The sequence below is a fragment of the Diadema antillarum genome, unplaced genomic scaffold (genome assembly GCF_040938485.1).
Source record: "Diadema antillarum isolate AM-2024a unplaced genomic scaffold, OU_Dant_1.0 seq00001660_RagTag, whole genome shotgun sequence".
Classification (NCBI taxonomy): domain Eukaryota; kingdom Metazoa; phylum Echinodermata; class Echinoidea; order Diadematoida; family Diadematidae; genus Diadema; species Diadema antillarum.
In genome coordinates, this window is record NW_027272360.1 from 28,372 (window position 1) to 100,460 (window position 72,089).

Consider the following 72,089-nt stretch of genomic DNA (forward strand, 5'->3'; position numbering starts at 1 on the left):
TGGGGTGCTGACATAAGGAATGGGCAGTTCCATGAAAAGAGCCAACTGCTGTCGTTGCGCTGGGATTATGATCAATGTTGTCAACCTGTCCTGTCGTGAAAAGATCTTTCTTCAACTGAGGCGGGCAGACTACTCCATCCTCCTCAAAGCGATTGATGATGCCATTTGCGATAGATGATGATATTTTGAGAACCCGATCATATGATATTGACAATCCATGCTTGTGGAGGCTGTCAATCAACTCACGATTTCGTGTCTGCGCATGAACTTTCAGGCCTATGTAAGTCGGTACAGGGACTTCTCTGTCAGCGTTATGTCGAACTGCATCTTTCGTCACACGATTGCCCTGTATGCTATTGAATATTATGAGTTCACTAATGGTTCGAGCTGCTCGTGTCGACGAACCATCTTTTCGCGTCTGCGACTTGATACTCGGACCATCAAGGATCATATTGACCAGTGCCAGCAGTCTGGTAGGAACTGTGTTTTCAGCTGAATCATTTATCAAGGATCCATTGAATTTTCTGCCATGGGAGAAAAGTTGTTTCCTGATAATTAAAGCTGCCTTTGCCAATTGTAGCGCTTCAGAATCATCATCATCAAAGCATGTCATTTGGATGGCATCTCCGATCGCAGTGTCGTATGTCAGGAGAACATCTCTTCCTTGCCTCACAGCTTTCAGATATGGACAATGCAATAGGAGACGCTCTTTCAGGCGGGTTGAATTGACCGTTATCTCTGTATTGTCCGGACTCAGTTCCACCAGGCGCTCTGTGTACACAGAGACAAGGTCGGCAAGACGGAAGACAGGAACACTAGGCCCAACCATCCTCCTTTCATCAATGTAAGAGATCAGCTCCGCAAGTGCGATACTTTTATGGGACGAGTCGTGACTGTCAGAAGAGCTTTGAAGTCTTGTATTTTTCACCCGTTTATACCTATAGAGAGAATGTGAAACATGAATTAATGTAAAGTTTGAAGTCTAAAACATTTTTAGAATATCTGTTCAGAATTCAAATATTATTTTTAATTAATTCATAAATATATAAAACAACATACAAAAGCGAACACACAATTTTACATGTTTTTATTTATCGATGCCTAAGCAACGAAAGGAATTTTGCAATTTTGTGCTGGGAGGGTACAAACTTTTATATATTCCTTTGAAAAAAAAAATTGATATCATATTTTACATCACCACCACACAGATCTTTGATACGATAACGCATGTATCAGCATCAAACGATATAAAGCTTGGTACAACTGTATGAAACAAAAGATTTGAGGAAAACTTTTTACTAATTTTCCAGAAGGTTGCTATTTGACCATTAGTTATTTGCAAATATGGTGAGTGCAATCTCATTTTGTTATGTAGATTTGAACATTTTGGCCTGTGCTAAAAAAAAATAAAAAAACAAAAAAACAAAAAAAAAAACCTGATATGCACTTTTCCTATGATCGTAAACTTTGTATTATTATATTTAACTGTTTGAAAGTTAATTTGAAATCATGATTCATCCCACCAAAATACTACAACCATAGAGATATAAAAACATGGCGCATGATTTATGGGCAGTGTCTACCTTTTGTCAATCTAGGCAGTGATCAACATTTAAAACTCTCCATAATCCTTTACCTATATTTCATTGGGCAATGAAACATCAGCACAGGTCGCCCCTCACACCAATTTCTCATAAATCAACGCACCTGTTGTATAGATCCGACAGGCAAGTCTTGTGATACTTTGCATCCAGTGCTATCATATCACCTGGGGCCAATTTAGCCAGGAGTCTTGTATCTTGAAGCTCTGTGGCATACTTTCGAACTGTCTGGTCCATCCCAGTTGTCGTAACATCATGCAATCCTGCAGTTCCAGCTTCTTTATCACAGAAAAAACAAAGAGCTTGATCCTGTCCACCGGAATGGTCGTCTTGAACACTAATCCGTCTCACTTTAACTCTGCTGCTGCAGCTGTTGCCGTTGTCTGGTTCTAGTTCACGCTTTTCTATTTGCCGATCCAATCTCAAGTCACTGAACATATTCCGGCAAGTCTTATGCCACATTGCTTTGTTCGTTTGTAATGTATCTTCAATGCCAGACCCATCATCTAATTGTTCAGGAACAACATTCAAAGGAACTTTGCCTAGTTCTTTAAATTTTAACAGATTTGTCGCGAATGACTGATAACTTGTCCCTTTAGACCAGGCGTCCACTAGGGCGCGGACAAGACGCGGACAAGCCCCGGAATGCAAATTTGGTATTCCGCACTCCTTCGGGAACCTGTCCGCACGTTCCTGAACGTGTCCGCTCACTGTCCTAAACATGTCCGGGCGTTTCCGCACCTTCGGGAGAGAGAAAAATTTCCGCGTCCAAATTTTGATCGAGACCAAAATTTGGACGCGGAAATGAACTTCCTGACACCTTCGGCGACTTGTCCTGAGGATGTCCTGAGGATGTCCCGCTTGTCCGGAACCCTTCCGCTCCTTCCGCACACGCTCCGGAAAGAATCCCGCGGTGTGGGGAAGCTTCCCGAATGAAAGCGGAAGACACCAGGAATGTTTTAGGACAGCGCGGAGCCGATGCGGATCTATATATGCAAGTGTCCGGATCCTATGCGGAAATTTTGTGATCGAGACACGAAAATGTCGACACTTTCCGCGAGCGTCATGCCAATGAAACGCAAAATGAGTAAGAAGGGAGGCGAGGCCCCCATGCAAATATCTCCATCACAGGCACACCTTTCGTCTAGTGATGAAGAACAGGTAAATCTAAGGAATTTCCGGTCCCAGAAGGCAAAGAAGAAGGTAGTAGAGACTGTGCCAAAAGCAACCAGAAAGAAGTGAAATCAGCCCCTAACTTCCTAGTAAGTTTGTTTTGATTTGATCTTTTCAGAAATTATTTTTCATCTGAGTGACTTTCCTTGTTCCTATTACTTACTATAGTACATTTTCCTTTATTTTGTTTTCGTATTTTATTTGCAAACAAACCATGTTGTCCCATGTGACAGCCCAGCTGAAAAATCACAAAAGTAGGTGGAAGTACACTCAGAAAAAGAAAGCATAGAATTTTTGGCTAAATGTTAATGTATTATATAAACATGAACAAGTTGTTATTCATACGTAAATGCTTTCTAATGATACAACATATTAGAAGAAAAGACAAATTCATCACACTAAAAAGCATGAATTCAATTGCAAAGATATACCTGTGGTCTCATTACAATGTAATATCTTTGAAGCCCAAAATAACAATGAAAGCTAAAGATGATGGAGGAAAACGAAGAATTTTCTGTCACTTCAAAATTCAAGTGAAATGAGAGAAAAAGCAATAAATCATGAACTCGAAAAAGTGTTGAATTTTTGTCTTTCTTTTGTTTTGTTTTTGCTGAGTGTATATATTTAAGTGCACATTAAGCATCACAAATCATTTCAGAAATATTCTTTACCTGAATGATTTTCGTGGTTGTTATTACCTAATAATTTTTCTTCTCTTTTTGTTTTAGTTGCAAATAAACTCGATTGTCCAATTTGACAGCCCAGCTGAACCCCCCCCCCCCAAAAAAAGAGTAAATTAAAGTAGGTTAGAAATATTTCCCCATTTTTACACTTCACTGACAATAGGCTAGTAAGCTCTAATCATGAAAAAAAAATTCTCGGACTTGAAAATGTTCAAAAGTGATCAAAATAAGAGAGGGTTAGAGATGCACAAGGGTAAAAATCAGAGAAAGAAACACAAATTTAATGATTAGGATCATTTTGGCATGCTCTACAGAAGTATCAGACAAAACACGTACACGATGGATAAAGGACAGGTCTAAAAAAAAAGGAATAAAGAATATATATATATAAGTAACAAAACTGCAACAAAGTTCATGCTGTATTCACCAACGGTTTATTTCTTGTGAAGAAATAAACCGTTGGTGAATATGTATATGTTTTTATGTATATTATATGTATATATATATATATGTATATATATATATGGTTCAAAAAGTTTGCGAATATCCATGTGACTGCAGGCAGAGAAAATAATTGTTCTCCCAGATGAGACAAATTAAAAAAAAAAATGAGTCGTCAGTCGACATGCAGACAATCCTATTCTTCGACTATTGGTGGTCACATTCTATTATCAAATAATATTGACCAATCATATTAATATAATATCAGCCGCTACTGCGGAAGCACAACATTGAACAAGAAGCATCAATGACGGCTAGCAGTCAAATGAGGAAAAGTCAAAGTCAGCGCCAAATTTATACCTTTCCATTTTCCTGGTATTGTCCGCAGTTTGTCCGCATGCCTAACTTGTGTTGTCCGGAAGGCATCCTGATTGTCCGCGTTCATTCCTGGTGTAATCCTAGATGTTTCCGCGCTGCCCGGCTACGATTAGCATATTCCGAGGTATTTCGCGCTCTTCCGGAGTGATTCCTAGGTTTGTCCGCAGTCAGTCCGCGGACAGTCCGCGGACAGTCCGCGGACAGTCCTAGGAATGTCCCAGGACAAGCCGATTCACAAAGTTATTCCGCGTCTGTCGCGGACAGGATGCCGAAATAACAAAATTTGCTTCCGCAACCCTTCCGGGGCTTGTCCGCGCCCAAGTGGACGTCCACCCTTAGCTTCATGATTCCCTCGCCCTCTACCCTTCCAAGGCTGGGTAAGATATTCTGACGATTTCTCTTGACAGAGAATGCAGAGGGTCCAGTCCAATGGAGGCCGCTTTACTTCAGCCAGTTCGCCAGGCTTTACTAGTCTGAACAGCTTCGACATCATGTATCACACAAGTGCTGCTGGACTGTGTGTAGCATCTGCACATCAGCACACTTGCTAATTGTTGCTATTCTCAACCCTTATTATCTTCCTCTTGATCCTGGAAAAAAGAAGAAATGGCATATGATAAATCGATAAGCAATAATCATGGTGAAAGACTTGTAAGAATATAGCGAAAAGTGTTAAAAGCTTCTCGATGAACGTTTTAGCCAAATGCAGTGCTGCCAACACTGCGTGAGACATTTTAAATTTTACTTGGCAGGGTGAAACAGGCAGCTAAAACAAAATTTTACTCAATGATTTGAATGAAAAAGATGAAGCATACTTCCAACAGCTGAATCAAATATCTTGTTCGTTGGACAATGATATCTATTGCTTTAAAAGTGTTCGTTTGAGTGTCAAAATAATTCTCCGTAATACTGGGTGTATTGGCAGGGATCTTTATGTTTTATTTTGAAATAACTTATTTTTGAATAACAAAGGCATTTATTTCAGCTGCTGCAGCTTTTTGGATGGCTTATTTCTAAAGAATAAAGGCATTTGTATCAGCTAATGCAGCTGGTTGGAAAGTTCTGGGCTTTATTCTATTTATTTTATTCTGTATTTATTTGCTTTAGTACTACCTTAGCAGCTAAAATATTGCCTGAATCTTCAAATATCTCCCGCAATGTTGACAGCCCTGCAAATGCGATATAATCATAGTGTAAAACAGGTGGCCATCTTGGGGTGTATCATGACAGGCTGTATTTCAAAATACAGAAAAAAGAATACGAAAATATCTTTATGGAATGCAATATCAGATTCATCAGCCCCCTCCCCCTAAAAAAAAATCTTTTAAATGTCCAGCAAACATATCATACCCCACTGTTTTCAGTTTCTCTTACGCATTTTCGTGAAGATACAATTATAATGAATGAATGCTAAACTTACCTAATTTTGTCAAACCTGAAGTCCATGTCTTCGGAAGAGAGGGTGCATGTCTTCGGAAGAGAGGATGCATGTCTTTGGAAGAGAGGGTGCATGTCTTCAGAAGAGAGGGTGCTTGTCTTCTTCACTATCTGATGAACAGAAAGAGAAAAAAATTGTTTTCAACCTTTTTCATGCTTTTCTACATACAATGGAGACCAAAATTAGATAATATTGTATTAAATTTTAAATTAAAATAGGATGGGGTTGGGTGTTCAAAGGCTTAACAAAAGTAAACTGTCTATTTTTTATTTTCAATTTTGCTAAAATTATGCATCAGATGATAGAAAATATCATGAATATAATTTTGGAATAACATAAGCAATAATTCTCAAGAGATTCATAAAATAATCAATGCCATCTTATTGAAATTGAAATTCTAAAATCGTCTGCTCGGATACCCAACCTATCCGGACGCTCAAGAAATGTGATAAAGTGATCAGCAATAATCATGGGGAAAGACTTGTAAGAATATAGAAAAAAAAGTGTTAAAACTTCTCAATAAAGGTTTTAGCCAAATGCAATAAAATCATAGTGTGAAACACGGTGGCCATCTTGGGGTGTATCATGACAGGCTGTATTTCACACAAGCCCTGTCACAATTACTACGAAGAATACAAAAATATCTTTATGGAATGCAATATTAGATTCATCAACCCCCTCCCCTCCCCCCCCCCCAATTTCAAGAAAATATATCATACCCAACTGTTCTCAGTTTCTCTTATGCATCTTCTTTAAGATACCATTATGATGAATGAATGCTAAACTTACCTAATTTTGTCCAACCAGAAGTCCATGTCTTCGGAAGAGAGAGTGCATGTCTTCGGAAGAGAGGGTGTATGTCTTCTTCACTATCTGATGGAACAGAAAGAGAGAAAAAAAAATGTTCACAAACTTTTTAAGCTTTTCTGGAATGGAGACCAAATTGGGTATCATTGCATTAATAGTATAGGGGCTGGGTGTCCAGAGGCTTAACAAAAATAAATTGCCTAGTTTTTATTTTTAATTTTGCCAAAATGATGCATCCGATAATAGAAAATATCATGAATATATCTCATTTTGAATAATACTAGCAATAATTCTCAACAAATTATTAAAATAATCAATGCCATCTTGTTGAAATTAAGATACTAAAATTGTCTATTCGGATATCCAACCTGTCCGGACACCCAACCTGTCCGGACACTCAGAACTAGGTATAGTCTACACAGTATTCTAGAAAGAGAATTGAAATTTCTAGTGTTGCCAACTTGTGGAAGGAATAGCAATTGCCTTTGCGGCAGCACCATTCCTGTCCTGAGTGGATTAGAGTAGGTTCATTTTCTACTTTTTTTATATTTATAAACCAAAAGAATGACATTCAAATACACTGTGCATTGATCTTAAATTATCTTTTATGAATTAACTCCATTGCTTTTTCAGTCCAGGTCTACATTATGGTCCTGATGTAGGTCTAGACTAAGTTTAGATCTACATGCTTTTGATTACACCACATTTGTTCTATAAAGGAGACAATAATAGTTGTATTCTAGTGAATCCTTTATTGAATTCACAATTTCAGTGAAATCTATGATATCATTTTATTCCCGGACCCTATCCTGGCTTCGGCCTTATGTTAGATCACGAACCCGAGGCTAGGCTAGACTACCTAGGCTAGGGCCTAGATCTCATTGAAAGATCACAAAAATCTATGATGACTCAACATTTTAATTCTCTTCGAAATTACCAGTGGAGACTGCATGCATACAACTTCATTTGACTGTTAAAAACTCTTCTGAATGATCATAGATCTGTATTTGTATATAAATCTACGTGCAAACACCACTACTGTCACCCGACACAATTTTGACTGGATGGGACTGGTGAACAGTACACCTTTTCAACATGGAAACTATTGCAAATATAAGCATTTATCCTGATAAAAAAACATTGTTTCATATCAACTACAGCATCAAAATATCATTTTCTGCATGAATTAATGCTAAACTTAGCAGAGACTTACCTGAGTAGACTGCCAAAAATGTCAATAGATGAACAAAACTTTTCACCAACCAGAATGAAGCAGCTGCCCATGTCTCCACAACAGAGGGCGCATGTCTTATTCACTTTTGTGATTCTGAAGAAATTGTTATTACTCTCTTTCAAGGGTTATAACTTTTTGGTAAAAAATGTAATAATCACCAACTTTTCACAATCTATTCAGCATACTTCAAGATATTTTTTTGATTTATTTGATGACATTTAGTTGAATAATGATCATTTTACAGAATTTTGCATCTCATGGTAAATCTGCAATTTTCAGAAAAAATGTAAAACGAATAGGTTTTCCTCCCATTATCAATAGAAATGTAAATTTCAAAAAAATCTAAATTGGTTCCATTATGAAAAGAATTTAATTTTCTTTAAATTCATACCTCATACATGTTAAAATCATGTTTTACAAGAAAGTTATAAGCTATTTTGTACACGGGTGTTAAAATTTGGGCGGCCATATTGGAATTCAAAATGGCGGCCGCCAGAGGGCGCTATTTTCTTGGATCCATTTTTAAAAATGATCCCCAAGTATCATAGATACGATGTGCAAAGTTTCACGCTTTCTTCAAAAAGTGAACGATTTGGGTGTATTTTGGGTCTTAGCCGCTCTACTATATTGCCCGAACGCAGTCTAAAGGGCCGTTCACATTAGAGCGGTTTTGCGGCAGCGGCAGCGGCGGCGGTTTACCGCTAAACTCTGCCGCAGCGGCACGCTGTGCACACTGGAGCGGTTTGCCACGCGTAATATGCAAATTAGATTGTTGCCCTTGGGCACCTGCAGTTTACTTAGTAACCAATTTAATACATAATTATCATGCACATGTATACCGTGAATACATTCCCCATGGATCTGAGAATTTACAGAATCACTTTTCCAAAACGAAACAAGGAAAGCAAGGATGCGTAACATGCAAGAAGACTATTGGACAATCAGTACTGGAATCTCAGCTTTTCAACTTTTTGCAACAAAAAAAAAAAACAAAAACACTTTCAACACAGACTGTTCGATGAAACTGCAAAATATTCCTTGTGTTACTGATATTAGTATGCATGCAGAAATTATTGCATCGGACCATTGCCATATATACTGAGAAGGTGGTACATTAAAATGTGTACATCCAACACCTCAATATCTCAAATATGATCTGCGAATGTCACATTTTCCTTTTTTTAAAAAAAAAAAAAACAAAATTAGTCAGCATCCAAAGTAATGATATCTTATCTTGTTTCGTGTTAATGAGAAAATTACTAGTATTTTTTTTTCTGGTGTCGGCAAAGTAGTCAACTGTATGAAAGATGAGCTCTTAAAAAAAAAAAAAAAAAAAAAAAGACAGCAACATACTTCTTTACTTGTCATTCCAATCTTTTACCATAGAATAGTATACCGGTATTATGATATATATATATATATATATATATATATATATATATATATATATTTAATCATCATGATTGTGTCATTCATTTTCATGTGCATGTTTGTGTAATGATTTTTATACTTCATAACTCACTTTTCCTACTGCGCCTTGAGCACGTTAGTCATGTGGAATTGGCACATTAAATGTATACTGTATTATCATTATCATTATTACCGATGAACTCTATACGGATGAAATGGTAATGTTTGATTTGATATCTGTCACAGTTCATGCTCTCTCTGGAAGTGTAGTTACAAAGGTGAGGGGATGTTTTAGGTAACATGCCTAGCATTCACTCTCCTACTCAAACCTATTAGTATACGTATGTAGAGTATAATGTAATCCACAAACGGCCCATAATAAACTCGCCCACATACTGTACTCCCAGCTATGGAAAAACAAGAGTAGCATTTTCACTCTCCACAACATGTATTTGAAGACCTGAATATAAGAACGACCCAAGTCCAATTTTTGGCCAAATTCAGTTTGACATGGAAAATTGTAGCTTATGCATGGACTCATCTTGTGTTAAAATGATAAATCCTAATTACCCCCGGAAGTGCCTGAAATGAATGAGTTAAATCTTATATTAATGTAAGAATGAAGGACTTGGGTCATTCTTACATTCATATAATAGCGCCCTCTCTCATCCTTCTCTCATCTCTATAGCAGAATATCATGTATATGAATCAAAGAACGACCCAAGTCTACCACACAAAATGGCCTCTCCACAATTAATGTAAATGTTAATTGTCATGATAATATATGTTTTAATTTGTATATACAATGTTGCCTTCCCATCACAGTTGAATAGAATATTATTGGACAAATAAAACAGATATGAAGTTTTTTTAAGTTTACTCGAAATGGTCTTCCATGGACTTGGGTCGTTTTTATATTCATATACTCATTTCATATTATGCATGGGGAAGAAATTAATGGCAGTTTTGCATCCTCTTAGAAAAACAAACAAACAAACAAACAAAAACAAAAACTACACACAGACACACACGCACACACGATCTCAGTTTGGATTTCAAATTCATACATCTGTATTACACCATCAAATCTATGCTTTCAGAAATCTGGATAGCGTGTTAACACTTAAACAGACAGTCGATTTCCAAGTGAACCACACAACTGTTGGGTAAAGTGATTACCAAAAGCCAACTGAGGTCAGGTTTATCTTGAGCAAGTTTTGTGGAATTGCACTAAATCTTTTCTTCGATTAATTTATCCACCGAATGAAAACAATAGTTCACGGGAATTTTAACCAACTTATGTCGGTAAATGACAAACATCACTCGAAATACACATCAAACAATGTACATACACTAATACAAACCACACATGTCAAATTTAGCACTTGAGACACTAATTCAGGACAATTGTAACATTGCAACATACAATCTCATTTGATGTGATCTAATATGGCAGTCTGTTGCAGAAATAACGTACAGTGTATACATATACTGTTAACATTTGCGAAAGGAAGTAATATAGCACATTCACATATAAAATGAAAATTCACAAGATCTGACATTGTATGAGCAACTTTGTAAATCTGAATGGATACACATGAGTTGTCAAAACAATACAGTAATGGTAGTATGGTACTGGGTTTTATGAATGATTGAAGTACATATATGATAATCAACACCAATGTAATTTGTATCTTGGACCAATTTTCTACAAGCATATTATTCTCATCTCCTACATCTGAAAAAAAAAGAAGAATTAATTCAGTGCAAATTCCTAGCAGAAATGCATACTTTACAACATAAAACAAATCAGTCGTTTACATTTCACCTTTCAAACCTCATAAGGACCAATCTTTCTAATCAATAAGATACAAAAAGTACTTGTATTACATGTACATGGGTCTAGGGCAATTACCCCCTGGGCAATTACCCCGGACCCTTCCCCTGGCCCTAATTCTAATCCTAATCCTAATCCTGAACCTAATCCTAACCCTAATCTTTACTCTTACCTTACCACTAACCAGTATTTAGCCAGGGGGTAATTGCCCTCTGGGGCAATTGCTCTGATACGCGTATACATGTAGGACAGGGAAAATATAGGAGAGAATAGGATTGAGAGAAAAGAGCAGTACAGAGTTCATCAAATGAAGTGAGCAAGAAAGAGCGGATACATATGGGTGGATGAGGCTTGAGATTTACAATGATACGGACATGTATTGAAGTTACAAACACAAACATAAGACTAGAAATGTCGCTTTGGCGACTGGTATGCCTCCGCCATAATGCATGATTTTCCCAATAGGTCTAGATAGTACATGTGGACAATGTGTGATTACATTTTCACAAAATTGGCAAAATATTGAAATGACAAGTTTGTCACAAATGTGTTCGTGTTCACCTTCCTTGACCTAGGTTTAATTGGATGAATAGGAGAGCATGTATTTGGGGATTTAAGGACTTTAACTTGACTTTGACCCATTCATACATTTATGCATTGAGTAATTTTCAAGGTACCGGTATGGAGAAAAAGTGCAATTTCTGAATTGAATAGCAAATTGTTACCATTTTCATCTGGCCTTTGACCCTAAAATTCATAAGATAATCACTTTCAGGTAGAACATGCATAATATGTACTTAGTTTCAAGATAACATGAGTCACTTCCGAGATATGGAGGAAAAAGTAAGTTCAGCACTTTCACTTGATCTTTGACCTTTTGACCTTTGAGGAAAAAAAAAGAAGAAAAAAAAACTTTCCAGAGAATTTCTATTAGGTTACACATGCATACACCAAGTGTAAAAAAAAAATACCCCTGCTGGCATTGCATAAATATGAGGGAAATAGTAAAATTTTGAAGTGTTGCACTTGACCCCATGAACCCTACATTCTCTAGATAATCACTTCCAGTCAGTACATGTATATACTATGTTCCATGAAGATACCTTGAACAATTTTCCAAGGTACGGAGAAAACAAAGAATTTTTAATATTTTTACTTGACCTTTGACCTTTGACCTCATGACCCAAACTTGCACCAGAGAATCTTAATTGGGTAATACATGTATACACTAATTTTCAAGAAAATATCTTCAGGCATTCAATAGATATGGTGGAAATAGTGAAATTTTATGTATTTGACCCTGACCTTTTGACCTTTGACCTTTGACCTCATGACCTAAACTTTCACCAGAGAATGTTATTAAAGTGGGTAATACATGTATACACTAAGTTTCAAGAAAATCTCATCTGGCATTCAATAGATATGGTGGAAATAGTGACATTTTATGTATTTGACCTTGACCTTTTGACCTTTGACCTTGAGCATGTGCACCCAAAAGTTGATAGGCACAACTTCACCCCCTAATACATATACATGCCAAGTTTCACTAGGATACCTCAAGAGGTTTTGATAGTTACCTTGTCCACAAAATTCATTACGGACGGACGGAAGGACGGACGGACGGACGGACGGACAACCCGAAAACATAATGCTTCCGGCACCACTTTGTGGCGGAGGCATAAAAATCAGGATAAGCAAAGGAATACAACAAAAATGGGCACCTAGGTGCTTACATGGTTCAATTTAGCTAGTCAGATAACAAAATCAAGTAGCAAACAGAATAGCAACATATTACGCATATAGTGCAAATGACCCGTTATGAGTTATCTGACATCAAATACTAATTTAATGCAAGGAAAGTACAAACTGAGTGTTAAAGATTATTCATCTAATGAAAATAATATTCGATGCCATGTCAACATTTATAGATTTGGGTTTCAAGATAAACTTGAAGCTTTCAAAAATCTGTAGTAACATGCTTCAGGTACACTATAAAGTGCTTGCTCTACTGCTAATTATTTTACTCATTGCCATGCAGCATAATACAATATTGCATCCATGCATACTCAAATACACACATTGTGACAGGTACTATGTAGGTGCATAGTGGAAAGGTGGAATTTCATATGTTTGAATAGTATGATGGCTACTGGCCTACCTGGGAGCAATGCAAAGAATTCTTGTGTTGTGGGCCTGTACATGTATATGCTATCACATTTCCTGAGTCGAGTTCTAACTGCGAAGTGATACACAATAGCCTGCCTTGTATGATAATCATGAAGAACTTGATCACTTCTTACGAACATAGATGAAATTGCTTGGGGTACATCTTCACTACTCAAGTGATTCATGAAGAATGCCAGTTGAAGACAATGATATCTTGTGTTTTCAAATTACCATTCACATTATAAAGACTGAAAGTAGTTTGATCCACAATATTTTGGTTAAATTTTCTGTAGATTTTTTTTTTCACTACCATGGCAACACATTAATTACATACTACATTTACCTGTATAGTGGCCACATATGCCAAGTTCTAGGTCAGCTCCTAAAAAAGCAAGAGTTGTTGTAACTTGGGTTGGAACCAGGTGCAAGCATGGTTAGCAACAATAGCGTTGACAGATATTTGGGTCAGGTTAGGTCATTTAGAACTAGTTTCCATGGCGATGTCACAGTTTGGCGCTCTGTACATCCCTTGTCAACTTGTACACACTATGTGTGGTCATGGTGTGTAATAATGGAATTAGCAGCTTTTCACATATTCAATACTTGTCTACATTATCATAAGTAAAACTAAACTCCTTGAAAAGTGAATACATGTTTCAAAGAAGCATTGACCACTAATAGTATCAATATAAACGTACCTTATCATTCATACATGGTACAGGTGTATAGTCAAAATACAACAATGTTCATATGGCAAATGGCTTGTGAAATAAAATGGTCACTGTTATGAGGAAACCACAATTAAAGGTCAGTGCCTATTTCCCTATAACATTGTATGTACGTCTCAAGCAAATGCTGTTTTATTATGCAGACTTGATACGGGAAGGGTGGAGATGATAAATAAATGGTTGCATTATGGTTGACTCGGCAAAGTTAGGAAATAAGGGATGGATGCCAAAGTTACAAATCCTCCTTGTTTGTACAGGAGTCCCTTTTAAAATGGTCTCACTGCAATGCAATGTGGCCAGCAGTTGCGATTTAGAACGAAGATCAACTTGAAGACAAGATCAGCTGCACCCACAATGCCTTGAGGATTGTGCCTTGTGCTCCACAACTGCAGATACATATACCTGAAGAGGGTATAATTTGCTTTCTCCAATAAGAAGGATGAAGGGCTGTGACTGCGGATGTTCTGTGTCGACCAGAGCAGTTAAAACAGTCCTTCCTGGAAGAATGAATGAAAAAGGCAAGCATATGGAAACAGTGTAAACATTTTGAAGACATATTGATGTACACTATTTTCTTATGCCTTTATACACATGATATTTCCAGTAATTTTGTATCATATATTTACTAGCAACTCCAGCAAACTAGGAGCAAGAGTGACCAAGATCAGAAGGTCATTCTTTAAAGCTGAAGATGTACTATGCACATACAGGAGTGAGTCAAACATGATATCTGGAAACAGGAGGCAAAATTGTTTCAGAAGGGAATGGGGAGGTAGTACAGGCCTGTAAGAAAGATACAGATCACAACAGAACAATTCACACAATTCTGGCGCCTTCATGGTGTTATTTGTTTGTTTGTTTTTTTCCCCATGTCTAGCTTAATTACAAACCAGTACTATCTTTGCAAAGAAGTGTAACTTTGTCTAAAGTCAATTTTTTTTGGACCACCCCCCAAAAAAAAAAAAATAAATAAAAGTGACAGACAATTTTATATTCAAATTTACATTTGACTTGCATTTTCATGTCCTCCGAAACTGATCAAATTGGTATGGGCCAATTACTAGACCTAGGCACCTATGGTACACTGTAATATACACTATTAAAATGATTGATTGGTCCATGCTGCATATTGTGATACCTGTCAAATGTATGGGATGTTGCCATATACATTATAAAGAAAGAGAAGAATCTACATACATGTACATTTCCTTGGAATGAAGGGGCAGGGGAAAGATTAAAAGACGTGCCTTCACAGAAATTTCACTCTTAAGTTAAGTTCACTCTTTAGTTATAGGTGACATACAAAATATGTACCTGTGTTGTCATTAGAATTATCAGGTACAGTACAATACATGTACCATCACTTCCAAAATAAAGTTGTTGTTTTTTCCTCCCACAGGAGTAAGGTCAAGTTCTGAACAATAGTTATGGTATAAATGTACCTAGAATGTCAATCTTTTGAATAATGCACTTTCAGTAAATCCTGAAAGCTTAAACTCACAGCTTTCCAGTCAATGAGTGAGCTTGCATCAAAGCCTGATCAGGGATGCAGCCTCCTTTGCATGGTCTTTCCACATTTGCTGAATAGGAGGGAAGCAGATTCAATCACTGTTTACCTGAGGGTAAATGATATTCATACAAGTGAGGTGTTATACAAATGATGTGTTATACAATGCATTATAACGTTATTTCCTTACATGAATAGGGGGAACTTTTTACTCAGCACAAAGAAAATGTAATATAAACAGGTCTCTTTTAAAAAGCACCTTAGCCCTTCACCCCCATAACCAACACCACATGCAGGAATTGATTGCCTGAACTTTTGATATCTGATTTTTGCTCTTAAATTGCTCATTTTGCAGTACAGTGTAAGTGCTACTAAAATGCCAAGTGCTTTTATCAATGAAACTATTCATGAAAATATACATTTGGTATTGCTACCAACATGAATTAACGCACTGAATTACCTGCAGAACACAATACAGAAGGTCATCTTTCCTACCGAGGAACACAAAGGACTGGCACAGCCTCCAAGAAGAAGTAGTGGCTGCTTCAACCCTTGATACAATATATCAAGGGTCAGCAATTAACTAACCACTGCATCACTGGCATTTAAATTGTATGAATGAGGGTACCACCTATCGGCAACCTATGAATTTGCAGCTCGTTTATTCCAAAAGTAAAACAAATTCGCCCAGGTTTTTCCTCAAATATCGGTATAAAGCTGTAAATACTGCAGTTTCAAATCTCGTGACCATTCTGTTGATTCTGAATCTCCGTTGTAAAATTATGCAATTTTAGTGCGTGCGATGCATTTTCTTTGCGTGGCTGAAAAAGGGTACCTCACGATCTGCACCCCTTCCCTCCATAGGTAATACACGTGAATTTCATAGTCATGCGTTGTTACTGAGTGGATGTGTAATTGAAACGTGTTCAGTTTGTTTTGTTGGCTTGATTTTCGTTTCTTTGTTACTGTTTTCATAGCTATAAAATGGCACTTTTTAATCCCACGCGCACCTTTTTGTTCTATACACAAACAGCCATGATACGCAGGGTGTCAATGTACCCTGCCGATAACTGGTACCCTTACCATACATTGAAGAAACCATCCAAGTCTATTGATTGTGGGAAATGTGGGCATCTTTGGAAAGGCAAGACAAGATAATGTACATGCTTACCAGCTACAGTACAGTTACAGTTAAAGTGATATTTAAAAACATTACCCTTAACTTGGTCAGACTCAGCCTGAGAGGATTTTATTCACTTTCTAACAAGACAAATCAGTCCTACTTCACGTACATCATTGTCTGTAGTACATCATGAAGTTTCACTGTGACTGTGTTCTACTATGACTGCTTCACAAATGCTCTAGTTAGTTTTGCTACTGTCAGTGCAGGAGTTCAACAGGTTACTGCTCTTGCATGTGCATGACTCTCACCCATAGCACATCCTCCTGGCACATATTAATGTTGTTCTTTTGATTACAATACACGAGTGACTGTGTCAGCATTGATTAGACGTGTTCATAACTGTTCAACATGTTCATAGACTTAGACTTTCTATCATCATTATGAACATGCACGCACAAGTGACTATACTCAAGAGTGCATACCTCCTGATTGCCTTGAACTATTTCACCCAGAGTAATCTCTTGCTTTCTGGTGACATAGAATGCAACCCTGGCCCTCGCAAGCCCAAGTACCCCTGTGGGGAGTGTAATAAAGCTTGTACCAACTATAAAGGTGCAAAAGCCAGTATCCTGTGTGAGTCGTGTAACACGTATGGTTTCACTCGGAGTGTGTAGGCCTGTCAGATTCTGCGTTAGACAACCTCGGAAGAAGTGATCTTCCATGGGAGTGCTGTCACTGTGGATTACCTAACTTTTCCTCAGGGCTCTTTAACTCTACAGAACTTGATGGATCTAGCACTGTGGACACTTCTAACACTTCTCACACTCACCCCTCAACAAGCTCCACAAGTTCAAGTCAACTCGGTTCCCCTCTCGCTAAATCATCACCGAGCTCCAAGACCAAATCTCATCAATCCTTTCAGAACCTCCGCTTTCTCGAGGTTAATTTCCAGAGCATTTTCGGGAAGCGTGAAGAATTCTGGAGTGTTTTGGATGCAGTCAAGCCTGATGTTGTTTTTGGTTGCGAAACGTGGCTTAAACCAGGGATTTCAAATGGAGAAATCTTCCCTCCTGGATTTGATGTTTATCGCATTGATCGCCAGGATGGTTACGGCGGTGCGCTACTTGCTGTCCATAGTAGCTTGAATAACCACCAGATTTCAATCAAGACTGAAGCTGAGCTAGTTGCTGCTAAGATTGTCAACAACAAACAGTCTATCGTTGTTGCCTCTTTCTACAGACCAACTAACAATAATGTTGACTACATGGTAGATCTGTGCAGTACCATCAGCCAGCTTTGCCAGGACAATCCAGGTGCCGCAGTTTGGTTTGCTGGAGACATAAATCTGCCAGATATCAACTGGGAAACCTCCAGCATCATCTCGCATCAGTACCGGCGTACCATCAATGAGACTTTCTTGCATCTACTGGAGTCGGCAGGTCTTGAGCAAATGGTTGATTTTCCAACCAGAGGGGATAACACACTTGACATCATCTTGACAAACAGGCCTTCCCTCACAAATAGATGTTCAGGTCTTTCTGCTCTAAGTGATCATGATCTTGTCTTCATGGATGCTAACGTACAAGCCAGCAGAAGAAAGCTCATTCGACGCAAGATTCTTCTATGGAATAAGACCGATTTTGACGTCATCCGCTCAAGGGTACAACAGATGTCAACCAGCTATACCTCCAGTTTCAATACTTCTACATCAGTCGATGACCTTGCCGACGCTCTGCAGCAGGAACTTGATTTGATCATCAGTGACTGTGTTCCTTCCAAGATGACCTCAACTAGAGTCAATCAACCGTGGTTTAATTCCAAAACCAAACGCATCCTGAGACGCAAACGTCGTGCCTTCAAAAAGGCCCGCCAGACGAATATGACCAGAGACTGGGACCGCTTCAAGCTCCTCAAGAAGGAAGCCCAAAAAGTGTGCCGTAAATCCTACAACAATTATGTGCACGACATCATCCACAGTGTACCAGCTGGCTGCAGAAACAAGAAGTTGGGTGCTTTAGTGAAAGCTAAGCGTTGCGACCACATAGGTGTTGCTCCACTGAAAGATGGAGGTTTCCTTCATTCGGACCCAAGATCTAAAGCCAACATCTTGAACAGGCAATTCTCATCTGTCTTTTCAATTGATGATGGAGCCCCTCTCCCAGACCTTGAGGACAAGGAGTACCCCACTATGGATAACATCCAAGTCAGTGAAAACGGAGTGATCAAGCTTTTGAAAAATCTCAAGTCCTTCACTGCCTCAGGTCCTGATGGGATACCAACTATGCTTCTGAAACAAGCAGCCGTGGAGATTGCACCAGCAGTGACTTTACGTTTCCAAGCTTCTATCAGCCAAGGAAAAGTGCCTTCACAGTGGAAGAAGGCTCAGATCGTTCCATTGTTCAAGAAAGGAAGTCGCTCTGATGCTGCAAACTACAGACCCATTTCTCTAACATCCGTACTGTGTAAGCTGTGTGAACACATAATTCACTGTGCTGTAATCCGTCACCTGACTGACAACAACATCATTTCGGATGCCCAGCATGGTTTCCGCAAACTGAGATCGTGCGAAACACAACTCATCTGCATGCTGGATGACCTTGCCAAGGGTTTAGACATGAAGTCACAAATTGTTGTGGTCCTTCTCGATTATGAGAAGGCTTTCGATAAAGTCTCCCATCGACATCTCATGGAGAAGGTCCAGCACTATGGAATCTGTGGTAAAACAGCAGATTGGATATCTGATTTCCTCCACTCACGCACACAATCTGTTCTTGTTGATGGCCAGGAGAGCAGGGAATCCCCTGTTACATCGGGAGTCCCACAAGGAAGTGTCTTGGGCCCCCTGCTCTTCCTCATCTTCATCAACGACCTGCCGGACTGCATCTCAAGTTCATCTGTCAGACTATACGCTGATGATAGTGTGGTTTACAGGCACATTTCTTCACCTGCTGACTCAACCCGCTTGCAGAGGGACTTAGATGCAGTTCAAGAATGGGAAGCGAAATGGCTGATGCGATTTAATGCTACCAAGTGTCAGGTCTTGCAGGTCACCAACAAGAGGAATCCCGTTCCTGCCTCCTACACCATTCATGACCATGTACTACAAGTTGTCCGCTCAACCAAATACCTGGGTGTCCATATCGATTCAAGATTGAATTTCAACAATCATGTGGATACCGTCACCAAGAAAGCCAATGGTACTCGAGCCTTCTTCTCACGCAACCTACGTCATAGCAGCCAAAAAGTCAAAGAAGCTGTCTACACAACATTCATCCGACCATCTGTCGAATACGCAGCGACTTCATGGGATCCGCACACACAACGGAACATACACAAGCTTGAGCAGGTTCAGAGAAGTGCAGCTCGATTTGTCACGGGCGACTTCGAAAGATCTAGCAGCGACACAGCCATGCTGGATCATCTCAAGTGGCCTCCACTGCAGGAACGTCGCTCCCAAAATCGTCTGCTGATGATGTATAAGATCAGACATCACTTGGTTGACATCCATTGGCAGACTTACCTGACCCAGCTCTCAACATCTACCAGAGGACACTGTTCCCGATTCACTATCCCCCACACCAGTACTACAGCGTATGCCAACTCATTCTTCCCACGCACCATCCGGGACTGGAACAGCCTGCCTGTTGATCCTGCCACATACCCATCCCTCATCGCCTTCAAAACTGCGCTGAGGGAACTCTGTAGGATGTAATTCTTCATCCAGAGATTTTTACTCGCACCTGTAAATATTTTTCACCTGATTTCAAATTTCTGTTGCCCCGGTGCGGCGTATGCGCATGTTCTCGCAGTGCGTTCATCCTCGACCATTTGAGGGCAGCACTTTATCGGAAGAAGAAGAAGAAGATGTGTTGTACCTTCGCGAGACTCTTTTTCAAGCTGAAGTTTATGACCCCACCCACATAATAACGTCACGAACTATTATGATTGGTCAATAGCAACCTCGCCGCAGCGGCAGACTAGAAAAATCGCTCTGCGGAGCGATTCGAGAAAACCGCTTGCGGTTGCCGCTCTGAAAAGTCACCGCTACCGCTCCAGTGTGAACGGTTGTACATGAACAACACGCGAGGGATTTTTGCGGCACGCCGCCGCCGCTGCCGCTGCCGTAAAACCGCTCCAGTGTGAACGGCCCTTAACGCAGCCCAACGCAGCACTACGCAATGAAACGAGCTAATACGAGGTCAATACGCAGACTCACGCAGAGGCTTTGCGTTCTAGCTCGCTAGTTTGAATTTTTTTCAAACATCCGCAACTGAACGCAAGATCAAAATCCATACGAGCTAAAGCCCCAGTCACATAATGCTCTGCGTCCGGCGTTACGTCCAAAAAAGTCTTTCTTTTTTTCCGCGGACCCCCGCGGATCCTTTGCCGTCACCAGAAATTTGTACAAAACATGCGGGCAAAAAATGCGGGCGATACGGACAGATACGACCAGATGCGAATACTTGCGTCCACTTGCGGATATTCTTACGAATTGGCACATAATAGTTCTGAACACTTGCGGAGAGTTGCGGATATTTTCGGATAGTTACAGATTGTTATTAATAATTATGGACAACTTGGTTTTCTCTTACGATTCCTGCTAAGTCAGTGTATTATGACAGCAAGGTTATCACATTTTGGACTGTCTTACATTGTACACTGGGAAAAACTGAAATTGAATTACGTACAAGTTGTGAAAAAATCGTAATCCTTTAATATGCTTTACAATAATAAAAGATATATGAAATTTTGAACTTGAAGTTTGAATTTGTTTGTGCAACTCAAATATGAATAAACGTCAAGAATGTAAAGAATATATGTGACCTGCATCACAAAACGAACAAAATGTCGCACACACTGATTTTGTGTGAGGACTGCAAATAGGTGAAATGGGTCAACCGAGCCAATCTTGACTTGGCTACCCTGGGTAAGTAAGGCTTTATCATTATTATTGTTATAATTATTATTATTATTATTATTATTATTATTATTATTATTATTATCATCATCATCATTATTATTATCATTATCATTAATTTCAGTTTAATCTGATAATCCCCTCATTGTTGTTACTCCGGTGGTTTCCATCCTGTTTTTTGTCCAATTCATCGCCCAACCAGCACGGTTTGGTAAAGATTAAGCGCTTGAATAGACACTGTACTTCAGAGCCTCTTTTCTCAGTTTGCACTTTTTCTGACAGTCTGAGTGTGTGCATTCTTTCCACTATTTAGGTAAATTAGGAGAGTCCATTTGATTTGAGTAATACATCATTATAAAGCTTAACGTCTCATGCTCTTTCAGAATATGCTCTCAACTAAAATCTCATGTGTGGCGACTCTTTGTGTGTTTTGTGGTGCAGGGTCAATTATAACATCACTATACCACAAATAAAATACAATATAGATCGAAAAGTTAAACATTAGAGTAAGAAAATATTACTTGCAGTCATGGAATAGACAAACTGTGGTTACGCTGTCGTTCAGCGATATTCATGACTTACTGGGTTATGTAAAGGAGATATTTATGATAAATTTCAAAATTTCGCAGATTCGGCGACGTCATTTTGCGTTTCTTTACGGATGAGTTACGGACAGTGACGTCTACATACGTCCCTGCGGATGCCTGCGTCCACGCTGCGTCCCCCTGCGTCCACTCATTCGTATCTATCCGCGGCGGACGTAATCCATCGTAAAGCACTGTGTGACTGGGGTATTAGACGAGGGGCAACCAGCAAATGCGAGCAAGGACGAGCAAGGTACGAGCGACAACGAGCTGCTTAACGCAGGCCAACGCAGCTTAACTTTGAATTGCGTTTCACTGCGTATGGTTGCGATACCTGCTCGCTTCACCTCGCGTAGCCTCGCTTTGGTTCGCATTGTGTTCTTTCAGCAACATCAGATCCAAACATATCAGTTTTTAAAAACACCTCATACTGAGTGTCCCGCTGTTATTGTAGGTTTTGTGGAAAATCTTTTTTTTTTCTCGAATTATATTACCACACAATGTATATCGCTGAAAAGTATTTCTTTTTTAAAAACACAGTAATATGCTCTGTTCAGTCCTCAACAACTGCAGGTAATTAGCAAGGTTGTCATTCCTGCTATAGTGACCGTAGGCAAGCCATTTTGAAATATAAGTAACCTGTAGTGAAAATAATGTCTTGACCCAAAGCGACATTTAGGGTGACCCTATAAGGAAAAGTTGACTTCAGGCCATGAAAACTACATCAGAATCGATTTCATTGATCCAGAAAACCTATAATACAGATTTTGACATTATTGTGAAATGATTACGTTTTTAAACGATGCAAGTTACTTTTGAATTTCAGAAGGCGGCCATATTGGATTTGGCCAATATGGCCTGAGGGCGCCCTTCTCGGCGCCCATCAAAAATTGAAATAGTATGGTTTTGGCAACATGTGTACCAAATTTAGTGCTTTTGGAAGAATGTGAACCAAAAAAGTCCTTTGTGCCCCCCCCCCCCCCCCCCCGTAACTGTAAAAATGTCAAAAATGTGTATACCAGTGCAACTCTCTACGAGCTTATGAAATACGCAGCAGGGCGAACTGATACGCTGCGGAACGAGTAACGGTCGAGTGGATGAGCAGTGAAACGAGGAGAAACGAGTTAATGCGAGCTGTAAGCGAGCTAGTGCGAGATGCTAGCGAGCAACGAACGAGTGGCGAACGAGGTACGCGCGCAACGGGGCGAGCAATCTTCGTGTTGAATCGTACTGTTACGAGCAAAAGCGAGCTGGAGCGAGGTGAAAAGCAACCTAAGGCAACCGTAGGCAATCATTTTGTACAAAATATACGAGCTACAACGCAACAATGTGACTGCTACAAAATATTTTGCCGCGGAGTGCTGCGTTAGGCTGCTTTAAGGCTGCGTTCGGCTGACGCAGCTATACGCAGCTAAAACCGCAAAGGTGTGAGCTGGGCTTTAGCAACACTTGATGACAGCTATAACTTCGGTAATCTTCGTATCAATGCTAAAACGGTGATCGGCAGTATCATCAACAGCGCCCTCTACACTACCGGGACTAATGAGCAACCCAAAGAGATTTTCCCCGGTGGGGAGGAGAAAAATCTCTTTGTGAGCAACCTCATGTCACAAGATATTGTATCATGTAAGTCCGCAAATCTAATCCCGACATTGGAAATGCTCATCATCTGGAAATTCAGAATGATTCAATTCGTAGGAACCGATGAATATACCTCTTAAAACTTACTGCTATAATGTTGCATACCATTTGAAGAAACTGCTGTTTGCTGTTTCTGAAGAAAATTGCTGTAACAACTAAGGTCTTGAAAGGATTTAGACAACATTTCTTAGTTTGTTATAATCTCTGACCAAACATAATTTCACCTGCTCCGACTGCTATACAGTGGCCTAAGATTATGTTTGGACTTAAAGTATGTACTGTTTCCATAATTCTGCGATCTTATAAATGCCGATGGTTACGGTGGATATTTTGATCCCGGAACGAATCCCAGTTACAGAGAGGTTTGAAGGAAAATTCAAGGGATAGAATTGAATGTTCAATATCATTAATATTCTTGATAATACTCGAAATCGCAGGATTTATAGCTACTCTGCTACCCTGTACATTTCCACAACGCCACTGTGTAGCTTTAGAACTACAAAAAGTAATGAATGGTATAGGATTTCCTGGTCAATTTCAAACTTTCTCCAATCAATTTAAAGTTTCGAGCAATCAATTTCGTCCGAAATGCGATCGCGATAAAAGAATCAGAGTTCAAATTCGTCTTTGGGCGCTCAAAACAAAGGAGGTTCAAGAGATCGAGTTTCAACTGGCTGTAATTATTCAAACAGTTATCAGTTTTTCAAATTCATGAAAATTCTTCCGTCGAGATGTTTTCATTGCAACTGATTGACAAATTGCCCTACATCGACGTAAATTTGTCAAACAGTTGCAATGAAAACATCTCGACGGAAGAATTTTCATGAATTTGAATAACAAAGCAGTACCCGCTACATGCTATAAGGATTAGAACCAACACTTGCTGTCGGACGAAAGCTCGGTGGTCTAGTGGAGATGACGCCTGTCCGGTGATCAGGAGGTCGTAGGTTCGAATCCTGCTCGAGTATGTACGCCCATGATTTTTTTATCATGGCTACTACTAAAACACTGATCAATTCAGTGCTTATTTACGTCGATGTAGGGCAATTTGTCAATCAGTTGCAGTTATCAGTTTTCTATTGATGTACAAAAGAATTCCAACAGGTGCATCTTGGTGATTTTGATGATCGCGGTTCGATGCCGCCGTCCTGCTGAGCAATCTGAAGAATCGTTTTGAACGTTGATAATAATAATGTTGGCTATATTTTATTTGCTTATTCATTAAATGAAATCAAATATCACTTATGATAAGTGCATATAAAACAAAAGTCAATCCCGTCCAGAAATATGTTCAAAAGTGTAGATCAGAGCTGTGACATGTCAAAGTGTTTAAAGGACAAGTCCACCTTCATAGACATGGGGGTTGAGTGAATGGAGCAATATCAGTAGAACACATCAGTGAGAGTTTGAGGGAAATCGGACATTCCGTTCAAAAGTTATGAATTTTTTAAGTTTCTGCTCTGTCACGGCTGGATGAAAAGACTACTATAGCTTGTGATGTCACATGAGTACAACGATATAAAGAAAGAATAAAGAAAATTCAACATATTTCCATTTTTCTCGCATAAGAAAAGAACACTCGACTCCTCTCTTTCAGGAGGCAGGGGGAATAATACTACCCTTAACATGCGTCAGTAGCAAGTCGAAGAACTGTGCACTTTATTCAAAAAGTAAAGTTTTGTGAAATTCTCTTTTTATTTTCCTTACATATATAGTTGTACGCATGTGACATCATACACTGTAGTAGTCTTCTCTTCCAGCAGTGACTGCGCAGATACTTAAAATATTCGTAACTTTTGAACGGATTGTTCAATTATCCTCAAATTTTCACTGATGTGTTCTACTAATATTGCTGCATTCTCTCAATCCTTATGTATATGGTGGACTTGTCCTTTAAAACTGTACCCTCCTGGAAAGCCGGTTTCATGACCTTTCCGCATGCATGATTTCGACAAATAAAACTGATATGGAATAAGCTTTAATTTTTATTAAAATATAAATCAGATTAATGTCCAGGCATGTCCAGTCGAGTAATTTTCATTTTCATTTAATCATTTTTTTTCGCATTTTCTATTCGCGCATCCCCGGACATTCCCGAACACAAGAAAGTGGCTACCGAGGTTGTTTCGTGCACCAGGCAACCAAGTTGTCAGAAGATCAAGAACGGTTGCAAGCCGATAACATGAATATCGATTTCTGCCAAAGCTTTTGTCGGATGAGAGACTACCGATACTTATACGGACTGGTAGACGGAGACCAGTGCCATTGTCAATCTGGCGTCGTTGTAGGACCTCAGCTTGACGATAGTCTCTGCCAAGCAAGGTGTAGCGGTGATCTATTTTCGAGCTGTGGAGGCTCTTCTTCAATAGCAGTCTTTAAAGGTAGCTGTACTCTAAAATGTCTGATATCCGTCAAATTAGTAATTGATCCATTGCATCCCATGTACGTGAATAATTCTACTCGGAGAACTTCAAATGTTTTCGCCTCAGTACATATATATATATATATATATATATATATATATATATATAATTATCATATATATATAATTATATATATATATATATATATATATATATATATATATATATTTAATAGTTATATTCTTAATGTCACGATGACCCGCGTTTTTATTATTTTCATTTTGTTTTTGCTCAGTCCTAAGTTCCTCCCAGGTAATTCGGAGTTTTTTAGACTTGTGTATATTTGACATAAGGCCTTTAAAATACCTCAATTTTATTGTACGTGTCTCTTTTTGTGCTTATGCTGAACACTAGTTCCAATGCAACAACAGTCTTGTTATGTGCATACCGTAGAGTATATAATCATGTTTTATTCTGAAACAAATGAAAATGGGATCACAAATGATAATTATGGTTCACATTGTAGTTTAGTTTTCACCACATGTGCATTCCTTATTTTTCTATTATGTTTGGTTTATCTGGTCTGCATTTCGTATCACATCTGCTCTTCGTTTCTCATTCACAGCCACCATGACCACCGCTTATTCGGGGCTTGCAGCCAAATAAGCTTGCTCTTATGGAGATCCCGTCGTATACTTCTCTTTGTAAACCAGATTTCCATTTTAACCAGTTATATTGGCAATGACAATGACAACGAATTTTAATTCTTAAAACGGCCCCTCCAGGAGCATGGAAGAATTACATTGGGTATATAAAACACACGCACACACACACGCACACGCACACAGGCACACACGCACACGCACAATCTTTGGCAGTCAAAGCACTTAAAAAATCGGCGAGATTTAACACTAAGTTTAGCACGCTGTGTCAATTGACACATTTTACATTTTCCTATAACACTACGACTATACTTGTTATGACTGTAAAGAAAAAACTATAAAACTTCCTAGACAAATTCTGAACTTTGTGTAGACTATGATTATAATTACTGTGTATGTTATTATGTATGAATATTCTTTTGTTTGTTTATAATTGACAAGGTGCAAGAATCTGTGCAATTATTATTGATGTAACATAATAATCATACGAAGAGTAAATTGAACTGACACTGAAACTGAGGTCATTATTTTCTAAAACAGCACTGACTAGAAAACGTTGGAGTAAATGAATACCTATCCGCGCTTCTCCGATTTCAGACTCCCCATTCTTTTAAGAAAACTGCCCAATAACTCTCGACAGCTTAAAAGCTGTTACGAGGAAAGCAAGGTCATTTTCGAGAACATCCTTTCAAACATAGATAATAAAAAATAAGTTAAATTTTCACTCATTTTCCTAGTACTTTCAATACGGATGGTTTTCTATTCTTTCTTGGTCAAGTACATAGCTGATACATGTATTATGTCAGCTTTCCACCAATATAAGACGGAATGATGCAATGAATTTATTATGATATTTTATACAGTATCATAGAGTTAGACGGAGGAAGCTATATAGAAATCGTAACTTCGTTTATTATATTGCTTTGTAATTGCATATGCATTCGAATAATTTATACGTCATTTCATTATCGTAATTCTTTTGTGTTTATATTTTAAGCTGAAAATGCAGAAAGAAGATAAAAAAGATAAAATTAGCAAGCAAGCAAACAAACTTAATAACAAGGACCAGAAATCTTAATCTATCGCAAACCCTTATGTGGTCATATATAATTACATCATATTATACTATATGTAATTATATATAAACATATATTTATATGTATATTGTATACATGTATTATAAGCACGTGGATACGTATATAGTTGAATTATTGTTTGTGCGATACTATAGATAGTATTAGTCAGTTTGCAACTTTCATGTGAATATAAACCTAATGCTTGTAGTATTTTACCTATTATTCAACTTTCAATAAAATTCACTTTTCAATATTTTACAAATTTCATTTTCAAACCTTTCAGTTCCAGGAACAATCGGTTGGACGGATATTCCATCTTCCCGTCGCCCCCAAATCTTAACCACCTCAACCTCGCAACCGTCCAATCCTATTTCAGCAGCAGTAGCAGAAGCAGCATCGACACCTCGAGGTGAGTATTATTGGTTGTATTCTAAAATTCCCCCTTTTTTATGGAGCTAACTTGACAGGCAATGATACAGTCAACATTGTAACTTTCGTTTTTAGGATAAGGTTTGCGATGTAAAACGAACATTGAAACCATCGTTTGATTCAAGTGTCTTCTCACTTGTATAGAAATGGATGTTAAAGGAGACCTCCGGATGATTTTCAGATTTTTACATTTGAACAGCTATAAATTAGTTATACTGAGGACAGAGTTTCAGAATTTGTGATAATTGGGATGAAGAATAAGAATATTTTCAAAATTTAGAACAAATTGCAATGAACAAGGATGATGACATGGCGGAGTCACCATAAGAATGCATGAGTTGGGGCTCAAGGAAGCATAACAAAAGAAGAAGGCATGCATAGATTATTCACAGGTGAACTCGCAAGCAAGCGGTATTGTAATGGAATTACACTGCTACATTTCTGAAATATGTGAACCTCCTATGTCATCATCCTTGTTCAGTGTAATTTGTTTAAGGTTTTTCAAAGTATTGTTTCTCTGCACAAGAACCACAATAAATTCTACAAATCTATACATGGAATTGTCGATTTATGTACTACATGATGTGAAACTATGAAAATCGTCTGGAATGTCCCTTTAATGGTTATTGGTCATATGAAAAAAAAATGATATTAGTCGTACACTGTAGTTGCTGATATAACTTCAAGTTACATCGCTGCTCCGTGACTGGTCTAAAACAAAAACAGAAAGCATACAAATCAAGGACAAATCATTAATTCTTGAAATTCAGGATTTTGTTATAAATACACAAATTTAGTGATTATTGGATAATGTATAAAACTGTTTGTTCCCCCCCCCCCCCCCGTGTTCTAGGAGTAGGCCTATATGCGCCGTTTAGTTTACCTCAGTACAATTTAAGGTTTATGAGAATGCGTAGTAACATCAACGCATAAAAATTACGTTTATTTTGTCATGTGCATTTCTTATGTGCTCTGCTCGTACACGTCAATTTGAGAGAAAGGAAGGCTATGGAAAAGGCGACTGTTCTATATAGCAGAATACATGCGACACGATGAAATGTTCAATATATTCTGTGCAACGTCGGTGTAACCACTGAGCCCTTTGAATATTAGTATTAATCAGCAAGAGCGATAAAGAAAAAAACCCAGATATGATTAACCTTCGCCCTCCTCCATACCTCCTGAAAAAGAACGAGAGAAAAAGCACCAGAACTTTCACCAATCACTCCAACAACCTAGACCTATAAGACCAAGTGACCTGTACTGTATACATATTGTTGCCTACAATGCAAGAATCGTAATTGATGATGTTCAGGAATGAAGAGCAATGCAGGAAACCAAAAGATGTCGTTTTGAAGTACTCTTCAGGTAGAATTTCAAGAATTCAAAAGCTTCAATGAAATAAGAAAAACATGGAGACTGAAAACAAAATTGGGCAATTACATAGTAACGACGAAGATAACAGCATCACCCGCTGCTTATAGTCACACTCTGTTTTCCCAATGGAGATGCTGCTTCAAATTTTGGTGAATATAGTGTGAGAAGGATGTATTTAAAAATAAACTCATTGTTGGAAGCAGTCTAATAAATGATAATAATAATACATACATACATACAATTTCTATAGCGCCATTCTCCACTTTAATTGAATGCTCAAGGCGCTTTACATGGAAGCAAAAAGACTGAAGATACAAGTACATCACTGTAATAGAAGAAGATGAAGAAGCAGAAGAAAAAAAGACATAAAAATCAAATGTGTATAGACAGGAGCAATTTGTCGCCAATTCTTGAATGCAATTATCTTTAATAGAAAATAACAGAAAATCCAAGCTGAATTGTCTTGTGAGAGTTGTCTACACGAAAATTTTAATCTCGATAACCCCTGATTACTACTTGTGTATATAATGTTTGGTTTCCTTCTTTTTTCCCATTTGCAGCATGTACTAGCATTAGGAATGTGGTCCATACTGGAGCCCTAACTGTGGCCGTGATTGCCTGTTTTGCGTTTGCGGTGTTATCAATCATATTTCTCGTATATGCAAAGTAAGTCCAGTTTCCTTGGCATTTGAAACTACTAACTGAGATGACCACATATGTCACTGATTTTCTTCCTCTTTTTCTTTTTTTTTTGTTTTTTTGGCCACAAGGATTTTCCAAGAACACATGAACACTTGCTGAAATGTAAAGTATTACTCCCGTGAGAATTAAAAGGTCTTCATGGGGATAACATTTTACATATATATATATATATATGTATATATATACACTCAGCAAAAAAAGTAAGTTCCCCCCTAACATTTTTGGATATATCTCAAAAAGTATTTTACCGATTTTTATAATTCAAACAGTAATGGATAAGGAATTTTATTACTCATAACATGAGTGGCAAATCATTGCCACCAGATAACATTATTGGTGTGAAAAATGCATTTTACGTCAAAATGCATGGGGAAAAAAGTGGCACTTTAGTGATTTGCATTGACTTTTACACAAATAATCAAACAAACATTCATGGTTCTGAACTTTTATGCATGTTTAATTGTATATTTCTCTATCTCTTTCTTTTCATGAGCATACAGTGAAGTATTTTATAATTGATATGTCCACCATCCGCTTCAATGACCAACCGGCATCTCTTCCTCATACTGTTAACTAAAGTTTGTACTTGGCGCTGCTCAATGTTGGCCCATGCTCTATGCAAGTTGCGCTGAAATTCTTGCAGTGAAGTGTCATCTTTCACCTTCTTGCTCGCTTTCCGCTTAATGCTATCCCACAGATTCTCGACTGGATAACAGTCAGGGGATCTTGCATCAGGCCACTCCATACGTTCGATGCCATTTCTCTCAACAAACTGATCTACATTTTGCTATAAACTTGCATAGGAAATGTACACAATATGCTTATTATAACCTTAAGTGCATAAAATGCATTTTTTCCACACCAATGATAACATCTGGTGCAATGGCAATGATATGCCATTCATGTTATGAGTAATAAAGTTCCCTATCCATTCCCGTTTGAATTATGAAAATCGGTAAAATACATTTTGAGATATATCCAATAATGCTAGGGGAACTTACTTTTTTTGGTTATTTCAGCCTGCCTTCTGAAAGAGGATGTCAGGTACTCTTTTATTTTGCAAGAAAAGCAAAAATATGTTGAATTTTCTGTATATCTGGTTTATTTCATTGTACACATGAGACATCAGACAGCTGTAGTAGTCCTCTCATCCAGCAGTGACAGCGCAGAAACTACAAAAATTCAGAACTGTTGAATGGATTGTCGAATTTTCCTCAAACTTTTATTGATGTGTTCTATCAATTTTGCTGTATTCTCTAAATCCACATGAACATTGATATAAGGGGAGCTTGTCCTTGCAAGAGAAGAATCATGCCTTATAACATAAAATCAAATATGCATGAGTGACATTACTGCATGTCACTAGCTTGATAAACAATCTATAGTTTGGATTATTTATTTTTTTTTTTTGGTCATACTTCAAGCTATTTAGAAATAAACTATTCTCCCTGATGATACCTTGTTCTTAATGTGAAATAATGTCATCATCTTATTTGACAATACCTGATGAGATTTGAAATTGGTGTTTCTAACTTTTAATCTCAATACCAAATATTTAAATCCGAAATTTTCATCTGTCATCAACGCAGCTTTCATCAGCAGAATGACCCGTCTTCTCTGCTGAAGACTTGACGGTTAATAAGCGGGTCATAAACTTTCGGAAGTTTAACAGATGAATTTTCAATACAGATGAGCTTCTACTCCAATACCCGAAGAGATCCTTAATACCCACTTGGTCGAGTGCTCAAATTTTACCTTGATCAGGAAATTAATTGCTTTATACATTTAGAATAACTTCGATAATATGATAGTAGGATTTTTCATTTCTCCCTTTTAAAAGTTGTTTTTCTCATCACGTGCTCATAATACTAATCTGTCTTCTCCTTCTTCCTCTTCTCTTCCGTCTTTGCCAGGAGAAGAGGAAAACGGAATGGTCTTAGTCGGAACACTTCCGATAATCGAGACACGTATGCAGGGTTGCAACCTGTGTCTGGCCCCGATTCAGTCTACCAAGGATTGAGAGTGAAGGTCGAGTCGAAATCCAGCGATCCTCCAGATCAGGTTTACGAAAATCAATTCGTTATGGCTCCGCGAGGGAGAAAGGCGCACCTTCGTTCAAATGCCGGCGACACCGGTGATAACGAATACGCGCTTTGTGAATATGAGAATTGTCAAAAGGTGTAATATTTGAATGAAAAGAACATTGTAACCCCCCCTCCCCCCCCCCAAAAAAAAAGTACATTACGATGAGATTCCGAACAGCATGATTTTTTTCTTGTTTTTGTTAAGAGGGATCTTTTAACTTTTTAAGAAAAATATAACGTAGATATGATAAGATATTGCACAAGGCCCAAAAAAAAAAACCACACACACAAACAAACAAAGAAACAAACAAAATGTACCATTATACATTATGCACATTTATTTTCTAATCACATTAATTATGTCATGTTGTTTCTTCTAGAGCTGTAATATTCCTTTCACAAAACAGTAAGCCACTAACAAAGTTCGCATATTGTCATTCACTTCGAGAAATTAGACATCTTTTCTTCGCTTTTTTGTACTTAGTAGACGACTTACACTAATCTTCTTAATACTTTCACATGAACGACATAAATAAGACACCAACAGTCATTAGGGCTAAAATGTATGATATCTATAAGTCAGATGTTAAGGAATGTGAAATAGGATATGATAGTTTAATATTTACGAAATAACATACAAGAATGAAAAAAAAAAGATTATAAGCGGAGGTGCTGTAATCCGAAGAAACTTCACCATGGATAGTTCGGCTCATCATGAAACATGATGAACACCGAACACGGAGAATCTAGTAAAACGAAGTTTGCAAGATTGTAAGAATAAGCACGCGGGAGTTTGGTTTGCCCATGCAGAGTCAGACATTACCCTTCATAGGGGTAACATCAAACATTGTGTAATACATTGTACAATGTATCTTGACTTGTGTGTTTCCATGGGCTTGAAATGAGTGGAGGGAGATGAGCATTGTTTCTGGATCGACGAGTATTGTATGAGCAATTATACATTCCAGAGCCCATCCACGCATTCTGCCTCACTTTTCGTGCTTTGGATAATAGGCCTACACAATGTAGCCTGTGAATGAACCCACTGCACGTTGCTATAGTCGGTCAGAGAGCGCGGAGTAGTACGTAACTAAATACACATAAATCATTGTGTATTAAAGGCCTGGAATACGAGAAGTTTAATATGCGGCTCTTGTCCTTGTCATGTTTTCTTCTTGCCTTCCTCTTTTTTTGAAAGTTTCCTTTCTTCCTACAAACTATAAATCATGCATCTAAATAGCCTCAACTATACAGAATGAAAGCAATGTATTTGTCATTAGACAATGCTGCGTGTGTGTTTAATAATATATTTTATTTTGAAATGTATAAAGCTATATGTAGACACTTTTTGATGTTGAGATTATTATACGAGTGTATAATGTAATGTGTCGTGTGTATAAACATAATACCGTTCAATGTGTGTATTTTCTCAGGCGAGAAGTTTTGTAAATATATAGCGTATGTTATGTTAGCTATATGTCTTGAATGTAGTTCTTTGTGATGTGAACACTTGATCTATAATGACCATGATGACCGTGAAAGACTTTTAGAGCAGTTCTAAACATGCACGACATGTCTGAAAGATAATAGCGTGTGTTTATGTCGGATCTTTTATTTGTCCTGATGCAAGCACTTATATCATTGTCAGAGATTTCTAACACTCCTAATGGTTGAATGGATTATTCAATAAAATACGTATACATAACTTTTATAATGTCTGTACATCGTGCTATATCTAATGTTACATTCTACTCTGATGTATAGGGCTTTACCATCGGAATGGCCAACCCCCCCCCCCCCCAAAAAAAAAAAAAAAAAAAACACCAACACGATTCCATTCTATGCTGAGGCGATGACGTCACTTCTTTTAATTCATCATAATTTTGCAAGAGATATAACTGTAATGTGAACATGCGAAACTTCAGAATCCTTTACCTTTCTTGTTTCCTATCCAACATTATGGCGAAGTAAATTGGGTATAGAATGAATGTAAAATCGGGCATTGTGATTATAATGGAATGCCATGAGAGTAAATTAAATTTTGAAAAGATCTAAATCATTTTTATCCCAGCAAAGTGTACATTCGATAAAAAGGTTTTCTTAAAGACGAGAAATGAGAAATTTCGCGAAGTGGAATTTTCACATGCCCAACAGTACACAATATATACATGTATATATATATATATATATATATATATATATATATATATATACATACATATATATATATATATATATATATATATATATATATATCATATGCATACACATATATATACATGTTGAGATTTCACGTATTGGCTCCACGAAGATACAAAGAAATAAACTGAAGAAGGTGGAGGCCGCTGAAAATTTGAGTCACACAAACTCATTCTATATTGGCATTAAAAAAAATGTATTACCAGTTTATTTCTTCATTATATATATGTATATATATATATATATATATATATATATATATGACGACGCAAGGAGAAGAAGAAGAAGAAAAAGAAAAAGAAGAAGAAGAAGAAGAGAAAAAGAAGAATAAGCCAGTTCGGGGTTCCAGTTGAGCACGAGCAGAAAAAGGTCATTGGTACCGAGAGACAGGTTGGTTTTTAATTTCATTGAGATATGCATCTGTAATGCTATGATTATCCACGGAATCCTTATAGATGTAGCCCAGTGGCTACTAGCGCACAAAATTGCCCGGTGACGCAAAAGTACACAGCCCTATACAGCCCCTTCTTTGAGTTTATGCAATCAGGGAGGTCCCTGATGAAATCCTTTGTTTTGCTTCCTGTCAGACTTCCTTTGTTTTCTCGTCTTCAATGCCCCTTCCCAAGAAAAGAGTGATTGACAGCAGTTTATGAGTTTGGCAATTAACTCCCCCATATGTATAACAGGTCCATAATCTTCAGCACCAGAGCCCCACTCCAAATAACTGAACGTAACTAGTGTGAGGAGGCGCCTCACACCCTAATTTTCATGTGCACTGATTCCGGTGTCTTAAGAAGTAGTCAAACAAATTAAGAGACCATTGGTGAGCAATGCGGACACTGGCCCTTTGTCTCCTGCCCCTTGTTTGATATCGTTAATTGTAAGCGGAAATTGACAGGAAACACTACAGAAGATTTTGCTTAGAAAATAATGGGAGGAGCTAATGGAACATTTCACCAATGGGGTTTTATCATTTTGTGGAGACCACTCCCAAAGATCAGATTTAACCAATGAAATAGTGGTAGGAAAAGAAAATGTGAATAGTTAATCAGGTATAAAAGAGCATGTTTGAGAGTTGTTTAAAAAGTTGGTGAGTGTCAAAACTTGGCGAGTGTCAAGACTTGGTGAGTGTCAGACTTGGTGAATGACTGAGCTGAGAGGAGAGAAGTGGCAAGCAAAATTCGACCGAGCTCCTACACATTATGTAGAGAAGCAATTAAGAGCGTCACAGAATTTTGGAACTTTGAGAGTTGTTTGAAGCTTGAGGAGACAGGAGCAGATTTTTGGTTGGAGACCACTAAGATAGAGTTGGAAACCCCCTTCCTTCACCCATCATGTCCTCTCCAAACTAATTATTAACCTGCACTGACACTGTGTACCTCGCTGACATAGAACTGTGAGCGTCATCACGATGATGTTAATCGGACTGTTCACCTGATTTAATTCGGCTCGCCCAAAGTCAGAGTGTAATGAACTCGAGCGACAACTGGTTGACTGGCGTCATGGTCATGATGGTCGGAGCATTCCATCCGACTGAGGAAAAACATGTACCTATTGTTGTAGGTCCATGAGCAAAGTAAAGTCACAGCGACTGTGTTGATGCTGGACTCCCCACGCCCCCCTGGTGATGAACCGGTATACGAGTTTGTGGTAGAGGCAGATTTCCGACTGGACACCCCAGCTCATCGACGATGACGAGAACGACATGCGGAGGAGGTCTTCATGCGTCGACCAAACAGACGTCGAGCTAAGTGGCCACACCCCCACTAATTTCATTTTCCCAACTAACCAAACCCCTTCCCCTTCCGTAAAGTAAAATGGTCGTAAAGGGTCTCCTGTTAATGAGTGTTAAAGAGATGAGTGCGAGAGAGAGGTCCTGTTATATTATGTATTATTGATTAGTGTTGCAAAGGTGACAAAATGTCATTCCGTAGATATTTGCAGAAAATATGTCATGAGTTGTAAAAAGGAAATTGTTTGTGAGCCACTCATTATTTCGGGCCTACGGGAAGGCCGGTGAATAAATATGCTGTTTGAAGCATTAGAGTTAATTATATAAAATTGAACCCTTGTTTATATTTTGTCCTCACCCCTGTGGAGAAATATTAGGTCCCTTTTAAATTTTGGTATTGAAAGTTGATGATGATTGGTGTCTATGTGATTACCTAACCCCCGACCAGTACAGAGAGAAGCTAACAGACCAGACCAACATTTATCCGCCTCTGTACAACATTGGTCGCCCCCTTGAGACAATTTGGGGTTTGGGGGGGTTAGACTGAACTCACCGACCTTCTTTCCCGTTTATCAGCACGATGCTCTAGTATTTTTTTTTGTGTTAAGTGTAACTAATATAATTATATCAGATAAGTGCACCTCTCAACTAATTTACACAGGTTAAGTTTTTGTGTCGTATTGTGGTTGTTGTTGCTTTCAGCCAGATATCTTGATTTAGTAATTATTAATTGTGGCAATGAGCAATATGGCAAACATGAAGGGCGACTGTACCGTGTATGTGAAAAATCTCCCGGAGAAATGTACTGGCAATGATTTAAATGATTTCTTCAGTTTGGAAGTTGTGGAGATTTCTTTTGGGAAAGATTCTTTGACGGGCGAGATGACTGGGTCTGCATACTGCAGCTTTAAAACTGCAGAGGATGCAACCCAGGCACTCGCCCAAAATGGCAAAGAATTTAAAGGCAGAAAACTAGAAATATGCGAAGTACCCCGATCCGCCTTATTCTTAAAGGCAGCAACATCCAAAACAATCCCCCAAAATATCCCGTCCCCTAGTCCAAGCACTGCTCCCGTAATCCTCCAAAACAGTGCACGATTACCAAATTTTTCGGGAGACACAAAAGGGGAGGATCTGATGTCACCTTTGAAATGTGGAGGTATGAGGTTGAGTGCCTCCAGAAGGACCATGATAATATGTCCCTAGGGTTAATTGTAAGAAAATCATTGCGTGGGGAAGCAGGGCAGATCGTTCTCCACATGGGACCGGATGCCTCGGTAGATGAAATTATAACAAAACTAGAGGGGCTTTACGGGACCGTCGAGTCAGGAGCTGTCCTCTTTCAGAAGCTCTATGACTCCAAACAGGGAGGAGATGAGAGCGTTGCAAGCTTTTGTGCACGCTTGCAACTCTCTTTTGATAAAGCAGAAAAGAGAGGGGGAATTCCCACGCAGGCACGAGATCAAACCCTGAAAGTTGTATTTTGGAGGGGACTGTCGAACCAAAGGGTGAAGCAGGCCATCCAGCACAAGTTTGAAATTGTTAGCACATTCGATGAGTTGATCAGAGCGGCGCGTGCGGCTGAACAAGAGGCCTTAGATTTCGCTAGTTTTCATGCCACAGCCCCAAGCCCTGTAACCAAATCCCGTCCCCCTCAGAACACCCGGGTAACTAGCTCATTTTCTGCGACAAATATGCCCAACAAAGAGTCTGAATTGTTGACGAAAATTGAGGAGCTGACTGAAAAGGTATCCAGTTTGGAAAAGGGAGGCCAGAAAACACCCCAATCACAGGCCCATCAGTTTACGCCCCAAACTCCAACTAACACAGGCATCCCCCAAGGGCCCCCACAAAACCCATGGCACAATAGGTGCTATGCATGGGGCAAAGTGGGGCACTCGAAACGTAACTGTCCCACATATGTTCCCCCAAGTCCCCCTCAGATTTCCTGGCAGAATAGGTGCTATAGCTGTGGAAAGGTAAGACATTTAAAGCGACATTGCCCCACTCGTCCCCCTATCAATCCCGTGCAACCACATGCCCATTCCTTCCCCGGGTACCCCCATGGCCCAGTCAATTCTCCGGCTCCTTTCCCCTCATCTCAGTCCCAATACATTCCCCCACTCATGTCCCAAATCAGTAGATCCACATTTAAACGGGATAGGACCTCTGTCACAGGGCGGACAGTAGGTCAAAGTCAGGGTTGCAATCCAAAAGTTCACAGAACGAATGCCCACAAAATCCCTAAGCTTGTCGGGAACCCAATGGAGACCAATGCAGTAGTAAATGGTAAGCCCTGTAGATGTTTGATTAATACTGGTTCCCAAGTGACTACCCTTCCCTTGTCGTACTACAACTCATACCTAAAACACATTGAGTTACATGATTTGGAGGAGAATTTGAGAGTCGAGGCTGCGAATGGTCAGCCAGTCCCGTACGCAGGATACATTGAGGTAGAAATTGAACTCCCCGGCTCTCTACACGGTGATGCTAGAAATAGAATGACTGCCCCAATTTTAATTGTAAGAGATACACCTTACAACAGACGTACCCCCCTAACAGTTGGCACCAATGTAATCCTAGTTTGTATGGAAGAAGGTAGAACAATTCGAGGAAACGGCACAAAATGTGGCAGTGTGAACCCAACCTGGCAGGCTGCATATCGTAGTCTATCACATAGCATACATACCACGCCGGATCGGAGTGGGAGAGTAGGCACGTTCAGACTGTGTAGTAACAAGGCTGTGTGTGTGCCTGCAAATGAGATGATTGTTGTAGAGTGTGAACTGGTCTCTGCCCCCATTCATTTTGAGTGCGATGTACTTGTAGAAACTACATCTAAGCGACAACTCGCTAAGGAGGTGTTAGTTGAGTCTGCCGTGGTGACAGTAGGTAAGGGAGAGGGACGTAATGTATCAATAGCACTTAAAAATCATGCCCCTTATCCAGTTTGGATCCCTAGGAAGACATCTGTGAGGGATGCATATTTATGCTCCATTCAAGGTCCCGCAATGTGCAACAGCCAGACCTCTAGTAGCGGTAGCCATGGAAACGGGAAATCCCCTCCCAGTGTGAGCGAAGTGCTGGACTCCCTAGATTTCTCTCAGTCCCCAGCCTCGAGCGAAGAAATTGATGAGGTGAGGCATGTGTTGAGAGAATACCCCTCTGCATTCAGTGCGGATGAGTTTGACCTAGGACATAGTAACATAGTTGAACATAACATTGAATTGACTGACGACCGACCCTTCCGTGAACGATACCGCCCGATACCACCTTCCCTTTATGACGAAGTAAGGGCCCATTTAGAGACAATGAAGCGTTCAGGAGTGATCAGAGAATCCTTTTCCCCATATGCCAGCCCCATAGTCTTAGTGCGAAAGAAAGATGGTTCTCTGAGATTTTGTGTAGATTTTCGTAAGCTTAATTCTAAGACAATTCGTGACTCCTATGCCCTCCCCCGCATTGACGAGACTTTACAGGCTCTCAATGGTGCGAAGTGGTTTAGCTCCCTTGATTTGCGCTCTGGCTACTGGCAAATAGGAGTTGCAGAGAAAGATAAGCATAAAACCGCCTTCGTCCTCCCCCCTCCCCTAGGACTATGGGAGTGCAACCGTCTCCCCTTTGGATTGTGTAATGCCCCAGGTACGTTCCAACGAGCTATGGAGCGTTGCCTTGGCGACCTAAACCACAAGATATGTGTCGTGTACTTAGATGACATAATTATCTTTTCCAAGACAATTGAAGAACACAAAGACAGAATACGACAAGTACTAGACCGACTGACCATGCATGGATTCAAACTGAGACCCAGCAAGTGTAAACTTCTCCAGAGTAGAATTAAGTACCTAGGACATGTGGTATCGGAAGACGGTATCGAGACTGACCCAGACAAGATCGAAACTGTTAAGTCATAGCCCAGACCAGCGCGCACGCGCGATGTGCGATCGTTCCTTGGATTTGCGAGTTATTACCGGAAATTCATCCGTAATTTCTCACAAATTGCGAAGCCCCTCAATGAACTTCTCGGCGGCCCCCGTAAGAGAAAAGGTAAAACCCCCCAACAAAAGCCCCCTCCATTCAAATGGACCCCTGAATGCGAATCGGCATTTCAAACAATCAAAAAAAAAAGTTGATGAGTCCCCCTGTTCTGGCCTATGCCGATTTCGAGAAACCATTTATCCTCCATACAGATGCCAGCACTTCAGGCCTTGGCGCGGCACTGTACCAACTAGATGACACAGGAAAGGAAAGAGTCATAGCGTATGCAAGTAGATCCCTCAGTAAAAGTGAGAGCCATGCTCCAGCGCATAAGCTTGAATTTCTAGCGCTGAAGTGGGCCGTGGCTGACAAATTTCATGACTACTTGTACGGCAATAAAGTGCAAATATTGACCGACAACAACCCACTGACCTACGTGAATTCGACAGCGAAGCTAGACGCGACCCAACATAGGTGGCTGGCTGCACTGGCGAATTATGATATCTCCATCAAATATCGTTCAGGCAAGTCCAACACGGACGCTGACTTACTCTCTCGTTTGCATGACAGACGAAATGGTGAAAGTGAGGATGATGTTAACGAGTGTAGCAACATTCAGTGTGACTCATTTGAGGCTATTTGCAGTTATGCCATGCATGTTCAGGCCCGTAGCCAGGATTTTTCAAGGGGGGGTGCGGTCACTAAAAAAACGGACCTTCGGTACCAATACCAATGATGACACACACACACACACACACACACACACACACACAATTATATATATATATATATATATATATATATATATATTCTTTGGACGACCGAACTACAAAAGTTGTATAAGAATTTGCGCGCGAAGCGCGCCGCAAATTGTGAATTTTGACTGTTTTAATGACGTTTTAAAGTCTCGAGGAAATTTGTATTTTTGTCTCAGTGTTGCATGCAATCGCGTTACGGTATTTCATCTAGGAAGTAGTAAAAACTCATTTTGCCAGGAAGTTGCAAAGTTGAATTGTGTTCGAGACTCTGCGCGCGTAGCGCGCCGCAAAATTGAGAATAGTGATTTTCCTGGTGTTGTTTTAACTTTTATTTTTTTCTATTGTATACCCGCGTTAGCAGGCCTGAAGCCAGGATTTTTAAAGGAAGGGGGGATTGCGTTAATTAACAAAACGGTCCTTTGATACTGTCCCGGGAGGGGTAGCGACAATTAAAAGGTGGACACCATGCTCATACATGGACTTTCAAAATGGCCCCTAAACGAGTAATGATCATATGATTTTTTCGGGCCTTAAAAACAAGTATTCCTTAAATGTTTCCTGCACCCTAAAGAAGTACTTCATCACGATTGAACAATATACCATTTTCCCAAATTTCGGCCTTTTTGATACCCTTTGATTATATACGCTCGTACATCACACTTTCCATCTAATCCGAGAGAAAAAACGACCCCTATTACGCGTTTTCTTTAGCGAGTATGGTCACGGTGTCCACCTTTCAGTTGGAGTTTTCCATCCCATTGGATGCTGTTTTGAAGATGAAACATTCACTTTACTATACAGTATATCAGCCGTTGGTATGCGAGTTTGTCAAAAACGAAAATAAATAAAAAAATAACAAAATGAATTGTAAATGTGAACCATTTATATTTTGCCTCCTTGTGGTACTCTCTAAAAAAATCGAGTGAAAATATTCACTCTTGACGGAGTGAATACAAAAAAGAGTGAATTTAGAGTGAAATTGGAGTTAATTTCGAGTGAAAACGTTCATTTTCACTCATTTTGGAGTGACCTCAGGGATCACTCGAAGATTTTGGAGTGATCCCTGACGTCACTCTAAAACGAGTGAAAATGAACATTTTCACTCGAAATTCACTCCAATTTCACTCTAAATTCACTCTTTTTTGTATTCACTCCTTCAAGAGTGAAAATTTTCACTCGATTTTTTTTAGAGAGTAGGATATTTCCAGCATTTCCGAACTTTCAAATAATCATTTTAGATTTAATAATATTAAAGGTAGTAGATCCGATTCGCAAACATCTCCAATATCAGTCAAATGTCATATTAACCATCATGCTAAGAAGGTTTTCTTTGTGAAATTTGGAGGTCAGTGAAATTCAAAAATTAAACATCCGTTAGCCATTGGAAGAAGTTGAGTGCAAATTCAGACCTCAGGCTTAGTGCTCAGATGTTTTCCTACTTGATTTGATCTGTCTTACTGTGCACACTAAGATACATACTGGAATGGTTATTTCTTATTTATTAAATTATAGTAGCATATCATTCCTTTACAACATTATTTCAATTGATTACCTGTGTACAACACGTGTATATAAGCGCCCGATTGCAGACAGCAGGTGGCAAGGTGACCGTTGCAACTACTTACATTATTACCACCTCCGAAGGAAATGCACCAGTCCGACTACAGCCATCATCGAAAAATGAGATGGAATGTGGAATGTATTTGGTCGTTTTTGCTCCCAAACTTAACAGTTATGTTGTCAATAAGGCTGCTACGTATCTAGATAATGTCTCACATACAACTGTATCTGGATATTGCGTTGAAAATGATATTTGGCGAGAAACAAAAGCTTGAAATCACAGGAATTCACACTGCTGACAACGGCAGACAGTGAAGGTCAACGGCTCAAATTTTCGTTGGTAGTCTCGTCACGTGATAGTTCTGTATGGATTGTACACGTTCCCTATGACAGCAATTGTGAATGGGTAGTCTAGCTTTACTGCAAATTTGCGTCAGGACTGCTCAACCAATGGACAAGATTCTTATGTCACAAAAATGGGCAAAACCTCTACTTTCTGAAACCGTGCGCCCCAAGTTTGTGCGATCTTCCGTTCTCGAGATATCCCGTCTGGAAGAATTGCAAGACGGCAAAATATGCTCAAATTCGTCAAATTTGGACTGTTCGCCATAGACAATTCTACTCATAAGGTACTTTTCTGATCTAATTTGCGTCACTGCTACAAATGTTACAATAAAGATATATACACATAAATAATCCCTAAAGTGTCCACTTTCAGAATCCGGGCGCCCCAAGTTTGCTTCTTAAACAGTTTAAAAGTTATGGCAGATTTTGTGGAAAAATGCGTCGATTTTTGACCCGTTTTACGTGTTGTAGCGTTCGCGCGGAAGCGCGGCTTCGCAGATGACCGAAAGTTTTCAATTTTTTAATAGCTCGCACAAATTGATACATAACATTTGTGTTTGTGTGCATGGGGACGATCCGATGGTTCATACAACAAAAGGGTTTCGTACAATTATTTTTAACATTGTTAAACGTACTCTTCCACATTTACGTAGCATAATGTGTCTTTATATTTATTTGGATTGTTATCTTGAGAATTGCTAAAAACAGTTATTATGAAAAAGTGGACCTTTCAGAATTTGGGGGGGGGGGTGCGTACGCACCCGACGCACCCCCCCTGGCTACGGGCCTGATGTTAATCAGTGGCGTATCTAGGGAAAACGGCGCCCGGGGCAAGCGCGAAAATTGCGCCCCTAATTTCTGAAAAAGACTATTGTTCAACCCCAACCCCATCCCGGTAGGGACTTTAAGCAAAGTCCACATGATATGCTTTTCAAGCCCGTAAAAGGGGTCTTTTGAGGGTGATTTAAATGTAATGAATTTTGATAAATTTTGGCGAGCGAGCGCAGCGAGCGAGCCGAAAATTTGTGTATTTCAGCTGACAAAACATGGAATTCTTGTCATTTTTTGCTTACCAAATCTTACAATTCTAATCAAGATAGTGACGGCCTTATAGATAACGATTTATCTATACCAACAAACTGAGTACTTTAAAAAATATTCTAAATCAGAGGGGCATTTCATGAAGCATTTTGTCCGACAACTTGTCGGACAAAATTTGCTTTCAGCCAATCAGAAGCAAGGATTTCAGTAGCTTTTAACAGTTTGTCAGACGAAATATCTGACGAATTGCTTCATGAAATGCCCCCCCCCCCCATGTACGCGCGAGTGAGCCGAAATTTGTATATTTCCGCGTCATCATCACGTTTTGTTCTTATCTCCTTTTTAATTTTGATAAATTTTGGCGAGCGAGCGCAGCGAGCGAGCCGAAAATTTTTGTATTTCAGCTTACAAAACATGGAACTCTTGTCATTTTTTGCTTATCAAAATTAATCTTACAATTCTAATCAAGATACAATGTATAGTGACGGTCTTATAGATAACAATTTTTACCAACAAACTGAAGACTTGAAAAAATACTCTGAATTAGTACGAGCGAGTGAGCCGAAATTTGTATATTTCCGCGTCATCATCACGTTTTGTTCTTATCTCCTTTTTGTTTTGATAAATTTTGGCGAGCGAGCGCAGCGAGCGAGCCGAAAATTTTTGTATTTCAGCTTATTATACAAAACATGGAACTCTTGTCATTTTTTGCTTATCAAATCTTACAATTCTAATCAAGATATAGTGACGGCCTTATAGATAACGATTTTTACCAACAAACTGAGGGCTTGAAGAAATACTCTAAATTAGTACGAGCGAGTGAGCCGAAATTTGTATATTTCCACGTCATCATTACGTTTTGTTCTTATCTTGTTTGCGCCCCCCCCCCCCGTATGTTCGAAACCGTTGGCGCCTTCTTTTGATCCAATTGGCGATCGCTTCAGAACGAAAGAAATTGCAGCCGCTGCTCAGTGAAACATTTTGCCTGCTAAATATAAAATGACATGTGTGAACACAATAGAAATTGTCATTTTGTCCGCTTCATCATCACATTTTGTTCTTACCTTCTTCTTCTATATAAAATTTAGAGAGCGAGCGCAGCGAGCGAGCCGAAAATTGTATTTCAGCTTACATAACATGGAATTCTTGTGTGAACACAATAAAACATTGTCATTTTGTCCGAGTCATCGTTATGTTTTGTTTTTATCTTTTTTTGATTTAGTTTTCTACTCCCCCCCCCCTTCCGGTGAGTTTCTTCTTCTTCTTCTTTTCTTTTTTTCTTTTTTTTTCTTTTTTTCTTCGTTATTTTTTTCTTCTTCTTCGTTTTTTTTCTTCTTCTTCTTCGTTTTTTTTTTGCGCCCCCAAGGAGTGGCGCCCGGGGCACGTGCCCCCCTTGCCCCCCCCCCCCTAGATACGCCACTGATGTTAATGTTGACACGGACCCGTATGCCGAGGTAGTAGCTCATGCAGGTAATGTAGTGCCCCCTGAACTCCAGTCCCCACCCTTCCCAAATCCTAACTCCCAGGTAAACCCCCCTGACTGGGCAAAGGAGCAGCGGGATGATGATGTAATCAGACGTGTGCTCCACTACGTAGAAAAGGGACTTCCCCCGTCTGCTGACCAGCGAAGTGCGGAGAGTGAGAGAGTAAGAGTGCTGTTGCGAGAGTGGAAGAAGTTAGTGGTGCATGGCGGTGTGTTATACAGAGTGAAAGAGTGTATGGAAGGAGGGAAGACAAGGCAACTAGTCCTCCCTGAAAAGTACAAGAGAGAAGTGCTAAAGAGTCTCCGTGACGACACAGGGCACTTGGGAATAGAGCGTACCATTGATTTGGTGAGAGAGCGGTTTTATTGGCCACACATGGCCAATGACGTCACTCAGTATGTGAAGACGTGTGGGAGATGTGTGAGAAGGAAAGGAGTCCCCGAGTCCCACGTGACTGCCCCACTAGTAAACATTAGGACTACCCGGCCCCTAGAACTAGTGTGTATGGATTATCTCACTTTGGAAGAATCCAAAGGAGGGTACTCAAACATATTGGTGATAACAGACCATTTCACACACTACACAGTAGCTGTCCCAACCCGAAATCAAACCGCACACACTACTGCCAAAGTGTTGTTTGACCATTTCCTCGTGCACTACGATTTCCCCTCCCGCCTTCACTCCGATCAGGGCAGAAACTTTGAATCGGAAGTGATCAGACATTTGTGTAGGCTGGCAGGCATAGAGAAGTCCCGCACAACCCTTATCACCCCCAAGCAAATGGCATGTGTGAGCGTATGAATCGAACCATTCTCGGTATGCTAGGCACCTTAGGAGATGATCACAAAGCCGACTGGAAGTCGCACCTAGCCCCTCTTGTCCAGGCATATAACTGCACTCGTAATGATGCTGCAGGCTATTCACCGTATTACCTCATGTATGGACGCCACCCTCGCTTACCCTTGGATGTTTACCTAGGGCTAGATCCCAGAGATGAAGGGAGAGATGACGCTGGTAAATATGTAGATGACCTAAGGAAGCGCATGGATTATGCGTATAATCTCGTATCTGAAAGGACTAGTAAGCTAGGCGCTAGGAACAAAGCGAAGTATGACACTAGACTACGTGAGAACACAATCGAGCCAGGTGACAGAGTGTTGATAAGGAACGTGGGTATCATTGGGAAGCATAAACTTGGAGACAAGTGGGGAGAGTACCCCTATGTTGTAGTCTCGCAACCTAACCCCGATATCCCAGTGTATAAAGTCCGCCCTGAAAATGGGATAGGGAGAGTCAAAACACTCCACCGTAATCTCCTCCTCCCCTGCAATTTCCTTCCCAGAGTTGAGGACCCCATCCCCAGTGTGTCAAAACAAAAGCCTCCGCCTAAGCGTCCCCAAAGGCAGGTACCCCCGCAAGAAATGGAGGAGTTTAATGAGGATGAAAGCGGTAATGGAGGAGTATCTCTGTGGGCGACGCCACGCCCTACCGTAGTAGATGATGCCCCGCCCCAGAGGAACAGTGATGTTGAGGTAGAACAGGTAGAGGTAGGAGACAATGAAAATGATGTGACTAGGAATGTCGAGGATAATGAACCTGTCGTCCCCGAAAATGAAGTAGACAATGATCAGGAAAGGGATGAGGTAGAAGTAAATAATGAGGTTGAAGAAATTAATGTTGAACCTGAAGTTCAGGGTCCTATTCCAGCTCCCCAAGAGTTTAATGAGGAGGATAGTCAAGTTCGGCGATCCCGTAGAATCCCTAAGCCCCCAGACAGGCTGGGATATTCTCATTCACAGAGTGCTAATCATACGAATGTGGGGAATGATCTGCCTGCCGATCCGACATGATTGGAATTGGGAGCCTTCTTTGGAATACATTTGTGGGTAGAAACACTCCACAAACCCGCGAAGTGATTGTAGTATAATTGTCTTGCGTGAAGTATTGAAGCGCGTTTGTTCATTTTGAGGATTATTTTCTGTTTGAATTTATGGTCCAATTCAGGCAGGCTCTGGACGTTGTACCTCCTTTCCAAATCAGGGAAGATGTCATTTTTTTAATGTACCTATGTGGTCTGCGTGCTGTTTCCACTAGCCCCTTTGCTACCTTTTTTTTTTTATTTTTTTTTATTATAGTGCAGCAATCGCCACTGAATTTGCCATATTGTTTGTTACTTACGTTTCTATTCAGTATTGTAGCGAAACTGTATTGTAAAATTCTAGCTAACAGAACGTATGCTAGACAAAGTCATACTTTCAGTTTTAATATGTGTAAAATGGTGATTTTTGTGTGAGTGTCAGAGGAAAGTCAGTTTTTTTTTTGGTGCATCTCAAAATTGATGAGATATCTATATCCAGTTAATGTATAGCTGCATCAACTCAAATCATGTGCTCTGTGAAGACATGAAAAGATAATGTTCGTAATTTTGTTGAGTTTTGTTAGCGTTTTATCATTTTGCGTCATCTTACCATGACCATTTCGATTTGAATTTTTATGTATGTGCTTTGATTGACAAGAGTTGAATCGTTTGGAAAGGATGCATTCAACAGTTTCATTATTTTTGTTGTATGTATCATGGCAGAAAGGCCATGGTGAAGTGGTTATTGCCAAGGAAAAGCAATAGGCCTAGAAGAAGAATAAGGACTATCTAGTTTAGGAGAGTGTTAAAATTCTCCAAACATACCTTATGCTACAGGTGAGAAACTTATCTTGCTTATTTGTTGAGCTCATGCAGTTTAACAATGGAAATTGATGTTATTCATGTATAATGTGTTTCTGTAAACGGGAAGAACTACCCCCAGGCAACCAGGCAAGTACTTGTTTGTATGGCTTTATTTGGTGCTACTGAAATTGCACTATGTTTCAGAACGTTGAACAAGTTATTATATTGTGATATTGCTGATGATGTTAATTAACTGTCGGGACTGCAGATTTAGCAACTCCTGCATTCTGATCCGCGTTGATGTTTTATGAGCTTATTGGTGTTTTTTTTTTCTCAAGAGTTGAGAGGTGCAGACTTATCATATGTTGAAAACTAGATGTTTTTCATTTTGATTAAGGTTATGCTTTATTGTATGTCTGATGACAGTAATGTCATGTTATATCCATTTTTACCATTCGTAGTATGTGTACTGTCTTTTGATTAGTATGAAAATACTCCAACAGTCGTTGGAGGTGCCAAATAAGGTAACCCAGTATTTTTTTTTTTGTAAATATGTACATAGTTATGACACATGTCCTACCCAATTTCGAGGACGAAATTTTTCGGAGGTGGGGTAGATGTAGCCCAGTGGCTACTAGCGCACAAAATTGCCCGGTGACGCAAAAGTACACAGCCCTATACAGCCCCTTCTTTGAGTTTATGCAATCAGGGAGGTCCCTGATGAAATCCTTTGTTTTGCTTCCTGTCAGACTTCCTTTGTTTTCTCGTCTTCAATGCCCCTTCCCAAGAAAAGAGTGATTGACAGCAGTTTATGAGTTTGGCAATTAACTCCCCCATATGTATAACAGGTCCATAATCTTCAGCACCAGAGCCCCACTCCAAATAACTGAACGTAACTAGTGTGAGGAGGCGCCTCACACCCTAATTTTCATGTGCACTGATTCCGGTGTCTTAAGAAGTAGTCAAACAAATTAAGAGACCATTGGTGAGCAATGCGGACACTGGCCCTTTGTCTCCTGCCCCTTGTTTGATATCGTTAATTGTAAGCGGAAATTGACAGGAAACACTACAGAAGATTTTGCTTAGAAAATAATGGGAGGAGCTAATGGAACATTTCACCAATGGGGTTTTATTATTTTGTGGAGACCACTCCCAAAGATCAGATTTAACCAATGAAATAGTGGTAGGAAAAGAAAATGTGAATAGTTAATCAGGTATAAAAGAGCATGTTTGAGAGTTGTTTAAAAAGTTGGTGAGTGTCAAAACTTGGCGAGTGTCAAGACTTGGTGAGTGTCAGACTTGGTGAATGACTGAGCTGAGAGGAGAGAAGTGGCAAGCAAAATTCGACCGAGCTCCTACACATTATGTAGAGAAGCAATTAAGAGCGTCACAGAATTTTGGAACTTTGAGAGTTGTTTGAAGCTTGAGGAGACAGGAGCAGATTTTTGGTTGGAGACCACTAAGATAGAGTTGGAAACCCCCTTCCTTCACCCATCATGTCCTCTCCAAACTAATTATTAACCTGCACTGACACTGTGTACCTCGCTGACATAGAACTGTGAGCGTCATCACGATGATGTTAATCGGACTGTTCACCTGATTTAATTCGGCTCGCCCAAAGTCAGAGTGTAATGAACTCGAGCGACAACTGGTTGACTGGCGTCATGGTCATGATGGTCGGAGCATTCCATCCGACTGAGGAAAAACATGTACCTATTGTTGTAGGTCCATGAGCAAAGTAAAGTCACAGCGACTGTGTTGATGCTGGACTCCCCACGCCCCCCTGGTGATGAACCGGTATACGAGTTTGTGGTAGAGGCAGATTTCCGACTGGACACCCCAGTTCATCGACGATGACGAGAACGACATGCGGAGGAGGTCTTCATGCGTCGACCAAACAGACGTCGAGCTAAGTGGCCACACCCCCACTAATTTCATTTTCCCAACTAACCAAACCCCTTCCCCTTCCGTAAAGTAAAATGGTCGTAAAGGGTCTCCTGTTAATGAGTGTTAAAGAGATGAGTGCGAGAGAGAGGTCCTGTTATATTATGTATTATTGATTAGTGTTGCAAAGGTGACAAAATGTCATTCCGTAGATATTTGCAGAAAATATGTCATGAGTTGTAAAAAGGAAATTGTTTGTGAGCCACTCATTATTTCGGGCCTACGGGAAGGCCGGTGAATAAATATGCTGTTTGAAGCATTAGAGTTAATTATATAAAATTGAACCCTTGTTTATATTTTGTCCTCACCCCTGTGGAGAAATATTAGGTCCCTTTTAAATTTTGGTATTGAAAGTTGATGATGATTGGTGTCTATGTGATTACCTAACCCCCGACCAGTACAGAGAGAAGCTAACAGACCAGACCAACATTTATCCGCCTCTGTACAACATTGGTCGCCCCCTTGAGACAATTTGGGGTTTGGGGGGGGGGGGGGGGGGGGGGGGGTTAGATAAATATTGCCTGTCAGTATATCCATTTGACAGCATGCCTGGTATTTGGCAATTTTAACAGAAAAAGTTTGTTAATGTATTCAAAACAGCACAATGAAATAGATGCTTCCCAAAGTGTTGATGGACGAACCATGCTGGTCACTTCATCTACACAGGCTCATTTTTGGTTAGAATACGAGTTCCATAAATTGCTATGATGGGCTAGCTGCTGCATTATGTCGCTTTGAATTAAGTGAAGTGTCTAAGCAACTGAGAAAAATGAAAGGTCATGTGGTCATCTCCGAACCGGCTTATTAACATAAGTAGACCAGGAAGAAGACTACCTACGTGCAAGACACGACATCTCGATTACACTGATGTTGCTGTGGAAGTATGTATTCTAACACAATATCTAAATATGAACTTGAATTCGAGAATTGTTTGATTAATTTAAGTCCTGTAGATAGATTTTTTTTCTGTCGTTTTAGGTGCTTGAAAAATAAGTAACCTAGCAGAATGGTATACACAAACATCCCAAGAAGTGAAAAAAATTCTGAAAATTGTTTTCACTTATTTATTTATTTATTTATTCATTCTGTCTTCTTTATACAGGGTAGTCTCTTCAGTACATAAAACTGCTTTACAAGAGAGCCCTGTATTACATAAAATGTCAAAATACAATTTACAATTCGAAACAAATTTGAAACAGTATAATGTTACAATCTATAGCAATATATTACATAAAGCACAATACAAAATACGACAAGTTAAAACGGCAATCAAAGTATAAAACTGAATATGATATAAGTTGTATAAAATGTATAACAATGTAAAATTAAAATACGTCTTACATCTTACATTCAGAATAACAATATACATTTATTATAACCAGTAAAACATCACCCATGATTGAAAAAACAGACAAACAAACAAATACAATCTATCCATTATCCCCTATCCCCACCCCGCACCCCACCCCCCCCCCCTTTCCGGATAATACAATGTAGGGCCTAGTAGCTGCGGCAAGAGGTTTTTGGGTAGAAAAAAAAAGAAAAAAAAGGTGAATACGTTCGGCAAGAATATGTTCAGCTAAAATGAAAACAAATCAAACTCTCATATTTACATTTCTTTAAATATTCAAACTAGACATATATTCGTATATAAATAAATAATCACTGTTTGGTTTGGGTAAAACCTCAGATGGGTAAAATATATAAAAATCAAAAATCAAAAATCAAAACTTAAACGTTTACACTGTTTCTTAAAATTTTCAAACGACACAGAAGTTTGGACTTGAATAGGTAACATATCAAAATACGATGTGCCTTGATACGAAAATGTTGACCTCATATATTCTGTACGTGGTTTCGGAACAAAAAGAGGATTGTTTGCAGCATATCTTGTATAATAATATATCGGTCTATTGGAAATTAGTTTCTTTAAATACATAGGTGTACGATTATTGATAATTTTAAACATCATTATAGTACAATGATTGAATTTAATCCGTTGTTGCACTGATTGCCAATTAAGCAACCTTAATAAATTATCAGTTGATTATCAGTATGTTTTGAGCGCGTTGTAATCTTATTATATTACATTTTGTCGTATTCCCCCAGATAATGCTACAGTAATCCAAATGAGGAACAAACATAGTATGATATAAATCGATCAAATTCTTCTGATTCAAATATGTTTTAATTCTACGTACATTTACTGTTACCCATGAAAGCTTACTCACAAGGTTATCAACATGTTTTGTCCATTTCATATTAGAATAAAAAATAACCCCGAGGTATTTCATTTTATCTACAACTTCCAATCTGAAATTATTACATATAATATCAATATTGCAATTTCTTACTTTTTTAATAGAACCAAATATCATAACCTTTGTTTTGTCAACATTAATATACATTTCATTTCTATCCATCCAATCAACTATCATATCAAACTGAGATTGTAATATCATCTGTAATTCTTCTTTGGTTCTTGCTTTGCAAAAATTGCAGTGTCATCAGCATATAATGAGAGTTTAGTCAATGGCATATACTTCATTTCACAGATATCATTAACATATATACTGAAAATCAATGGCCCAAGGGTGGAACCTTGGGCGATTCCTGTTTTCACCAAAAGAGAGTCACTCAAAATACCTTCGACTGAAACACATTGAGATCTGTCTCTAATATATGACTCGAACCATTTATACTCTGTACCCTTTATACCATATAACCACATTTTCTTTAACAGTTTATCATGAAGTATGACATCAAAAGCTTTCTGAAGATCTAAAAATACACCACCTGTTATAAATCCAGAATTCATGTTTTGTAAAATATATTCAGTTATATCAAGGATACAAGAATTTGTAGAATGTAATGGTCGAAACCCGGATTGATTATTGGCAAGTAAAGAATGTTCATTCAAATATCCATACAACTGTTTATAAATTCCGTTTTCTAAAATCTTACTTACTACTGACAATACAGATATAGGTCTATAATTCAAAGGGTACGTTTTATCACCGCTTTTATATATTGGAATTATTTTGGCAGATTTAAAATCTTTTGGTATACTTCCCGTTTTAAGGGAACAATTAAATATATAAGTCAATTATATATTCAAATATATTGAAAGGCTATATTGGTTACGAATTTCATTATTTGCTTCAATGTCCGCTTTTCCAAATTTTCAAATAAAAGCGCTAAAGAAATACTTCTGGAAACATCCAAACATACTAGAAATTAATTCATTTTTGGATGACACTAACTAAAGAGAGATTGGTAAAGATGACAAAATTTTGTGAAGAAATAATTATTGTACAGTATTTTGATAGGTATTTATTCATACGCATTAAAACAGAACCTTAATTACGTTCATTTGACTTTTATTTTATTCAATTTTTATTTTATCTTTTTATTTATTATTACTATTATTTTTTTTTTTGCAACTATGACCACCAGATAATTAAGTTGTTATGATAAGATTTCCCTACAAGTTGCGCTCTCTTAAATTTCTGGAAGTGAAGCAATGTAGAAAAAGCGCGTGATCAATTCATTTTGTGCACGCTTTTTGTACTCTATAATATGATATTATATAAATATCATATTGCTGTGCCACAGCCGTACACCACTCCATCACACACATGCCACTTCCACACACAAGAAGCATGTAGATTTCTATGCTGATGTTGAATCTTCTCAGTAGGATGTGTATAGTCTCTTATCGAGGAGTTTTGTTTATATCCATAAGCTCAACTTGGCTTTTCCTGAACTGGCCAGAAATGACTTTGATAACGCATTTTTCCTCTTAATGGATGCACTTTAATACTTGCGTAATGTGAATGGATTTTCATGACAGATCTGGCTTTCATCTCATGGGATCTTTATAGTATGACAGATCATTAATCAATCAGTCTATGCTCAATGATTATACACACTAAAGCAGGCCTATGATGTGCAGGCATGGAGCTATAACACATTTGTTGTAGCTCCATGATGCAGGCATTTAAACTGTACACACACACACACACACACACACACACACACACACACACCATCCTTCAATGGGCTCAGTCAAGGTTCTCTCTAGACCCTTAATAGACGACAACTCATCATCTCTCTGAAAATAAATTTTCTTTACAACTTTGTGATGAAAACAGTGTCAGTGAATATTCAATCAATGCACCCTGAAGAATTTGAGGGGAAACCAGAACAATTGTTCGATCAAACAGACCTCCCCATTAATGTAATATATTTTATGTTTTCTGTTTTTAAATAATAGATATTCCAGCTCGACGTGTACATTTTGCACACTGGTGATTCTTAACCCAATAACATACATAAAAGCTCAATGACAGACATCATCATAAGATCAATCATGACAAATCAAAATTACTTTTGTGGGAAGGAAAGAGCATTTAACTGGAATATTTCTCTTATAATTATCATCGTATGCAGTGAAAATAATAGCCACGTATTCCAACCATGGTATTATTATGTGACGAATACATTTCCTGTATATTCCTTTCCAACATCATGGCTCTCTAATAGTAACGAGTTTAAGGCAATAGTATTTTGAATTTATTGATCTTGAATATTATTTCTCATTATTATCGATGGATTATGCGTGTTTTGTATTTCTTTGGTATTTGTATTTTCCCTTTTTCAAGTTCCTCTTTCACTTTCCGTCATATAAAAATCAATTCCCTAATTTAAAGACTTCGCAACGGGCTTAGTACAACGTGAGAATGTACAGGATGAGTCGCAGGCTCAAATACCGTAATGAATTGGGCTGGTCGTGTGCCTATATGAGTTTGACGAAGTGTGGCAGAAATACCACACATTTTTATAATCAAACAGCTTATATTTTCTGGACATATAGGCCTATACATGTAAAGCAGTTTCTCTACCCATTGACGTTACACACCGTTCTCACCAAAGGCAACCATTACTGGTAGTGTATATTTCCGGCCATATTTCACAAGAACTTCCTTTCCCTTACAGAATAAAATTTCCTTATAAATTGTGCTCTTTCAGTTTCCATTCAATGTTTCAGGAAATGAAGCAATGTAGAAAAAGCGCGTGATCAACTCATTTTGTGCCCTATTGACAAATTGTGCACGCGTTACACCACATAATAATTAAGGAAGTTGAAAATAAGAAACTGTCACACAAGACAAGTACACGCTGAAAGTATCTTTTGAAGCAGATTGTACGTTGTTTTCACTAGGATGCCATAAAAAAGTTAACCATGGTGAATGAGACGAGAGGACATCGCCTCGCTACTCTGACAAGCCAAGTAATGATACTGGTTGGTTTGGTCACTCTTTCTTCTGGTTCGGTGAATGTCAGTGAGTATTAAGAGTTGCGTAAAACTTTGTGAAGTTTAATTAAAGCAGTGTGTTCACGCAAGAAGTAGTGATGTCATGTCATCTTGCGGACTCGATAAGCATTGATAAACCCTCACTGTTAGAGTGTATGTAGTCTCAATACCTTTATCAAATCAATTATACGAATTACGATACCTTTCATCTTTCCGTTTTGAAAAAGACAGACAATAACTGATATCAAAATATGATGTTATTAGCGGAGGAATATAAGAGCCTGTTTACCTATGAATTTCATCTGCAGTTACTGGCAACGGCAAGAAAATTTCTCACTTCTCGGATAGGTGACAAGATATTGCACATCGCATATACTGTCTTGTTACTCTTGCTAAACTTGTTGCAGTAATTTCACTCACAGTTTCTTGCATGGAAGCTATAACTGGGATGCAAATCATGTCACGTGCAGATGGAGGTGCAGAAGTGGCAAGATTGTGCATTTCTTTATATCATGTACAATAAAAGCGAGAGTGTCTGTGCAAGTATAAAAACATCGGTTGCTTTCTATAATATAGCACGTACACCTAGAAGGAGGTTGCATCTTAGTAATAGTAATAAAGGGTACTGAAACCTCTCTGAATATGGCTGGGTTTGTAGTGAACGTTTTCTCTCGATTCACATGTACCAACATTTTTTTTTTTTCAGTGTCGAACACGTGGACCGTATTTCATGGGTGTCGGGCTGCACGACCCATCAGGAGTAACGAGGGATGCACGTCATGAGTTCGACACCCACGAGTCATATAGCCCGCGAGCTCGACACTAGTCAAACAAGGGCCATGAGTCCGACAACAGGCAAAAATGCCCATGAGACCGGCATTATACATCATAGGCCTAAAGATAGTAGGTCTACTAAGTGAAGGGTTTTGTAAATATCGGTCTCGCGTGCCTAAAATGCCCAGTGTCGGTACTGTCTTATGGGCCTTATTAAGTTTGCCTAGAGTCTAGTTGGTAAGCCTTCTTTTTCTTTTTCTTTTTTGCCTAGTGTCGATCTCTCGGGCTTTATGACTCTTGGGATGTATGACTGGGGGATCTCGTTTTCGTTGTCGAGCTCGTGGGCCGTTTGACTCGTGGGTGTCGATGGGATGACCCCGCAATGAGCTGTAACGTCCCCAATCACAGTGTTTCCCTTTCCACTTCACTCCACACGTAAAATTATACAAAATACACACAAATGCATGACCTAACTTTGTTGCTGAATGAATATTGTTTGTAGAGACTTGAAAACAATGCATGTAAGCAATTAGTTTCAAAGGTGTCCATCTCTCCAACTCTATATAGGGTAATAAACGTTTTGTGTTGCTTGATGGTTTGCATGGTGAAGAAATGAGGGAGAAAGGTTTGCGGTGACACCATGTGTATGTAGTCCTTACGTCGTCCTCCGGCGAACAATGCGGACTACTTTTTTCCCTTCTTCTTCTTCTTCTTCTCTTTGTTTCTTTGTATCCCCCCCCCCCTCTCTCTCTCTCCCTCTCTCGCTCTCCCTTCTTTCAACATAGTCTCATCTCTCCTCTACTTACCTTTCCTTCACGGGATTATTCGTCCTTTCTCCATTGATTCCGCATTCCATAGCCACACTGTTCGCCGACTTCTTTCTTCTCTTGGTTTCATGAATCATCACTTCTCTCTCCTATCTCCATGATTCTCCGACATTAACTCCTCCCTCTTCCTCTTCCCTTCCATTTCATCTTTCTCCTCCCAACGATGTCCGAACATCTTACTTGATTCTCACTCTATTCTTCCTTACCACTCTCTCTATTCCTCTCTCTACCGTCTCCACTAGGGCAACTTCAACTTCCAGCCCATTACTGTCCTCCACTCTTCACTTTTTGCTCTCCTTACAACCCCCATGTCGCTTCCCTCTTCAATTCTCCTCTTTCTAGGCTCTTCTTCTGCCAAACAACGATCCGTTTAAGGACTACATATCACATAGTGTCACCTCAAACCTTTCTCCCTAATACACGTTTGTGATTGATAAACATGACAATGCCACTACGTTTTCCTCTCATCTCTGCAAGCTGTCAGATTGAGTGGAGAGGAAGGATCATCGGAGGGTGAAGTTGAAACGATGCTTGACGGCCAGTGGACTCCAATATGCGTTTACCCTGGTGAATTCACCACCACGGAACTTATCGTCCTTTGCAGACAACTGGGATTTCCCGGGGCTAACCGTGCAACCGCGGAGGTGGAAAGAGAGCTTTGGTATTTACGTTACGAACGAACGCTTCATTTCACGTGCCAAGGAAAGGGTGAAGACCAAATTTACTGCTCTTGCAAATAATATTGCAATTTTCAAATATGAAACCTGCTTCAACTATAGCTATTTCGGGGGTCAGTCATTCTACTGAAATAATTTTCAAATACTAGTATTCGATAATAAGTAGACGGCGAGTTGTCACAATATAGGGGTGTTCTTAAAATTCTTTGTAGATTTTGATTTTTGTTGTTGTTGTATTTCCCCTATTTGGGGGTGCTGAACACGAATCCGCCTGTTGCCATTTTTCTAAATGACGTCTTCAGTCATTACCATGGCAATGAATCATTTTCTTTAATAGAACATGTATTCTTCATTAAACATCATAAAACATGCTGTAAACACCAAAATCAGTCAATATAAACATGTCTCTCTATTCAAATTTAAAATCCCAATTCTCATGATGTCATGGTTACCTCATAGCAATGACGGTTGCCATGGTAACAACTATTTTTTAAAGAAAACGATATTTTCATGAAAAGGCCAGAAAATATGACAAGATCGAGTGGAATATTAATTACAAATTACTATCGTGATTATCAACTTTTTCACTATGTTCATTTCACATCATTTTTATTGCTATAGCAGCAACATGACAAAAGCTGCCTTTTATCGAAAAAAAAGGATTTCAATTAAAAGGAAAGCAAGAGTAAATAAAATAAAATAAATCAGTTGATAATAAATTTCTGTAGAGTTAGATTTTTTAATGCTATTTCCCCTATATTGGGAGTGTTAAACACAAATCCACCTGTAGCCATATTTCTAAATGACATCTTTAGCCGTTGCCATGGGAAAAACATTTTTCTTTTAAAGAACATGTATTTTTCATAAGCCATTATAAAAACATGCTGTAATTTCCTACAGCTGTCAATTTTCTTTGATTAAACAAAAGATCACAATTTCCGAATGTCACTGCTACCGCATAGCAATGACGGTTGCCATGGTAACAGCTATTTTTTTAAAAGAAAATAATGATTTTTTTCATAAAAAACACGAAAACATGAACAGATTGAGTAGCATATTCAATTCCAGTTACTGCAATGATTATCAGTTGTTGTTATTTATTTTTCAATATGCTCATCCCACATTGCCGTCCAGTGCACTATCAAGGGTTAACATGGGATGGCTGATCTAGCTTGCTGTATAACAGTATGGCAGGGATTGCCGTTTATGCGACCTTTGATGTTGCCTCGTCTATTACATATTTTGATTCAGTTGTTTGATAGATACTTTATTTTCTGCAAATCAATATACATAAGTTGCATAATCATGAAAATGTAGGAAATATACAAAGTAAATTCAACGCAAAGTCGTTTGACTTGCATAAACCACGATACATGTAAGTACATAATCATGAACATGGAGGATATACGTAAAATAGATTTAACACAGTCTTTTGACTTGCATAAACAACGATATGAAAGAAATTTAATATACAGTATGCATGTCTATGCAGCAGTGATAAGAATAACATTTATAGTTAAGAAACGATTATGCAGAGGGCCGCCATTATAAGCATTGCTTGAAAAGATGGCCGGCCCGAGGAAAAGATACATTACAGTACATTACATATGGTAAAAATAAAGTGCAGATTTACGTTGTTTTCTGCTATGATCTCATTGTTGAATCATGAAATACACATTGTATCTTCATTCACTTTTGTTGTGAATATAGATGACTTCTTTCGAAGAATTATCAATTAATGTATAGCAACTCAAAATGTCAACAGAGTGGTTGAATCAATATCTGCTTCCGTCACCGAAAAAAAATAAAAAAAATAATTTGAGTTAATTTCATCTTACTTGCAGAGACTCAGCTGAATAATTGTGAAGTCTATGTTGAAGAGTGTTACATCCCATACACCGTAAGGGCCAAATGCTACAGCAAAGGTAAGCATGGTTATTTATGGTAGACACACATTATACACTTTTTAAATTCTTTTCATTCGAATTTCGTTCAGTGCCACAAAATTCACCTTCACAAATACAAAAGGAAAACAGTGTACGAAGACAAACAACATTACATACAAACATTGTATAGACAAATCCTTTTGGTCAATCTTACAGATCTAACATTATGACTCATTTGTTAAAAAAACGAAATCTCTTTTTTTTAACGCACATAATAATTCTCGCAAAGTGCCCAAAACTTGGGAAACGATTTGCTCAAGGCATCTGGGCACATATCACCACTGTCTTGTTTCTCGAAAAATAAGGATTTCTCTATTTTTTTATTGATACAAACCGACTAAATAAAACCGAAAAACCCTCAGAAATGAAATCTAACTTCAGTTTAGCAAATACAATAATAATGATAATAACAACAGCCATAGGCGTACCCAGGATTTTTTAGAGGGGGGTGTTCAGTGGCGTACCGTGGGTCAAGACATTGGGTAGGGGGGCGCACCTCATGGAAGCAACATCAGAATTGCAAAGCTGTACGATTAAATGCGAGCGAGCGGAGCGAGCGAGCTTGAAAATTTTGACATTTTACAGTCCCCAAACTGCCGTTTGTAGCTATATACAGCTGTATAATAATATATGTATAAATATATATATATATATATATATATATATATATATATATATTTGCTTTGGAAATTAAGGGGGTTGCACCGGGTACAACTGCTGGCAGTTGCTGGCAGTAACATCAGGAGAATGGCATAACGATTAAATGCGAGCGAGCGAAGCGAGCTAGGCTGAAAATTTTGACATTATAAGTCCCCAAACTGCCGTTGGCAGCTATATTTTTTCGCTTTAGAAATTAAGGGGAGGGGGCGCACCGGGCGCAACTGCTGGTAACTACTGACAGCAACATCAGGAGAATTTCATAACGATCAAATGCGAGCGAGCGAAGCGAGCGAGCTTGAAAGTTTTGACATTTTACAGTCCTTAAACTGCCGTTTGTAGCTATATTTTCTCGCTTTAGAAATTAATGGGAGGGGGCGCACCGGGCGCAACTGCTGGCAATTACTGACAGCAACATCAGGAGAATTGCATAACGATTAAATGCGAGCGAGCGAAGCAAGCGAGCCTGAAAATTTTGACATTTTACAGTCCCAAAACTGCCGTTTGTAGCTATATTTTTTCGCTTTGGAAATTAAGGGGAGGGGGCGCACCGGGCGCAACTGCTGGTAATTACTGACAGCAACATCAGGAGAATTGCATAACGATTAAATGCGAGCGAGCTTTAAAATTTTGACATTTTATAGTCCCCAAACTGCCGTTTGTAGCTATATTTTTTCGCTTTGGAAATATTCGGGGGGGGGGGGGGGCGCACCGGGCGCAACTGCTGGCAATTACTGGCAGTAACATCAGGAGAATGGCATATAACGGTTTAATGCGAGCGAGCGAAGCGAGCGAGCTTGAAAATTTTGACATTTTACAGTCCCCAAACTGCCGTTTGTAGCTATATTTTTTCGCTTTAGAAATTAAGGGGAGGGGGCGCACCGGGCGCAACTGCTGGTAATTACTGACAGCAACATCAGGAAAATTGCATAACGATTAAATGCGAGCGAGCGAAGCGAGCGAGCTTGAAAAATTTGACATTTTACAGTCCCAAAACTGCCGTTTGTAGCTGTATTTTTTCGCTTTGGAAATTAAGGGGAGGGGGTGCATGCACCGGGCGCAACTGCTGGCAATTACTGACAGCAACATCAGGAGAATTGCATAACGATTAAATGCGAGCGAGCGAAGCGAGCGAGCTTGAAACGACAGTCCCCAAACTGCCATTTGTAGCTATATTTTTTCGCTTTGGAAATTCGGGGGGGGGGGGGGGGCGCACCGGGCGCAACTGCTGGCAATTACTGGCAGTAACATCAGGAGAATGGCATATAACGGTTAAATGCGAGCGAGCGAGCTTGAAAATTTTGACATTTGTTTACCGTCCAAAAACTGTCGTTTGTAGCTACATGTATATTTTTTTCGCATTGGAGGGAGAGGGCGCCCGGTGCGCCCCCTGGATCCGCCACTGGTAGTCAAGGGTGTCGGTTTATGTTCATGATTGGGGGAGGTATGACCAGCGAGGGGGCGTCGAAGTGACCAAGCGGGAGAAGGATGTCCAAAATCTGCACTTTTATAGAGCATCCCCTAATTTGTTTGTGTTTGTGAGTGTGTGTGTTTCATATAGATGGAAAAGTTAGGAAATAGCCAAGGTCAAGTCTTATTATTGGCAATGCAAGGCATTTTAATGTAGACTAGTATGTAAAGCAACACCAGGAGAATTGCATAACGATTAAATGCGAGCGAGCGAAGCGAGTGAGCTTTAAAATTTTGACATTTTATAGTCCCCAAACTGCCGTTTGTAGCTATATTTTTTCGCTTTGGAAATTCGGGGGGGGGGGGGGGGCGCACCGGGCGCAACTGCTGGCAATTACTTGCAGTAACATTAGGAGAATTGCATAACGATTAAATGCGAGCGAGCGAAGCGAGCGAGCTTGAAAATTTTGACATTTTACAGTCCCCAAACTGCCGTTTGTAGCTATATTTTTTCGCTTTGGAAATATTCGGGGGGGGGGGGCGCACCGGGCGCAACTGCTGGCAATTACTGGCAGTAACATCAGGAGAATGGCATATAACGGTTTAATGCGAGCGAGCGAAGCGAGCGAGCTTGAAAATTTTGACATTTTACAGTCCCCAAACTGCCGTTTGTAGCTATATTTTTTCGCTTTAGAAATTAAGGGGAGGGGGCGCACCGGGCGCAACTGCTGGTAATTACTGACAGCAACATCAGGAAAATTGCATAACGATTAAATGCGAGCGAGCGAAGCGAGCGAGCTTGAAAAATTTGACATTTTACAGTCCCAAAACTGCCGTTTGTAGCTGTATTTTTTCGCTTTGGAAATTAAGGGGAGGGGGTGCATGCACCGGGCGCAACTGCTGGCAATTACTGACAGCAACATCAGGAGAATTGCATAACGATTAAATGCGAGCGAGCGAAGCGAGCGAGCTTGAAACGACAGTCCCCAAACTGCCGTTTGTAGCTATATTTTTTCGCTTTGGAAATTCGGGGGGGGGGGGGGGGGCGCACCGGGCGCAACTGCTGGCAATTACTGGCAGTAACATCAGGAGAATGGCATATAACGGTTAAATGCGAGCGAGCGAGCTTGAAAATTTTGACATTTGTTTACCGTCCAAAAACTGTCGTTTGTAGCTACATGTATATTTTTTTCGCATTGGAGGGAGAGGGCGCCCGGTGCGCCCCCTGGATCCGCCACTGGTAGTCAAGGGTGTCGGTTTATGTTCATGATTGGGGGAGGTATGACCAGCGAGGGGGCGTCGAAGTGACCAAGCGGGAGAAGGATGTCCAAAATCTGCACTTTTATAGAGCATCCCCTAATTTGTTTGTGTTTGTGAGTGTGTGTGTTTCATATAGATGGAAAAGTTAAGAAATAGCCAAGGTCAAGTCTTATTATTGGCAATGCAAGGCATTTTAATGTAGACTAGTATGTAAAGCAACACTGCAAAATCAATGATCAAGCTTTGATAGCAAATGTGTACAACCTATCAAACATTGCGCAACATTGCAGCGACTCTTTTTGCCATTCCGATATTCTGAGTACACTGCGCACATCCTGCTTGTATTCAAAATTCCAACCAGGAATCACGCTGAATCACAATCTTTTGTCGTCTCCAGGCTTTTTGAACAATGTCATACCTCTTTAATTATATGGTTAAAAGAAATCTTAGAAAAATTTTTTTTTCTTGATCATCGTTTCATGTCGATTTCAAAAGCAGTTTACTAACCCTTGAATTACCATTTTCGTAGGTTTTTTTTCTTTCTTTTTTCTTTTTTTTCTTTTTTTAATCAGCGGATGGGGGGGGGGGGGCACGTGCCCCCCCCCCCCCATGCCCCCGTAGTTACGCCACTGTTCCTAGACCTAGATATCTAATGAATTTTAGGCGCAATAAAGTCATCCAACCACAATTTGTAGACTCACACTCAGTTATCTTTCAGTTTTAACTTTCAGTCATTGAAAAAATTCATATCTACTATTACTAAAGATTACCAAGTCCATGTGCTATTACTAATTACAATGAGTAGCAAGTAACTTGCTACTCCCAGAGCTTCCAGAGCTTGCTGCTTCCAGTAGGCTACTATACTGACTGTACTTGGTAGTCAGTGGCGTATCTAGGGAAAACGGCGCCCGTGGCAAGCGCGAAAATTGCGTCCCTAATTTCTGAAAAAGTGTTCAACCCCAACCCCATCCCGGTAAGGACTTAAGAAAGTCCTCATGATATGCTTTTTGAAGCACTTAAGAGGGGTCTTTTGAGGGTGATTTTAATGTATAAATAGGCAACCCTAAATTTTGATATATTTTGGCGAGCGAGCGCAGCAAGCGAGCCGAAAATCTTTATATTTCAGCTTTATACATAACATGGAATTCTTGCCATTTTTGTTTATTAAATCTTCGAATTACAATTCTAATCATATTGACGGCCTTATAGATAACGATTTGTACCAACAGTGTCCAACCCCATCCCGGTAGGGACTTAAAAAAAGTCCACATGATATGCTTTTTCAAGCACTTATAGAAGGGGTCTTTTGAGGGTGTTTTAAATGTAATAGATATTGAAGAATTTTGGCGAGCGAGTGCAGCGAGCGAGCCGAAAATTTTTGTATTTCAGTTTACAAAACATGGAATTCTTGTCATTTTTGGTAATTAAATCTTCGAATGACAATTCTAATCAAGATATAGTGACGGTCTTATAGATAACGATTTATACCAACAGTGTTCAACCCCAATCCCATCCCGGTAGGGACTTAAAAAAAGTCCACTTGATATGCTTTTTCGAGCACTTAAAAGGGTTTATTGAGGGTGACATAAAATCTGATAAATTTTGATAAATTTTGGCGAGCGAGCGCATCGAGCGAGCCGACAATTTTTGTATTTCACCTTACAAAACATGGAATTCTTGTCAATTTTTGGTTATTAAATCTTACAATTCTAATCAAGATATAGTGACGGCTTCATAGATAACGATTTATGCCAACAAACTAAGGACTTGGGAAAATACTCTGAATTACTACGAGTGAGTGAGCCGAAATTTTTATATTTCCACATCATCATTACGTTTTGTTCTTCTTATTTTTTTTTTTTGATAAATTTTGGCGAGCGGGCGCAGCGAGCGAGACGAAAATTTTTATATTTCAGCGTTACAAAACATGGAATTCATGGAATTCATGTTTTGTTTTTATCTTGTTTGATTTGGTTTTCTGTTTGCGCGTCAGCTTCGCGCGCGGTGCAGTAACGTAGTATTAACACGTACTGTACACGAGTTCTTTAGTGCGTATCATATTATGTGACTCCATAATGTATCATCATCCACACAAACATTAAAACAAGGAAGAGAGAGAGAGAGAGAAAATGAACGCAAAAGAAAGGAAAGGCGGAATTCAAAACGGAAATAAAAGCGGTAAAGACAGCTTTTGTTTCATTATTTTGTCAACATCTAAGCATTGCTGAAGAGGGGTGTTGAATAGCACAAACACCTCCCTTTTGCCCAAGGGAGGTGTTTGAACACCTTAAACACCCCCCTTTTGGCAAAGGGGGGTGTTTGAACACCCAAAACACCCTCCCTCGGTACGCCCTTGACAACAGCAAAAACGAAACCCCCCCCCCCCCAAAAAAAACACAAAAAACAAACCGCATATATACACAAATATATACACATGCGTTTGTTTCTTTATTTGGCTGTTTAGCTACTTGATTGACATTACAACCATGCTTGGATTAATTTGGACAAAATTTCCAAGGTCATCAGCAAAGACATTGGCCAAGGAACTCATAATTACCTTCTAGTGGTGATAAATCTAATTTTATACACCAGGATGTTAGGAATGAAATCCTGGCTAAGACATAGCAATTATTCATTCTCTTGAAAACGGCAAGAACATGCTCGCCGAAACGTCGGGAGTTATAGGCCCTTTTTAAGAGCCACTTGTTACATACATACCCAAGAAAGAATACATGGTGCACCACCCAACCTTCCACCACCAAGGAAGCCTTCAAATATTTCAGAATAGCAGCTTCTTGTCGAAACAGTCAATCAGGAAAATAAATTCTTTCTGCAGGTAATATCCTGACATTTGCCACTACAGCAAGTAGGCCTATTGGGAGCCCGTGAGATCACTGCCTGGATCCAGCAACAGGGGCGGATCCAGGAATTCCGTTTAAAAAAAAACAAGGGGGGGGGGGCACCTTTACATAATCAAAGGTGGGCGCACGCCCCCCCCCCCCCGCCACATTTATTATTTTTATTCGTTTTGTTTTAACAAAAATAAAGGGGGACGCGCTCCCGGTGCGCCCCTTCTGGATCCGCCACTGAGCAATATCTTTCTTTAAGAGTTTTTTTTTTCATTAAGGGATGAGAACGATTTCGACAGTCTAACGTCGTAACTCCTCCTACGACAACGGTATGGTTGTTCGGGTATATCAAGATAATGAGCAGCCTCATGTCACAAGATATTGTATCATGTAAGTCCGCAAATCTAATCCCGACATTGGAAATTCTCTTCATCTTGAAATTCAGAAGGATTCAATTCGTATAGGAGCCGATAAATTACCTCGTTAAATTACTGCTGTAATGTTGCATGCCATTTGGAGAAAATGAAATGCATATTTGCTATACAAAACAACTTAGGTCTTGAAAGGATTTGGACAACATTTCTTAGTTTGGTCTAATCTCTGACCAAACATAATTTAACCTGCTCCGACTGGCCTACAGTGGCCTAAGATTATGTTTGGACTTAAAAGACAAGTCCACCTTCATATACATGTGGATTGAGTGACTGCAACAATATCAGTAGAACACATCAGTGAAAGTTTGGGGAAAATCGGACAATCCGTTCAAAAGTTATGAATTTTTAAAGTATCTGCGCTGTTACTGCTGGATGAGAAGACTACTCTAGTGTATGATGTCATATGCGTACAACGACATAAAGAAAATAAAAAGAGAATTTCACAAGAATTTACTTTTTGGAAAAAGTGTACATTTCCTAAACTTGTCACGGACGTATGTTAAGGGTAATATTATTCCCCTTGCCTTCTGAAAGAGGGAAGTCAAAAGACCTTTTATTAAGCGAGGAAAGTGAAAATATGTTGAATTTTCTTTATATTTTCTTTATATCGTTGTACTCATGTGACATCACAAGCTACAGTAGTCTTCTCATCCAGCCTTCAGTGAGCAGAAACTTCAAAAATTCATAACTCTAGAACGGATTGTTTGATTTTCCTCAAACTTTCACTGATGTGTTTTACTAATATTGCTGCATTCACTCAACCTACATGTCTGTGAAGGTGAACTTGTCCTTTAAGTACATGTATGTACTGTTTCCATAATTCTTCATGCGATCTTATAAATGCCGATGGTTACGAAGTTATTTTGATCCCGGAACGAATCCCAGTTACAGAGAGGTTTGAAGGAAAATTCAGGGGATAGAATGTTCAATATGATTATTCTTGATAATACTCGAAATCGTAGGATTGATAGCTACTCTGCCACCCTGTACATTTCCACAACGCCACTGTCTAGCTTTAGAACTAATAAGAGTAATGAATAGTATAAGCTTTCCTGGTCAATTTCAAACTTTCTCCAATCAATCTAAAGTTTCGAGCAATCAATTTCGTCCGAAATGTGATCGCGATAAAAGAATTCAGAGTTCAAATTCGTCTTTGGGCGCTCAAAACCAAGGAGGTTCAAGAGATCGAGTTTCAACTGGCGGTAATTATTCAAACAGTTATCAGTTTTCTATTGATGTACAAAAGAATTCCCACAAGTGCATCTTGGTGGTTTTGATGATCGCGGTTCGATGCCGCCGTCCTAATGCGGAGCAATCTGAAGAATCGTTTTGAACGTTAATAATCATAATGTTGGCTATATTTTATTTGCTTATTCATTAAATGAAATCAAATATCACTTACAATAAGTGCATATAAAACAAAAGTCAATCCCGTCCAGAAATGAATATGTTCAAAAGTGTAGATCAGAGCTATAACATGTCAAAGTGTTTAAAACTGTACCCTCCCGGACAGCCAGTTTTATCACCTTTCCGCATTCCGACAAATAAAACTGATATGGAATAATCTTAAAGTAAATCTTCTTTTTTTATTTAAAGATAAATCAAATTAGTCCTTAAGCATGTCAAGTCGAGTAATTTTCGTCTTAATTCAATTTTTTTTGCGCAATTTCTGGACATTCCCTAACACAAGATAGTGGCTACCGAGGTTGTTTCGTGTACCAGGCGGACCTCAACTCGTTGGAAGATCATGAACGGTTGCAGGCCGATAACATGACTATCGATTTCTGCCAAAGCTTTTGTCGGATGAGCGACTACCGATACTACGGTCTAGTAAACGGAGACCAGTGCCATTGTCAATCTGGCGTCGTCGCAGGGCCTCGGCTTGACGATAGTCTCTGCCAAGCCGTGTGTAGCGGTGATCGAGATTCGAGCTGTGGGGGCTCTTCTTCAATGACAGTCTTTAAAGGTACGCTTGTACTCTAAAATGTCTGATATCCGTGAAATTAGTAATTTATCCATTGCATCCCATGTACATGCCCAATTCTACTCGAAAAATTTCAAATATTTTCCCTTCAGTATGTATATATATATATACATATATTTTTTAATGTATCGATGACCCGTGTTTTTACTATTTTCATTTTGTTTTTACTCAGTCCAAAGTTTCCTTCCATGTGATTTGGAGTTTTTAAGTTGTGTATATTTAATATAAGGCTTTTTAAATGCCTCAATTGTACGTGTCACGTTTTGTGCTTATGCTGAACACTTGTTATAGTTCCAATCAATCTCTTCCCACCTCCCTGGTCCAATGCAACAACAGTCTTGTTATGTCCATACCGCTGAGTAAACAAATCATGTTTCATTCTGAAACAAATGAAAACGGGCTCACAAATGATTATGGGTCACACTTTAGTTTTTATCACATATGCATTCCTTATTTTCTATTATGTTTGGTTTATCTGGTCTGCATTTCTTATCACATCTGCTCTTCGTTTCTCATTCACAACCACCATGACCACCGCTTATTCGGGGCTTGCAGCCAAATAAGCTTGCTCTTATGGAGGTCCCGTCGTATACTTCTCTTTGTAAACCAGATTTCCATTTTAACCAGTTATCTTGGCAATGACAACGACAACGAATTTTATTTCTTAAAACGGCCCCTCCCGGAGCATGGAAGAATTACATTGGGTATATAAAACACACGCACACACACACGCATACGCACACACGCACACACACAATCTTTGGCAGTCAAAGCACTTAAAAAATATCGGCAAGATTTAACAATGAGTATAGCACGCTGTGTCAATTGACACATTTTACAGTTTGTTACACTACGACTATACTTATTATGACTGTAAAGAAAAAACTATAAAACTTCCTAGACAAATTCTGAACTTTGTAAAGACTAATATGATAACTGTGTATGTTATTATGTATGAATATTCTTTTGTTTGTTTATAATTGACAAGGTGCAAGAATTTGTGCAATTATCATTGATCTAACATCATAATTATACGAGGAGTAAATTGAACTGACACTGAAACTGAGGTCATTACTTTCTAAAACAGCACTGACTAGAAAACTTTGGAGCAAATGGATACCTGTCCGCGCTTCTCCGATTTCAGACTCCCCATTCTTTTAAGAAAACTGCCCAATAACTCTCGACAACTTAAATCAAAAGCTGTTTCGAGGAAAGCAAGGTCATTTTCGAGAACATCTTTTCAAACATAGATAATAAAAAGAAAGTTTAATTTTCACTCATTTTCCTAGTACTTTCAATACGGATGGTTTTCTATTCTTTCTTGGTCAAGTACATAGCTGATATATGTATTATGTCAGCTTTCCACCAATATAAGATGGAATGATGCAATGAATTTATTATGATATATCTTATACAGTAGAGTTAGACGGAGGAAGCTATATAGAAATCGTAACTTCATTTATTGTATTGCTTTGTAATTGCATATGCATTCGAATCAATATGTACGTCATTTCATTATCATATTTGTGTTTATATTTTAAGCTGAAAATGCAGAAAGAAGATAAAAAAAGGATAAAATTAGCAAGCAAGCAAACAAACTTAATAACAAGGACCAGAAATCTTAATCTATCGTAAACTCCTATGTGGTCATATATAATTACATCATATTATACTATATGTAATTATATATAAATATATTTATATGTATATTGTATATATGTATTATAAGCACGTGGATACGTATATAGTTGAATTATTGTTTGTGCGATACTATAGATAGTATCAGTCAGTTCGCAACTTCATGTGAATATAAACCTAATGCTTGTAGTATTTTACCTATTATTCAACTTTCAGTAAAATTCAGTTTCAATATTTTACAAATTCCATTTTCAAATCTTTTAGTTCCACGTACAATCGGTTGGACGGATATTCCATCTGCCCGTCGCCCCCAAATCTTAACCACCTCAACCTCGCAGCCGTCCAATCCTATTTCAGCAGCAGTAGCAGAAGCAGCATCGACACCTCGAGGTGAGTATTATTGGTTGTATTCTAAAATTTCCCCTTTTTTATGGAGCTAACTTGACAGGCAATGATACAGTAAACATTGTAACTTTCGTTTTCCGTAGGTTTGCGATGTAAAACGAACATTGAAACCATCGTTTGATTTGAGTGTCTTCTCACTTGTATAGAAATGGCTGTTAATGGTTATTGGTCATATGAAAAAAAATGATATTAGTCATACACTGTAGTTGCTGATATAACTTCAAGTTACATCGCTGCTCCTTGACTGGTCTAAAACAAAAACAACTAGAACTATCACTCATTGTGATTAATATACCCCCACCCACAACTGAGGGAATTAGCTCAACCAGGACTAATTTCTTTTTTACTTTTTAATAGCAAAAAATGTTACCATGGCAATGCACTGTTCAAAAGTGAATGAATGTATTGCTCACTGTTAGTCCTATGTCCCACATCTCAAGTCAAGTGCTCAAAAACTGAGTGAGCAAGATAAATAAACTGACAATTTGTATGGTTTTCATTAAAAATTGTGTGTTATCATGGCAACACAATGTTGGACATTAAGAAAAAATGAAGTTTGCACAATAGCCGTTACATGTGCAATTTCAAGCCAAATGATAAAAGGCTGAGGGGCTTAGTTGAATTCACAATATTAGTGTATCATTTTCATTCAAAATATATTGTTACCATGGCAACACATTTTCAAGACTGACAAAAGATTTTTTGCACATCCACGTAATGTAGAGGTACAGTTTGTAACATATGCCAAATTTGAAGCCAAAATGCTCTAACACAGAGAGAGTTAGGAGAATCAAAATGTTTGTATGATTTTCATTCAAAATGCACTGTTACCATGGCAACACATTGTTCAACAATGATGAAATATGAAGTTTGCATATCTCTGTACTATAGTGGTTGCATGTACCAAATTTCAAGCCAAATGCTCAAAGACTGAGGGAGTTACCTGAATTCACAATATTTTTGTATGATTTTCATTCAAAATATGCTGTTACCATGGAAACGCATTGATCAACATTAACAAATGGTTAAGTTTGCACATCCATGTACTATAGTGGTCACATGTGCCAAATTTCAAGCTAAATGCTCAAAGACTGAGGTAATTACCTGAATCCACAATATTTTTGTATGCATTTTAGTGAAAAGATGCTGTTACCATGGCAACGCATTGTTCACCACTGACGAAAGATTAAGTTTGCACATCTATATGCTATAGTGGTCACATGTGCCAAATTTCAAGCCAAATGCTCAAAGACTGAGGGAGTTAACTGAATCTACAATATTTTTGTGTGATTTTCATTCAAAATATGCTGTTACCATGGCAACACACAGATCCACAATGACGAAAGATTACGTATGCACATCTACGTACTATAGTGGTCACATGTGCCAAATTTCAAGCTAAATGCTCAAAGACTGAGGTAGTTACCTGAATCCACAATATTTTTGTATGCATTTTAGTGAAAAGATGCTGTTACCATGGCAACGCATTGTTCACCATTGACGAAAGATCAAGTTTACACATCTATACACTACAGTGGTCACATGTGCCAAATTTCAAGCCAAATGATTAAAGACTGAGGGAGTTAACTGAATCCACAATATTTTTGTATGATTTTCATTCAAAATATGCCGTTACCATGGCAACACACTGATCACCACTGACGAAAGATTAAGTTTACACATTTACGTACCACAGTGGTTATGTGTGCCAAATTTCAAGCTAAATGCTCACAGACTACGGGAGTTAGCCCAATCCACAATATTTCTGTAAGCTTTTCGGTAACAAAAAACTGTTACCATGGCAACGCATTGTTCATCACTGACGAAAGATTAAGTTTACACATCC

The 72,089-nt window shown here is 39.0% G+C and overlaps 1 protein-coding gene across 1 annotated transcript; it reads left to right on the top strand.

Moving 5' to 3' along the window:
• Positions 1-16,744: 16,744 nt before the first annotated feature.
• Positions 16,745-36,256, top strand: LOC139711457 (uncharacterized). The gene is made up of 5 exons (XM_071623336.1): positions 16,745-16,767; positions 17,367-20,234; positions 28,054-28,179; positions 32,192-32,339; positions 36,125-36,256. Exons 1-5 carry the CDS (start codon positions 16,745-16,747, stop codon positions 36,254-36,256), a joined length of 3,297 nt encoding a protein of 1,098 aa, XP_071479437.1.
• The last annotated feature ends 35,833 nt before the right edge of the window (positions 36,257-72,089 follow it).

Coding starts and splice junctions, on each gene's coding strand:
- LOC139711457 (XM_071623336.1), top strand. CDS start 16,745: ATGACTGCTTCACAAATGCTCTA. Junction 16,768..17,366: donor ACTGCTTCACAAATGCTCTA/GTTAGTTTTGCT, acceptor CCCCTCAACAAG/CTCCACAAGTTCAAGTCAAC. Junction 28,180..32,191: donor AGCAGCATCGACACCTCGAG/GTGAGTATTATT, acceptor CGTCTTTGCCAG/GAGAAGAGGAAAACGGAATG.